General features: G+C 34.1%; 2 protein-coding genes across 2 annotated transcripts; both read left to right on the forward strand.

Moving 5' to 3' along the window:
* Positions 1-39785: 39785 nt before the first annotated feature.
* On the forward strand, positions 39786-40457 carry LOC114757624 (UPF0481 protein At3g47200-like). Its single transcript, XM_028946712.1, has one exon. The coding sequence runs from the start codon at positions 39786-39788 to the stop codon at positions 40455-40457; it is 672 nt and encodes a 223-aa protein (XP_028802545.1).
* Positions 40458-40537: 80 nt separating this feature from the next.
* LOC114757625 (UPF0481 protein At3g47200-like) lies at positions 40538-41032 on the forward strand. Its single transcript, XM_028946713.1, has one exon. The coding sequence runs from the start codon at positions 40538-40540 to the stop codon at positions 41030-41032; it is 495 nt and encodes a 164-aa protein (XP_028802546.1).
* The last annotated feature ends 31057 nt before the right edge of the window (positions 41033-72089 follow it).

The following is a 72089-nucleotide window of genomic DNA, read 5'->3' on the forward strand; positions in this document are numbered from 1 at the left end:
ATCAGCTGGTTTGGCATAAGCAGTTTCAAAAAAGTTGGAATATTACAATCTCTGGCTCCTTAGTTTTCGTTTTTGTTTTTTGGCGCTATTTCCATTGGCACCCCAAAAGAATAATGGACTTGGCCCTAGTCCTCTGAGAGTGGATCACTCACAGTCCAACAACCAAAATTAAAAAAGAAATACTGGTTAAATGTTACAGCCCAAGGATTACGGAGCGAAAATTTCAATTACATAAATTTATTAGAGCTTTTCACTCAAATTCGAAGAATTTTTTTTGGCCACAAAGTTCAATTAATTTTATTCTACTAATTGTACTAGTTGTGCTACTGTTTTTACTTTTCACATTGGAAGGAATTAATATTAATTTTTGTATTTTTTACTTGGATTTTCAGAAATGAATCCTCTTGTATGATGTTAACACAAAATTGATTTTATCAAAGCTGATGAGTTACTTATAAATCAAAACAATTTCTTTGTTATTTCTTTTCTGATTATGTGTGTGTCGCCTGTGTGTGTCTATATATATCTACATATATATTTAAGAACCAAGATTGTTTTTCGTAAAGTCATGTTTAAAATATTGACAATGATTTAGATGGCCCATGAGAAAGCTTAATTTGATAACGTTTGGAGGACATCGTTTGGGTAACTTTGATTATTTTATTCCACATAGAAGGTATCGGAACAAATGAAGGCCACGTGAATAAAGTAGTGATATAGTGGTATCTTAAAAAGTTAATAATTATCACAAACTAATTTTATAATTTGAAAAATTAAGTTCTGAGAATTTTATCTGTTAGTACCATGAATTATTTGTCTCTAAAACTCATTTTCTCAAATTAAAATTCTCATCTTGAAGCGGGGTCCTTGAGATTTGTGGTTTGTTTCGGCCTCTATGTTATGTGTCTTTCTAGTCAGCGAATCTTGTATAAGTGGTTGTCCATGCAATAGTGAAAAGGGTACAAGACTTGGCTCCAATGCTACCTCCGGTCCCAAGTTGACTAATTTTGAGAGACTTAAAAATTACTAAATTACTTATTATAGTATATATTATATGATCTTTCTAAAATATTTATACATATTATTAAATCATATGATAATTTATAAGTAAGTCAAATTAGTTTGAGGAAACAATGACAAATATAAATACTTTAAAATAATTTAGTAATTTTCTTAATCTTCTCAAATTAATCAATTGGTTCTTATATTAAAACTGGAAGTAATATCTTGCAGTCATGAAAACGATACACTTTGATTTAATGTCAATCCACATTCATAATTATTTTGGAAACTATATATATGTAAGCCATTATATACACTGTATCTTCTGGGCTTCTTCTTAATAACCAATGCTACAAAAAAATTGACTTTCAGCGGCGACAAAAGTCGCCGCTGAAAGTACAAAAGTCGCCGCCGAAAGATTTTTGCGGCGACAAGTCGCCGCTGAAAAGTCGTTGCCGTAGCAGCCGTGGCTGAAAACTTTCAGTGGCGACTAAAAAGGTCGCCGTTAAAAGATACTTTCAGCGGCGACTTTTAGAAGTTTCAGCAGTGACAAATGTCGCCGCCGAAAACACTTTCGGCGGCGACTTTTTTGTCGCCGCTGAAAGTAATGCCTAAGAAGAATTGGTTTTACCAATGCCACGTCATCACCGCCGGTGCCACGTCATCGTCTCCGGCCGCCACGTCAGCACCGTCGACCTCCACGTCATCGCCATCGGCGGCCACGTCATCACTGCCGACCGCCACATCATCACTAGCCACCTCCACGTCATTGCCATGTCACTCCTCCTCGCCACGTCATCGTCTAAATATTTTCACCTTAAATGTGTCTTCTTCCAGGTTCGAACTCATGACCGCCTCCCTTCGTGTCCAACCTTCTTGCCGCTGAGCCAGATTGAATTTGTTTATTAATATTGTAAAATAAAATATATATTATTATATTATACTTTCAGCGGCGACAAAAAAAGTCGCCGCTGAATGTCCACTTTCGGCGGCGACAAAAAAAGTCGCCGCTGAAGGTCCACTTTCGGCGGCGACAAAAAAAGTCGCCGCTGAAGGTCCATTTTCGGCAATTTGTTTATTAATATTGTAAAATAAAATATATATTATTATATTATACTTTCAGCGGCGACAAAAAAAGTCGCCGCTGAAAGTCCATTTTCAGCAATTTGTTTATTAATATTGTAAAATAAAATATATATTATTATATTATACTTTCGGCGGCGACAAAAAAAGTCGCCGCTGAAGGTCCACTTTCAGCGGCGACACTTTTGTCGCCGCTGAAAGTCTTGGTTTCAGCGGCGACTTTTTGGTGTCGCCGCCGAAAGTGGACTTTCAGCGGCGACTTTTTTTGTCACCGCTGAAAGTCGTCGCCTAAAGTCTATTTTTTTGTAGTATTAAGAACATATGATTAATAAGACAAATCACAAAAATTTCATTCCATTGAATACCATCCTTATCATTTTAAGATGCCAAATAGTAGTCGGCAGGATTCTTTCCTCCTTAGTCCTTTTCAAAGAAGCGGACTAATGCAACACGGATAACAAGTGGGACAATAGGAGATTCCCTTTATTTTTTGTTTTTCGGGGCTTTCTTTTTTAGTTTTTAATGGGCGTGCTAATTATAAGCCTTCTTCAACCTTTAGTGCCTAATGATAACTTGAATCAAACAGAGTTGGCCTCTGATGAGAGTGCTTAACAACCTGCATCATTCTTTACTACTATTTCTCCAATTGTGAAAGCTTTCCTTATTTTCCTTTCTTTTTTATTACAGTTATTAAGGTTGCTTTTCATTCCTCACTTATTTTGTTTCACTTTCAAAGGCACTTGTTAGATTGCAAGTATGCATGGCTTATCTTTTTTATCTTTGGTGTGCTCATGACGGCTTATCTTAATTTTGTTGCACTCCGTTTAATTGGCTCGCACCTTTGTTAGATTTTTCGTTTTTAATAATATCCCATTTTAACCTTTTTCTTTCTTTCTTCGTACTTTTTCCCTTCGGACAATAGGGAACTCTTTTATATTGCTTGTGTACGTAGTTCCTAGTTGCTTTCACATATGTCTATACTTCAAGATTTAATTTTACTTGAAAATCAACTTCCGTTCTTTCTTATTAAAGTTCTATTGGATAAAGCTTTTCCTTATGGGTGTCATGGTAGCCTCCCCCATTAGAAGTTGAAATTGACGTTTGAAGACGATGTTGTTTTATATATTTAAAGACAATAATTAGAATTACGAAATAAATGGTGTTGAAGTTTACAACTTTAGGACCCGGAAAGAAGCTACAATTATATACAATGTAATTATTATACTTTTTCACTAAAATTCAAATGATTTTATGCTACTAAACTTTTCAAAATACCCTGGAAATATTCTATATCAAGAATAATATTGCTTCCTTCCAACGCGATAACAACTTTTTCGTCCAAAAAGAAACAAGAGAGCATAAAGTGCTTTTAGCTTGTATGGTGGGCTTGAATTTTTCATGCCATAGATAGATGTAGAGATATGATATGATTTGATATGTAAATATTATGTAATTATGATTAGGATTTGATAGGATATGATATTATCATAATGGGCCATTAATGCAGAGGCTCCTCTCACTTGTATATATATATGTGTATATTCTGATCAATGAAATACAAGAGAATTATTTTCCATATTATTCTATTTCCTACATGGTATCAGAGCGTGGGAATTTTCTCTCTGGGGGTTAATTTTCGGTTGCTACAGTACCGCCGCGCACTGTTCACTCGGCGTCCGTACAGTGTCCGTACAGTGTCCGTACGTCTGCACTGTTCATCGACTTTCCGGCGGCGTCCGTACAGTCCGTGCGCTCTGCACTGTTCACTCGGCGTCCGTACAGTCCGTACGGTTTATTACTTTCTGGCGTTCTGTTTCGTTTCTAGCGCATCTCCGGCACGCTGTTTGTGCAATTCAGTTCTGTTTGCAGCTCCCTGTGTAGCTGTTGGCCTTTTCACTGCCTTGGTATTCATTAGGTAATCCAGGTATCGTGCTTTGTGTTCCTGTGTAACACTCTTTCGCATTCCCTTTGGTTAGTGCACTTCATCTATGGCGGAAATTAAATCTGTCTCGGAGCTTGTCCCAACTATTACTAAAATTACTGATCACAAGTTGACTTGGGTAAATTATTTGGATTGGAGTAAAACCATTCGCCTCTATCTGCGGAGCATTGAGAAGGAAGACCATCTGACTGATGATCCTCCAACAACTGATTCCAAAAAGACCTGGTTGCGGGATGATGCACGGCTATTTTTCCAGATCCGTAATTCCATTGACAGTGAGATTATTCCCTCTATTAATCACTGTGAATTGGTTAAGGAACTAATGGATTATTTAGATTTTTTGTATTCAGGAAAAGGAAATATCTCTCGTGTTTACGAGGTCTGCAAAGCTTTCTATCGTTCTGAAAAACAGGATCGTCCTCTCAAAGCCTACTTTATGGACTTTAAAAGGATGTATGAAGAACTGAATGTGTTAATGCCTCTTACTGCTGATTTGAAGGTTCAGCATAAGCAACGGGAGCAAATGGCTATTATGAGCTTTCTTACTGGTCTCCCACCTGAGTACGACACAGTTCGGTCTCAAATCTTATCCGGATCTGAAATTTCTGACCTTCAAGATGTGTTTTCCAGAGTAATGAGAGCTGAGAATCTCTTGCCACCAGCTGCTAGTATTCCTACAAGTGCCTTGCTCAGTAAGGGCACCTATGAGACTCGTAGTCCTATTGATAACCGCGGGGGGCCTACCCGTGGTGGTTCGAAGCAAGGGGGAGCCCCTTCTGACTCCAGTGGGGTAGTGTGTTATTACTGCAAAGAACCGGGGCATACAAAACGCACATGTCGAAAACTTCAGAATAAACAGCAACGGAATAACTCTGCCCACGTGGCTACACAAGCCAGTGACACAGTCACGATTTCTGCTGCTGAGTATGCCCAGTTAAAATCTACTACACCGTCTGTGAGTGCCGCAGCTACAACAGGTAATAATGCTACTGCCCTTGCTTCTTCTTCCTCAAAGTGGATCATAGATTCCGGGGCTACTGATCATATGACAGGTAACAGCCATCTCTTCTCCTCTTATAATGCTTTTGCCAATCCGTCAAGTGTTTCCATCGCTGATGGTTCCCAGTCTCAAGTTCTCGGTTCTGGCACTGTTAATCCCACACCCTCTATCCGTTTGTCATCTGTGCTAAATGTTCCTAAACTTGCTTTTAATCTCCTATCTCCCAGTAAACTCACCCGTCAACTAAACTGTTGGGTCTCACTTTTTCCTTCTCATTGCTTGATACAGGATCTTTTGACGAGGCGGATTATTGGTAGAGGTTATGAATCTGGCGGGCACTATATACTGGATGATCGGGTGTCTCATGCGGTAGCTTGCGCTAGCAGTCATTCTCCCTTTGAAGTTCATTGTCGATTGGGTCATTTGTCTTTATCTTCTCTTAAGAAAGTTTATCCTCAATTTCAGCATTTGTCGTCTTTAGATTGTGAGTCATGTCAGTTTGCCAAGCATCATCGTCTTCCTTTAGTGTCTCGTGTCAATAAACGGGTTTCATCCCCTTTTGAGTTAGTCCATTCTGATGTTTGGGGTCCTTGTCCTGTAGAGTCCAAAGCAGGGTTTAAATACTTTGTTACATTTGTTGATGATTATTCCCGGACAACTTGGTTATATTTAATGAAACATCGTTCTGAATTGTTTTCCCATTTTTGTGCCTTTTGTGCTGAGATTAAAACTCAATTTAATGTTTCTATTCGCACCTTACGAAGTGATAATGCTAAAGAATATCTCTCTGCTTCGTTCCAATCTTACATGCTTCAAAATGGTATACTTCATCAGTCGTCTTGTGTCGATACACCAGCTCAAAATGGTGTTGCAGAAAGAAAAAATCGCCACCTACTTGAGGTGGCCCGTGCACTTTTGTTTCAAATGCAGGTTCCTAAACCATTTTGGGCTGACGCGGTCTCCACTGCCTGCTTCCTTATTAACCGAATGCCTTCCTCTGTTCTTGATGGTAACTCTCCTTTTTCTACCCTCTTTCCTTCTAAGCCTTTGTTCCCTATTGCTCCTAAGATATTTGGGTGTGTCTGTTTTGTGCGGGATGTACGGCCATCTATTTCAAAGTTAGACCCAAAGTCTCTTAAATGTGTCTTCCTTGGATACTCTCGGGTCCAAAAAGGTTATCGTTGTTTCTCACCTACTCTCAATCGTTATTTAGTATCTGCAGATGTCACCTTTCAGGAGTCCACACCATATTTCTCGCATTCTTCCCCACCTGCTCCACCTGCGGAGGAGGATGACCTTCTAATATACTCTGTCACCTCACCATCACTGTCGTCGCAAGCACCCGCTCCCGCACTCGTTCAACCCTTTGATCGTGTGTATACACAACGGTCAACGGAGATTACTACCGCCACGCCAGCTTCTATTCCTCCCTGGTCCGCCTCGCCCTCAGATCCTGAGTTGAGCAACACTGAACCTCGTTCTGACCCTAATCCTGAGACACCTCCTGTTCCAGACCCGGATGCCTCTCTTGATCTACCCATTGCCCTTCGCAAAGGTAAACGTACTTGTGCCCATCCTATTTCGTCCTTTGTTTCATATGACCGCTTGTCTCCTGTGTCCAGTTCCTTTGTTGCCTCCCTAGATACTATCTCTGTGCCCAGAACTATTCGTGAAGCCTTGGCCCACTCAGGTTGGCGTGCTGCAATGGAAGAGGAGATGGCGGCCCTTGATCGAGCTGGTACATGGACCCTGGTCGATTTACCGGCGGGTAAAAAGGCCATTGGATGTAAATGGGTGTTAACTCCGAAAACTAAGGCTGACGGCACACTTGACCGCCTTAAGGCTCGCCTTGTGGCTAAAGGTTATGCACAAACCTATGGCATTGACTATTCCGAAACCTTTTCTCCTGTTGCTAAGCTCTCATCTGTCCGTCTGTTCATCTCTCTGGCTGCTACTTATGATTGGGATCTACATCAATTAGACATTAAAAATGCATTCTTACATGGTGATCTTCATGAAGAGGTCTATATGGAGCAACCACCTGGGTTCGTTGCTCAGGGGGAGCATGGGAAAGTATGTCGCCTTAAGAGGTCCTTGTATGGTTTGAAGCAAAGCCCTCGTGCATGGTTTGACCGGTTCAGTACTGTCGTACAGAAATTTGGCATGAGCCAAAGCAAGTGCGATCATTCTGTATTTTATCAAAGAACAGCGGCTGGCATGATTCTCTTGGTGGTATATGTAGATGACATTGTGATCACAGGCAGTAATGGTTCGGGCATCTCGTCCCTCAAGTCCTTTCTTAATTCCCACTTTCAGACGAAGGATCTGGGCTCTCTGACATACTTTCTAGGTATTGAAGTTATGCGAAGCAAGAAGGGCATATTACTGACACAGCGCAAATATGTTCTTGACCTCCTGAAGGAAACTGGAAAGTTGGGAGCAGCACCGACCAAGTTTCCTATGGTTCACAACCCACTCCTTGACGCTGATGGGAGCATACCACTCGATGATTCTCTTGATGATGAGAAACGGATGCTTGAGGCTCAGAAGAGCAAACCATTTGAGAATCCTGAGAGGTACAGGAGAATGATTGGCAAGTTAAACTATCTCACTGTAACTCGTCCGGATATTACTTATCCAGTCAGTGTACTAAGCCAGTTCATGGCATCCCCGACTGTCAGACAGTGGGAAGCCTTGGAGCACGTGTTACATTATTTGAAGGGATGTCCAGGTCGTGGGATATTATACAAAAATCATGGCCATACAGACATTGAGTGCTTCTGTGATGCAGATCATGGTGGATCAAAGGCCACGAGACGGTCTACTACAGGATACTGTGTCTTTGTGGGCGGGAATCTGGTGTCCTGGAAAAGCAAGAAACAAAATGTGGTGTCCAGATCGAGCGCAGAGGCAGAATACCGAGCTATGGCACAGTCTGTATGTGAGATAATCTGGATATATCAGCTATTAAAGGAAGTTGGCCTCAAAACCACTTTGCCAGCAAAGTTGTGGTGTGACAATAAGGCTGCCCTACATATAGCCTCCAATTCTGTGTTCCATGAACGTACCAAACATATTGAGATTGATTGTCATTTTATCAGAGACAAGCTTAAGGAGAACTTCATCTCCACTGGATATGTGCGTTCTAGTGATCAATTAGGCGACCTTCTCACTAAAGCTCTAAATGGGACTCGTGTTGACTATCTGTGTGACAAGTTGGGCATGCTTAACATTTATGCTCCAACTTGAGGGGGAGTGTAGAGATATGATATGATTTGATATGTAAATATTATGTAATTATGATTAGGATTTGATAGGATATGATATTATCATAATGGGCCATTAATGCAGAGGCTCCTCTCACTTGTATATATATGTGTATATTCTGATCAATGAAATACAAGAGAATTATTTTCCATATTATTCTATTTCCTACAATAGAAAAATCAGGAAATACTTTAGTGGTTCTTTTGTGAAGTTGTGTTTGCAAATATAGAGAGAAACACAAGACGCAATATATATATATATATATATATATATAACCTCTCATAAGTCCTCATTTTATATATAGACTGAAACTGTATTCCAACATCTGGAAGAATAAGGTATTGATGAATCATCTGCTATCTTATTTATTTTTGTTTTCGTATCGAGAATTTCCCTTCTGTCAACACTATAATTGGTGTAGACACACATTCTTCTTATTTTATTCCTTTTCTCATTCTTTTCCCTTTTTCATGGTCAGAACAACAAGTTGTTTTGGGAAGAACTCATTGTACTGAGATTGATTGGACCTTTTCCTGACTTAATCAGATTGAGATTTCTTCATTCAATCCTTTGGAACAAGAAGTATGCATCCTCCTGTTCTCTCTCTCTCCCCCCTCTCTCTGATCTCTACTACGGACAATTTTCTGTTAAAAAATCTGTTGCTAATCTGTTAAATTTTTGCAAATTCATCACAAACACCAAGCTTTTGGCTCAAAAATAGGTTTTAGCATTAACAGGGTGTGTGTATTATTTTTAACAAAATAGGTAATTACCACACATGCATGCTCTTTAACTTTATAATAACTACTACATGTTTTCCATGCTACAAATGCAATACAATATATAATTAAAGGTAATATAATATAGAATTATTATTGTCCTTGTACAATCCAAGTAATAAAATTTCAAATAAGCTTGTAACCTTGGAGAAAATGATTGAAAAGTTAAAAGAAACACAATTGACAGAGTACTGAAGGCAATGAAGGACGTCAAAACTACACTTCAGAGCTCAATACATTAGATAATGTTTGACGAATGCTTCTTAATTTGAAGAGAAAAGCACATTCTTTGACTATTTTCAAAAAAAATCTGGTAGACGGAGGACATGAAGCAAAAAGACTTGACCACTGAGACTACCCAACAAATGGTGAGATTACAGTTCAGTTATTAAGAAAAGAAACATTTATATTTCCCAAGCTTTATGGCCACCTTCATTGTTTGCTAATGTGCAATTTCTGCTTTCCTTCTGAATCTAAATTCATATATAGATGGAAGATGAGGAGATCAGGATAAACATAAAAGCAATGATAGACGTTAGAGAAGATGGTCTCTTTTCGCCTTCATGTTGTATCTACAGGGTGCCCCCAACGATCCGTCTTCTAAAAGAGGAAGCTTATACTCCTAATGTGGTTTCCATTGGTCCTTTCCATCATGGTGAAGTAAGGTTGAGATATATGCATGGAGTGGCACAAAGAACTAATGTTTAAAAGATTTGCAAAAAATACAGACTTGGACAGTTTGATTAACTTTGCAAAAGAGTCTGAGCAAAAGATTCGTGCTTCTTATTTTGAAATCATCAATTATAGCAAGAAGGATCTTGTGAAATTGATATTAGTGGATTCTGCTTTCATCATTCAACTCTTTGTGATGAAAAGGAGACGTCGCATGAAACGCGATGCTAAACTATCACAATCACGGTTAAGGCAGGATATATTTGATGATTTGCTTTTACTTGAGAATCAACTTTCATTCTCTTTCCTTGAAGACCTATACAATATAGTCTTTCCTCATGATCGTAGAGGTGATCTCCCTTCATTTCTTGAGCTTACATATTCCTACTTTCACTATCATAACATGCAAGAGCTAAAGCCTAACCAAAAGATAAAGCATTTCGCAGATCTTCTTAGATCATTTTACTTAACGAGAACCCAACTGGAAAGGAATTCCTTCAAAGGGGATGGATCCGATACGCTTATGTTTAGTGCAAACGAGTTACAAGAGGCATGAGTGAAGTTGGAAGTAAGCACACAAGTGCTTACTAGAGCTGAAATTTTCAAGATCAATTCTACAGATTGCTCCAATTCGTGTCGAAGATATAACTGAAACTTTGTTCCGCAATGTGATGGCTTTAGAACAGTGTCATTAGCCATTTCAAACACATTTTTGTGACTATATTTTTGTTTTGGATAACCTAATTAACGCAAATAAAGATGTGGAGGTTCTCAATCATAAAAAGATTATCCACAACTGGCCAGGTGATGCGGAAGAGGTTGCCACATTATTTAACGGTCTAGGGCAAAATATCACTCATATCAATTTCCGTGCTAAATACCTTGACATTTCCAAAAGGTTGAATGACTTTTATGAAGATCCTTCGCACAACAGCAAGGCAACTTTGAGGAGAGATTACTTCAACATACTATGGCAAACCGTGGCTTCTATTGCTACAATCATACTTTTCATTCTCACCATCGCTCAAACGGTGTGTTCCATCCTGCAAGTTGTACATAAGTAGCAACCTAGATCTGAAGCTTGGTATATTTCAGTGTTCTGTCCCTGGAAATTTATGTTCCCTAGCTGACTTTCCATGTAAAAATAGTTGTAATCCTTCTTCTTCATTTTCTCTATTACGGATGCACTTTCCTGTGACAGCTGCATAAGTTTGAAGCTTTGATTATATTATTTCTTCCTTTTAACTTTTTTCCCTAACAAATAAAACACTTCTGCGTTGAAAGATTTATAAAAAATAGATATGTCCATAATGTTTAAATGAATGGTAAGTAGGACTTTGACTCTTCTCGTGTGCCCACTCGCCTGTGCTATTCAAACAAGTATAGTATGATACTACATTGAATAATGGTACTATTTATGATCTATAAATAATCTTTTATATTTGTAGTCTTGCTTCACCCATTTTGAGATCGTAGGTTTCATGTTGAAATGCATAAATTGTTGTTCTCGAAGGCCACAAGTATTTAACAATTCATCTGCATTAGAAGAAGAATCTTCCTCCTGTTCCAATATAATCATTCTTTTCATTTTATCCTCTTTAACAAGCTTCTCAAAATTTCATGTTAGAGAACATTTCTAAATAAATGCAACGAACGATGAGTAAATTAATAAAACTATTATAAAATAAGTCACATTTATATATTAATTCTAAGACACTTTTGGTATTAAGGACCATGTAAGGGCTTATGGATATTCTCTCCCAAACTATTTTATATAAGCCGAATAACACTTATGTACATCACAATTTTAAATATTTACCCTATGGCTTGTGTAACACCTACTTTAATTACACCAGGAGCTATTAAATTTACTTGAACCACTAAGCCAGGTTTGATCCTAGAAAATAAAAATACTTTTACTAAATTCTTTATTAAAGCTTCTCCCGAATGCAAGGGTCGATCCTGTATAAGGAATAGGATACTTTGAAAAATTTTAAGCTTTTGAAATAACTTGCAAAATATCCTGTTTAGTGGTTCAAACATCCATTTAAATCCCTGACTTTAACATCAATAAAGCTAACTTTAGCTAAACCAATATTATCAAACCTTATGACATTAGTGAAATATATATCTATTAACATATAGCTATTAGAGCAGATGGCACCCAACTGACAGTCACGGGAGCCAATGCTTTTCTCTTTACAAAGGTAATTACATCCCATAATTACCTTACATAATCACATAGAAATATAGATTTACACAAATACACACACACACACACACACACACACACACATATATGGCCATACATGGCTTAACAAAAACTCTAAATATAAACAGTAAAAGGCTATACTGATGACCAACTATCTTATTCACATCTGCTCTGAATTTTTTCAACTTCCTTCAATTACCCCACCTTTGACCTTTTGAGCCACTTGCTTTCACTGCATCTCATGGAAGAAAGGAGTGAGATTCTAGGAATCTCAGTAGTGAGAGCAGTCTATTTTACAATTATACAAAGCTCATAAAAGCATGCAAAACAAGCCATATTCACAGCGTTTGCAACTAAGCATAAACAATGATGTTCAAACATCATAACCTTTGCAAATAGATATAATCAATGATACTCAAGCATCCCACACTTTGCAAACAGATATAATCAATGATGCTTATGCATCCCATGCTTCGCAGCACACATGGCCATGACAATTAAATCAACATCACATACTCATAATCCAGTATATATCTAGGAGCTCAATGCAAAGCAAATTCTATATACTCATATTTGAGTACGGCTCTGAACTCAACGCAAAGCAAATTCCACATACTCATACCTGAGTACAACTCTATGAGTTCAATGCAAAGGAACTTTCACATACCCACACCTGAGTACAGCTCTACGAGATCAACACAAAGCAACTTCTACATACTCATACCTGAGCACAGCTCTACGAGCTAAACGCAAAGCAAATTTCACATGCTCATACCTGAGTATAGTTCTATGAGCTCACAATTGTTCATCACATATCATATCCACCATATATTAATTAAGGAATATAGGCACTATAGCACAAACAAACACGCAAAACTATTGGATAAGTACACAAGAGGGAAAGAGTCACTACCTGGAGTCCCTTCTTTTGGTTTACCTTGTCCAAACTTCTTTTTTAACTGTTTTTTTGGGGGGGCTTGGGCACATGTCAAATCCTATAATATAGATTCATATATAAATTGGTCAATACTTAGTCCATTTAATTTTTATTATCAAAATATAATCTCTCTTGACCCATTAATGAACTCGATTCCTTTTTATTTAATAGTTAGTCATCCTAGACAATATGTTGTATTTATACATACTACTTCATTCTCTATCCTTAGCATTTAAAAATTCTTGAATACTATGATCGATTAAATCTGGAATTTCCAGCTTTAAGACATACCTTTCAAGAATCAAAACTCCACATACAAACCCATAAATCAAATACTACATGTTTGACCGTTGTTCTCTATTTTCTTAAAAATGTACCTAAAGCCAATAGTAACTCATTTTCCAACATTGCAAGGTTTCAGATTTCAAATTGTTATACATGTGCATATACTTGTATCCCCAAGTTCTAACATCAACAATAACCGCATGTATATATTTATACACTTCAATTATATATATATTTGCATATATATATATATATTCCTATCAACATCTTGTTGATGTCCATTGGCCGAGGCAATATATATTTATATTCCTCCTCAATTACTTTTCCTTCCTTCCTTTTCTATATACAACACGCCACATCCAGCAACTTTGAAAATTTCCAGATTGTTACATAATCCCAACATAACCACCAATTCACCGAAAGAAGGAATGAATATTGTGCAGTCCCCTAGGTATGTCTGTCGCATAATCTTTCTTCAAATTCATTAATACTGACATTAAAATAAAAACTTTATATAAAGTTCAATTTTAAGATGACACACCTAATTTTAGACAGTCATAAACCAGAGAAATCAAGCATATGGAGTCCGAAACACCCTCCAAAATCTTCACTCAACCATCATCATCAAGATTATAATCCACCCACCATAAAATAATAAGCCCTGTTCGGCCAAGTAAAAACAGAGCAAGATTCAACGTGCAATCTGAAATTCCTACGCCAGTACCATCAACAAACCTTAATTCATAAGTACCTAAGCTTGAATCCAACTTTCTTCCTGTACCCAGGAATTCCAGCTGCCTAATCCTTCCCCAGAGGCTAGAAAATATAGGTAAAGTGATGAGGGGATTTACCTTAGTTGAATAACCGGTTTGCATGTAAGTTTCACACTTCCGATCACCTTCCTCCAGTAATACGGCGCAGCTTCTTCTTTTCAGACTGTCAATCTCTTTGCTCTCGGTTCACAGATGAAATGACGGAAATGGGAGGGTCTTCTGATGTTAAAAGGGGTGAAGCAGTACGTGTGTGTGATTGTGAGCGAAAGGGTCCATTCTACACTTACACCCAAGTCTTCTTTACATTCTATCCTTCTCTCCATTTTTCTTGTAAATCCAGAAATTAATCCATAATATTTTATATAGATTTTTGCTGTCGAATAAATTCCTTGACCCCTAAAATAATTTCTTTAAAAATTCTGGGTCAAAAATCAATTCCCAACTATTTTTCTTGAATTTTTCAAGAAAATAACTCTTAAATTAAGAAATTAATCCTTAATTTATTTTAATGATTTTATGCCTCCATTAGCTTATTTAACCCATATAATAATTATCCTAAAAATTTCAATCTAAATACAAACCTCTAACTATTTTTTTTCCTGAATATATAGGAAAATAAGCCCTTTTTGCTCCAAAACTTAGCTTGAAAATTATTTAAGTCACTTTCAAGGAAATTAACCATTTCATAAAATTCTAAACTCTCAAAATTAATATTTCATAACTTTTCCAAATTTTCTTAGGCATCAAATAATTTTAATAACGATTTCTTCACTATCCTCTCCCTGATTTGTTTAACATCTTTAAATTCAGGATATTGCACCTTTAGCCTAAATAAACGTATTAAAGCCCAAATATTTTATGACATAAAAACAATCCTTCAGGGCTCATTCGTGGGGCGCATTCCCTTGAGATTTTATCATATATATTTATTAAAATCCATTGCATTTATTATAATTAATCTGGATAAAAAGGGATTAAATGAAAATAAGGTAAAAAGAGCATAATAATCATTTTCTATGATTATCCTTAAACGATTAATTTTTTAAATGAAAAATATTACTCGGTCTTAATTTGTATTGTAAGTCATTTGGAAGAAAATAATAAATCACTGTCAAGTATCAAGATAATAAATTAAACATACTAAGATGAATCAAACAGACTTGGCTTCCGATGAGAGTGCCAAACAAATGATGGAAAGTCGGTTATCCTCCAATTACTTGTAACAACAACACGTATGCATCCCTTCCTGTATTCTTTACTTTCTCTTTGCCTTACAATTTTTAAGGTTGCATCTGTTTAATTCCTCAATTATTACACTTTCTTAGCCTTATTTTGCTTCACTTTCAAACATATGCACTTGTCTGATTGCAACTTGCAATTATGAATCCTGTGCTTTTCATTTTTGATGGCTTTCTTAATTTCGTTACATTCCCTTTAATTTGCTTTCACCTTGTTAGATTGCTCGTGTTCAATACCCATTGTACGTTCTATATGCAGCCTTTTTTACCTTTTTCTTTAGTCTGATCCGGTTTTAATTATGCATAAACAATTTATAGGAATGTAACTCAGTTATTATCAAGAACACAATTAAGATCGCAGAAATTTAATCTATTCCTTAGTTCTTGTAGTTTTGTTTAACTATTGGTCCACCATAAAGTTTATAAAAAGATTTACATACGTCCTCTTATATTCTTTCAGTTTTTGTAGCCATCAAAGTAATCCGATCGGTGATCCATTTTAGTGTGCATCATGAGCATAATAGGAAAAAGAAAAGGATAGGATTAATTAAAGATGACGCAGGAGGTGATTCATACGTACATGCTTATGGCCATCCTTTCTATTTTTGGTTATGTAACTAGCTTTAAAAAGCCACATCCTTCGAACTCACAAAACAAAATGCATATTAATAGTTCGTTTGGATATTTATGTTTATGAGAATGAGGATTGATTGTGTATTGCTGATTGCTTTATCAATTAAGCGTGATAGATGGAAGATGATGTGATCAAAGATGCGATACAGAAGATGATTTTCTGTTAATACGAATGAAACGTCAAATCAAACTAAATTAAATGTATGGCTAGACGCAATTCATATGACAAGATACCAATAATGTAGTTTCTGCGATAACTTCCTATCTACTACTTTTATAAGATTAAAAAAATTAGTCAAACTTAGTTAAACATAAATTGCAATTACAAATTTGCAGTTTTATTAACCATGAGAATTCAATTAATAAAATCATAACATTAAAACCCAACTCAACTCCGCTAATTAGGCCAATCAAAAGTATTGCGTTAGTCCTATTAAATGTATATGTATTGTTTCGTTAGTTTTGATAGATATTGGGCCTACCTGATTAAATAGTGAAGGCCCATTAGTCCAGTATTCGTTAGTCCGTTCGGTGTTGTCCAATATAAATGCTGTGGATTGGTGCATTATGTGTGTGAACCATTTTTATAGAATGTAATACAAAAATGAATTTGTTCAGTTCATCACGTGTACTCTGATTGTTTTCATGGCATCAGAGCCCATGTTGCGATCCAAAAGTCTATCTCAATAAGGAAGCCCAATACATCAAGCTGAGCTCGGCATCGGAAATTCAAGATTAACCCAGAACGTTTCTTTTCACATATTCCCCGTCTGTCCTGAAACCAAGAACACACCCTGTCCGATTTTACAATTTGTAAACCCTAACCCGACAATTGCAAGAAACATGGGAGAAGAGAAGGCAGCCGGAGAATCGAGCGTCAATTTCGCACATCCCCTTTACTTGCATCCCTCCGAGATGCAAGGAGCCTCAATCATCAGTCAGGTATTAACCGGCAGCGAGAACTATACGATTTGGAGCAAAGCTATGTTAATAGCGTTGAGAGGGAAGAACAAAGTCGGATTTGTCAACGGGTCATGCAAGAAGTGCGATCAAGAGCCCAATCTCCAGAATCTTTGGGAACGGTGCAATGCCGTCGTTTTCTCTTGGATCTTGAACTCCGTCTCGAAGGACTTGGCAAACAGTTTAGTGTATCTTCAGGAAGCGCACGTTGCGTGGGAGGATTTAAAGGAGCGTTTTGATAAGGTATCTGGCTCCAGAATTTTTTCCCTCCATCGAGAAATACACTCCCTGTGCCAAGGCGAGTTGACAGTTTCTGGGTATTACTCACGGTTAAAGGAGCTCTGGGAAGAGCAGGCCAGTATTGTGGCAATCTCGTCCTGTAAGTGTGCTACATCTAAAGTCTATAATGAAGCTATGCAACAACAAAGGTTACTCCAGTTTCTGATGGGGTTAAATGAGGTCTACGATAATGTGAGAGGCCAAATACTTTTAATGTACCCCCTTCCCACGGTTAATCAGTCATATGCGATGATTCTGGAAGTTGAGGTATAGAAGAACATTGCCAATGTGGAGAAGGTTAATGTTACGGAAGGGACAATGATGATTACTAAAGGCAGAGGCAGAGGAAGAGGTAGGGGGAGAGGAAATCCTCCACTGGAATGCAACCACTGCCATAAGAAGGGTCATACGAAGGATAACTGTTGGGAGCTAATTGGGCTCCTAGTTGATTTCAAGGGTAATAAAGGGAGACAGAACCAAGAAGTCAGAGCAAAACAGAGTGGGGGCAATCGGGAAGGAGAGGCTCTCACAAATGTCTCCATCGTCTCACCAAGCTTTACAGCAATATGAACGCTTGCTAGAGCTATTGAAGAAGGACACGAATGCTGATGCTCATGCGTTAAGCGGTACAGGTTTGCCCATTCTATACTCTTCTGATTTAAAACACAATAAGTGGGTCTTAGATTCAGGAGCCACCACACATATGGTCAGTGACCTAGGATTATTGGACAATTATAAAATTTATAGCGGACCAATTAAAACTATAAGGGTTCCAAATGGAGACAGATTTTCTGTGACTCACGTAGGAGATGTTAAATTTCCTAATGGAATTGAATTAAAAGGGATTTTATATGCTACTGAGCTTCAATTCAATCTAATATCTGTCTCTAGGATCACTAAAGAATTATTCTGTGTGGTATCTTTCTATCCTGATAGATGTATGTTGTAGGACCTTTAGGATGGGAGAATGATGGGGATTGGTAGAGTAGTGCACGGTTTATACCTTCTGGATTTAGAAAAGAGTTACATTGGTACAAGGATAGATACTGATACTTGCTGTTCTGTGAATCATACTGATCTGTGGCTTTTACATAAAAGATTTGGACACACTCCTATGAATGTGTTGAGACATTTAGACATTGTACATGACAAATCAGTGAATATGAATAAAAGTTGTGATGTTTGTTTCTAGTCCAAGCAGACTAAACTTCCTTTTCCTTCTAGCTGCATTAAAACTAGAAAATGTTTTGATCTAATTCACATGGATGTTTGGAGGCCTTACAAAGTACCCACTCATTCAGGTTTTCAATATTTTCTGACTATAGTGGACGACTTTTCCAGAGCAACTTGGACTTATTTGATGAAACATAAATCTGAAACTGTTTGTCATATTAAAATTTTTTTTGCTTATGTTCAAAATCAGTTTGAGAAATCTATTAAAAGGGTAAGAAGCGATAATGGCACTGAATTTACCAACCATGAATTAACAAAGTATTTCCAAGATAAGGGTGTCATACATGAAAGTTCTTGTCCTTATACTCCTGAGCAGAATGGTGTTGTAGAAAGAAAACACAGGACCTTAATGCAAATTGCAAGAGGCCTAATAATACAATCAGATTTACCAATTAAGTTTTGGGGTGAATGTGTCAAAATGGCAACCCATCTAGCAAATAGAATTCCCGGCCGAATATTAGATTTCAAGAGCTCTTATCAACTTGTATATGGTCAGACCTCTAACTATAGTGATTTAAGAGTTTTTGGGTGTTTAGCTTATGCCACAAATCTTATTAATTCAGATAAGTTTGAATCCAGATCAATACCATGTGTTTTCTTAGGATATCTTGATAATAAGAAGGGGTATGTTTTGCTAAATCTGAAAGATCATAGACTATTTATAAGTAGACATGTAAGGTTTGTTGAGGATGTTTTTCCCTTTTAGATCACCAGTGGTATGGATCAAGGGGGAGTGTCTGATGAAGTTAGAAAAATGTTTTATTTTGATGACTATAATGAGCACTCTCAGTCGGAATTCATAAGGGAATTTAACTCTACATCCAATTCAATGACTAATAATGATAATAATCTTGATTCTATGATTGATAATGCTAATAATCAGCCCTTAAATTGCACTAATGTGAACTCTGTTCGTGTTAATGAACGTCCTGTAAGAGAGAGACGTCCCCCTATATGGTCTAGAGATTATATTTGTAATATGGCTAAAACCAGCACTAGCGAGTCTAACTGTAACACAGTAAATAGATCTGTATGCAAATATCCAATAGCGAATTATATATCATATGATGATGTTTCCCCTTCACATATGAGCTTTCTTTGTTCAATTGATGCTGTCATTGAACCTATCTACTATGCTGATGCTGTGCGTGACCGGAATTGGGTAATAGCTATGAAAAATGAAATAAGGGCTTTAGAACAGAATGAAACATGGGACATTGTTCATTTACCTAAAGGTAAAAAGCCAATAGGATGTAAATGGGTTTATAAGGTAAAGTATAAGCCCGATGGGACCATTGATAAGTATAAAGCTAGATTAGTAGCAAAAGGCTACAGTCAAATTGAAGGGATTGATTATAATGAAATCTTTTCTCCTGTGGTGAAAATGGTCACTGTTAGAACCGTTTTAAAGATAGCCGCTGTGAATAATTGGCCATTGTATCAAATGGATGTGAATAATGCTTTTTTGCAGGGAGATCTTGATGAAGAAGTTTACATGACAATACCCCAAGGTTTTAAGAACCAAGGGAATAATATGGTATGTAAACTTAAGAAGTCCCTCTATGGGCTCAAACAAGCCTCAAGGCAGTGGAATAAAAAACTTCACTGTCTTTGATTAGTGGAGGCTTTGTGCAAAGTAAACATGATTATTCTTTGTATATTAAACATTATGATGATGCCTTTGTAGTCATTCTAGTTTATGTGGATGACTTACTGATTACTGGCAGTTCTGAGCAAAGAATTAATCAAGTTAAGTCATTTCTGCACAGTCATTTTAAAATTAAGGATTTAGGTACTATGAAATACTTCTTGGGCATTGAGGTGGCAAGGTCCAAGAAGGGTATTATACTAACCCAAAGGAAATATATACTAGATCTTCTTGCAGAAACAGGTATGAGTGGTTGTAGACCCCTCAGTTTGCCTATGCCACAGCACTTAAAGTTAACAGCTTATGAAGAAGGGAAGCATCGAAGGAGGATTTGTTCACAGAACTAGGGAAGTATAGGAGACTAATAGGAAAATTAATCTATTTAACTATGACAAGGCCTGATATCTCCTTTCCTGTGCAGGTACTAAGTCAATTCATGCAGCTACCAATGAAGTATCATTGGGAAGCTGCCATGGGGGTGCTGAGATACCTGAAACAGTCGCCTGGTCTTGGAATTCAGCTGAGCTCAAAGGGGGATTTGAAGCTTAATTGCTTCTGTGATTCAGATTGGGGGTCATGTGAGACCACACAGAGGTCCGTGACTGGCTATCTTCTCAAATTAGGAGATGCACTTATAATCTGGAAAACAAAGAAGCAAGTGACAGTTTCAAGATCCTCCGCTGAAGCCGAGTATAGGGCATTGGGTTCGGCTGTCTCTGAAGTAATCTGGGTGAGAGGTCTTTTAGCTGATCTGGGCATATCTATACAGGAACTAGTGGACGTGCATTGTGACAGCAGATCTGCAATCTACATTGCAACAAATATGGTCTTCCATGAGAGAACAAAGCATATTAAGATCGATTGTCACTTTGTAAGAGAAAAAGTGACAGAGGGATTAATCAAATTGCAGCATGTAAGGTCTGCTGATCAAGAGGCTGACATATTAACCAAAGCAGTAGGGAAAGAAACACAGACGAGATTACTTAGCAAGTTAGGTGCTTTAAACATTTTTCAGCCCCAAACTTGAGGGGGGGTATTAAATGTACATGTATTGTTTTGTTAGTTTTGATAGATATTGGGCCTGCCTGATTAAGTAGTGAAGGTCCATTAGTCTAGTAGTTCGTTAGTCCGTTCGGTGTTGTCCAATATAAATGCTGTGGACTGGTGCATTATGTGTGTGAACCATTTTTACAGAATGTAATACAAAAATGAATTTGTTCAGTTCATCACGTGTACTCTGATTGTTTTCAAGTCCCCCTAACTGGTCTGGTTAAGAGTTTTGGATGAGTTAATTGATTGAATTTTATAATATTTTGCTCTCTTTATTATAGCCAAAAATGATATCGTCTTGGGTTTTGCGTAAAGAAAATAGTCTCTCAGATTTATACTCTAATAACTCACCGTTTTATTATGTGTAATTTATAGAAGGATGTTCCAGTTGCTTGTGAATTAACGTCTTTGCATCTAAATATTTTTTTTAGAATTATATATATATATGAATATTTTATATTTTAACTAAATTATATTATTTAATCATGACAAGTCTGATGTGAGGCTGTTTCCAATTCTTAATATAATTACTTATCACTGAGCTACTATACTACCTTGATTGATTCATTTACAAGAGGATAAGGTGTTTAAACACTTCAAAAGTATTTATGAAGGAAGACCAGCATTTAGGAGTTTTTTTTTCCTCTTATATATCCTGAAAGTTTTATTTCGTAACATTTTTGCCTTCAAACGTTATCCACCATGAAATTTAACTGTTAAAAACACCAGTCAAATTGCATAATTTAATCATCAAACTTAATAACTGATAACGACTAGTGTATTTTTGCTACGAAAATAAATTTTCAAGACATATAAGAGCCAAAAAAATTTCAGGTGCTAAATGCTCATTTGTGGATATTTCCAGAGTGTTTAAATATCTTATCCCATTCACAAATTGCGCCATTCATTATTATTAATATAATTTATACAAGATAATATTTGATGAGAAACTTATATTAGAATATATAATTTCACATCAAAGTGACACATTTAGGGGAAAAAGGAAAGAATTAGGTACCTACCATGGTTTTTTTTAAGCGTTCAGTTATTTGGAATTAATCGTTCTTTTAAGGTTGAAACTGGCTTCATCTCTCTCATGCATCCCGATTTTGTTTTTATGCTCATCTTGACTTGACTCAATGTTTATTTATAAAGAATACATGTTTAATTTGGCATGACTGAATTATTACTTCGCAATATAATGATGACTTATTTTACGGGTTAGTCATATCAGGCCAAACAAAATTAGCTTAAAGCATGGATTAATTAATTGAATGAAACGTAATATGAACTAGTAGACTAATAAATGTAAACGAAGACGCAGCTCAAATTAAATGACGACAGTTTGCTTCTGTGCAACTAAAAAAGACCCAGTAATATCTTTCTTGTTTGCCAAACACAAATATATTAAAGGTAAACCAATTTATTTATTATTGTCCCTACATTTGTTAGACTTAGCCAATTATATTCTATAAATGTTTTAGAAAATCATGTCGACTTCCTAATTGCCCTATTATAATTAACGTATTAATCAAGATCCAAAGTCACAAGTCGTGGCCAATTAAAAGTCAATTTAGCCCAATACTACCTCCAATCCTTAATATAAGAACTAGTTGACTAATTTGAACAGATTAAAGAAGTTTGTTAAGCTAGTTATTTGTACAAGGACTATTGTGAAAAAAATAGATAAATATAAGAGACAAGAAAATTAGGATCTTATATTCAGAATCAAATTAAAAGTCAAACTAGCTTTTATATTAAGGACGGGAGTTAGTATAATTTAGCCTAACAAATTGCTTTGCCACAAAGTAGCATTCAAAGAACCATATTACATCCTTTAAGAAAACTATTAAAATTTGTTAAAAATAATAAATATGTAAGAAATGTATTTTTTTCCCTCAAATATGTCCATATTTATAAATGGGTAGTTAGTAGGTGTGAGTGAGGAAAAATATGAAAGAGAATGCGTGGAAAAAAGATAATGAGAGAGTATATATTAATTAATTAAAGATAAAATAGGTAAAAATATATTTATTATCTATGCAAATCTAAAGTGAATCTTATAAAAAGAGATGAAACAATTGAAAACATTAGAACTTATAATATGGGACAGAGGAAGTATTAAATTTTCTTAATCTAATGTTGCTCTGATCATATTTATGAATCACAATTCCAGGTTGTTTCACCAAAATTAGGGGAAAAAAATTATATCTCATTAACTCTATCTTAAAGTTTAATAACTTTCCAATGTTATTCATAATTAATATATACATTTTTCAAACAAATAACAATCTAAACCGTAATAAATGACAGATAAAATAGTTCATTCATGACATAAAGTAACTTATAAATAGTAATAAAAATAGCATCATCTTTCTGTCTTATAGAAGAAATTTTTTTTTAATTCTGTTTTATGATTATTTTAGTTTACTTATTGTTTTATCTTTTAAGGTGATATAAATTTTTAATCGTTTCAAATATTTGATATTTCTAAGATATAAAAAATGACTAAAATAATTTTCATCTTCAAGAGACTTCAGCTTATTTTTTTCTTCAAATAACAATTATGTACCATTCATATCACTATCTTTCCTAGCCGCCTAATGTCAATATAGTTAATAACTGCTCGCAAAAGTCAAACTTTAAATCGTGTGCGAAACATTGAATAATACAATTTGATTTTATATTTACTATATAATTCTCTCATTTCAATACCTGCGAAAACTGGACGTCAAATTTGCTTCACGATGAAATTCGTTGACTGTCGATAGGAGAGAAAAAGATATTGATTCGTGACCCGTTAAATCATAACAAACAAAAAGGGCATCACCAAAAAAAAAAAAACAAACATAAAACTTAAGAATGAATTATACTAATCACCAAACTCACGGATTAATTATTTTTTTCATAACAGAAAGTTTAGTTGTGTTAGGTCTCGGGAGTTCATCAGAGTTAGGATATATCTCCAGGCTTAAAAAGCTTTCAAATTCACGATCTTGTAGGTTATGAGCCGATTCATTACCAACTGGACCAATTCTTGTTGACAATTCATGGATTAATTTTGAAAAGACTTTGAAACTTATCATTCACATGGTTAACGCAAATTTCAAGTATTTACCATTTACATAACACAGACTAGAGACTAAAAAAATATTTAGCACTATTTACCATTCAGAAAACAAATTTTTTTTTGGTAAGGAGAAAAGTAGTGGCCTAATGGTGAGTATTTATCATTGATAGTCTTTAAGAATAACTCTCCCAAAACAAACTGATTTTTCCCATAAAATAAAAAATTCATATAATGAACTGTCACATATACTTGATATAATTTTTTTTTTTTAAAAAAATCATCGCAAGAATCACAGGAAGATGAATTTCTTCATTTTTTTAACAAATATTATTTTGAATAATTTCCTCTAAAGAAATCGATTAATTGATCCCTATAATTTTGATTCAATATTAAAACTCAATAATCACTCACCGTTAAACTTTGATTTGCCTTATTACTTAATGAAACTCTATCTATGAATTTTGAATTTGCGTAACTCAATCCATATAATGTTAACATTTTAAAACATTATTCCCTAATTTCTAAGAAATAACTTAGTTTTCATAGTTTATTTTATGAAATATAGAAACTAAAAGTTTGAAAAGTCAAAATTATGAGAACTATATTGGTCAAGTTTAATTTTTAAAAAATTAGTTTTAAATGAATTAAAATTATAGGGACCGAGTTAGATCAAGTCAAAATTTCATGTTAGAATGATATATAGGACCAAATGATTTTTGTTTTTATTCACTTTTATTACTGTTTTCTGTTGTTATGCCTAGCACAAATGACAATTAACAACGGCTGAAGCAAGTAAACCATTATAATTGACTGTGGCACGTATCTCACCCATTTAAAACGCAGTTTCCTCTCTTTCACTTTTATAGGCATAAAGTGGTAGTTTTCTATTGAATCCAATCCATGTTCTTGCAAATTTCACATATTGAAGCCACTTGATGCAGCTTCTGCAACTTTCACATGTCTAAAGTGTGCCATTGGTAGTTTCCACTGCCATTAACTCTCATATTTCTACAAGCCCTTATAGAGGCAAATTAAAATTTGAATGTGACCCCAAACACCAGCTAACGCAATTGACTTAGCTCATTATTATATTAAGTAATCATACAAGAAATCATTAATAAACGCCACTCATAAATCAAATAGGAAAAAGTGTTGACTTGACTAACTTCAGCTGATGAGACACAGCGCTGTGCGTCCTATATATTCTCTGTGAGATATTTTATGATTATTATTATAAATTATTTAGGTATTTAATTAGGAATTAATAAAATATCTTGAGTGTGGCCTGTGGTTAGAAAAGGGCCCAAGCCCAATAGGGTTATGATTTTCAGTCAATAATGTATTTACTCTGATGGTGAGTTTTTACAATTAAGGTTTTGACAGTTGTAATTTTTTTAGAGCAATACATTCAGTGAGAGAAAAACACTCTATCTGCTCCTTGAGGTTCCCTAAATGGTGACGGCTATTCCCGGTTGCCATCACTGTGCCTTTCTGTCAGTTAGAAGAGACCTGAATCAGTAATTCTTCTGACCCCAAATCTCTTTTGCAGTTATTATCTTCTATCTTGGATCCCAGATCACTTAAGTAATAGCTATGACGAGAAGTAACTCTAATCCTAAAGTCTTTCGTTGTATTGTTTATAAGAGGATTAATTGTGTGTTATCTGGATTATATGTTTTATATATTATTTGTTTGAATTTGTCTTACACGTGGAATAGAGCCTGGCTAGGTTCTACTCTGCCTACTTTGTTTAATTTAGCCATTTTGTTTTTATGTGGGATGATCTAGCTTTAATTTTATAATTTATTTTCATTAGTTTCAAAGGCCAGATCAGAGATTGTTGCTATTTTTACCGTTTATTTTAAACAATTTTGGTTCTTGTTTTTATCGGACATCCGTATGTGATCTTCTCAAAAAAGGTTGGATTTTATTTTACATTCTGGCTCCTTTCCTTTTATAATATGTTGTAAGATACGTTTCTATGTTTTGAGGTATGTTTTTTGTCATTTGGGACAGAAGGAACGAGAATATTCATCTCTCCGATGACCACCGTCATCACCTCTATCGGAACTGGGAGGAGCCGAAAACACAACTCTTTTCATTCATGAAAGTCTAAATTTTTTATTCCATTTTTGCCCTTTTTCCCTACTGTTCATTGTTGTTTTTTGTGAATTGCACCCTCAGAAACAAAGAAAAATGGCATCTTTTGGCCGGAAAAAGATGCTTTTAACATCGAAAAATGCACCAAGACTGCCGAAAACCATGGTTGGCCCCCGCGGCCATGTAGGGGCTGCAAACTGGGTCAAAAACGGGTCAAGAGTCAGGTTAACCTAACCTGGCACCATGGGGAAGAAGACCTATTGTCAAAACACTGCCGTTTTGGATCACCTGGAGTGTTTTATGTCTCCTTCAAAACGGTGTCATTTCGGCCTGAAGTGAAACTCACTATTTCACTTATTTAAGTAAGGGGCCAAATGTTTTTGGGCCGCGTGTTGGGTTTTTTTTTTAAAATGATTTATTTAAATTTGTTTTGGGCTGAATAGATTTGGGCTTCTGACTTTTTTTTGTTTTGTTCGGTCTGGACTTATTCTGTCTGGGCCAATCTGTTCAAATAAAAAAGGATTTTTTTTTGCATAGTGACATTTCAGAATGTTTGAGCCTTAGGTTTAGGCTTTTTTTGTACAAAATTTGTTTTTTGTCATTGTTTTCTTTCTGGGCCTCTGTTTTGGGCCTGGACAATTTTATTTTATTGTTCTGGAATATTCTTTTGGGCCCTGTCCTATTTACATTCTATTTAGTTCATTTAATTTAATTTCCAAAATTTGTTTATGTCAAATAAACCATTAATTGAAAACTGTTTTAGTTATTTAAAATGGTTTTCACGTGTAATTTATTTTATGCAAATATTTAAATTGTTTAAATAGAGATAAAAAAAAAATGATCTTAGCTATTTCACATTTTTGTGTAAATTTGCAAAATTGTTTGTTATATTGTTTATTTGCCTAAATATTTCGATAATAAATTTAGGCAAATTAATTAATTATTTGCATTTTGCAATATTTATTTTGAATAGAAATGTGCTGAGGTTAATGTTTAAATAATTGCTTGGATGCATAAAATAGTGGGAGGACTTAATATGATAATTAATTGCTTGTGTTCTCTATTAATATTGCGCATGTGTTGGATTAGTGCTCATTTGATATTTGTGATTAGTAGGCTTTCTTAAGGAGTAACCACAGCATCCTTTATCTGTTGAATGCAACATAAATCACATAATGGACTTATAAAATATCGATTGTAATTGAATATGCATTCATAATTAATCTTTGCCCACAGGTAGATAATTATAAATGTATATTTAATTAGGGTGGGATAGAATTGCCTTGTATTTTCTAAGTAGCCCACAGGTATTAGGAAATATAAATGCGTTCCAGTTCAATTAATATGAGATAAATATATGCTATACTAATTTCTTTGCCCACAAGTAGAACTTAGTAATACGTATTTATAATTGTATGCTTTATTAATGTTTTTTAAGCATGCATGGCACAGTTATTGTGATTGTCTCAACTGATTTGTAAGTTTGATGATACTTTGATATTGCAGCTTCATTTTCTGTCCCTAACCTGATTACTGATGCTAGTAACAAAATCATAGTGGATGGTATTAATTATCCTGATTGGAGGAAAGATATTGCCTTGCAGCTTGGTTGCTATAATATGGACTTTATCTTGGAGACTGACAGGCCTCCCAAACCAGCTGATGACTCGGCTGATAAGGATTAATATGAACATTGGGAGAAAACTAGCCGCCTTGCTCTCCTGATCATTAAAGCAAGGATTGCTAGGGGCATTCAGGGAGCAATCCCTAAATGCAAAATTGCTAAAGAATACTTGGAGGTTGTCGATAAACAATTTAAACCGACAGACAAGCAAATGGGAGGTACCATCATGTTAGAGCTATATGCTATCAAGCTTACAGGTATCGGTGTAATCAGGCAGCATATTATGAAAATGAGAGATTTATCCTCTCAATTGAAAAACTTCAAGATGGAACTAACTGAGCAATTTCTGGTGCAATTAATTCTTAACTCCTTTCCTCCAAAATTTGATGCCTTTAAGGTGTCTTACAACACACATAAGGAAAAAGGTCAGTAGATGAACTACTGTCCATGTGTGTGCAAGAAGAAACTAGGCTGTTGATGAGTGGAAAGGGTGCATCTAAAGAAGCTTATTTGGGAGAAAGTTCCAATAAGGGTGACAGTAGGAATGGAAATAAGGATGATAAGAAGAAGAAGAAGAAGAAAAGAATCCCTCCTGCTACTGCCTCAAATAAGAAGGATGCCAGATGCTTTTTTCGCAAGAAGAAGGGGCAAATGAAGAATGAGTGCTCCAAGAGGAAAGCATGGCTTGAACGTAAAGGTATGTTTACTTCTCATGTTACTTTAGAATCTCATGCTATTAATGTTGATGATGACACTTGGTGGATTGATACTGGTTCAATGATCCACATTTCCACAACCATACAGGGCTTCTTAACAAGTAGGCCACCACGTTTGAGTAAGGAATGGGTTCTATCAGGCAGCAGGAACCCAGACCGTGTGGAGTTGGTTGGGACTTATCACATTTTTTTTGAATAATACTCATGTGGACCGTTTTGAGACTTTTATATTCCGACTTACATGAGGAACTTAATTTCCATTTCAAAATTAATTCCTTTAGATTATGGTTTATGTCTTGAAAAGGGTTTTATATTTTTGAGCAGGCATCATGTTAAGATTGCAGACATTGCAATGATTAGTGATTTATTTAAAATAATTCGTGATCTTGTTCAATCTTTTACTATTTCACGTGGTATTAAACGTAGTGTTATCAATGAGAATTCTATTAGCTTGTGGCATAGGAGATTGGGACATATCTCCATTGAGAGAATCAAAAGGTTAACTAAGGAGGAAATTCTTTCACCCTTAGACCATTCGGAATTTGATTCTTGTGTGGACTGCATAAGGGGAAAGTAGACCAACAAGTCACAAAAGGGAGCTAAAAGAAGTTCTGAATTGCTTGAGATTATACATACCGATATTTGCTGCCCTGATTTAACCGCACATGGTCAAAAGTATTTTATTACCTTTATTGATGATTACTCATGATATATGTATGTCTACTTGCTTTATAATAAAAGTGAGCCACCATATGCCTTTAAGGAATACGAAGCAGAAGTAGAAAAACAAATTGGGAAACCAATTAAAATTGTCAGGCTTGATAGAGGTGGTGAATACTATGGTAGGTACACAAATAAAAGACAAGCACCTGGTCCATTTGCAAACTTTCTTTGAGAGCAGGGTATAGTTGCTCAATATACCATGCCTAGCTCACCAGATATGATGGTATAGCTGAAAGAAGAAATAGGACTTTACTGGACATGGTTAAGAGCATGATGAGCAGCTTCAAGCTTCCAATTTCATTATGGAAAGAAGCACTCAAGATAGCTGTATACATATTAAACAGGGTTCCAACAAAGGCAGTACCTAAAACTTCTTTTGAAATCTGAAAAGGTTGGAAACCCAGTTTAAATCATTTGAAACTATGGGGTTGTCCTGTAGAAGTGAGAGTGTATAACCCACAAGAAAAGAAATTGGACCCTGGGACTATAAGAGCTTACTTTGTAGGCTATGCAGAAAGTCTAAGGGTTATAAGTTTTATTGTCCTTCGCCTTAAAAATGTTTTGTAGAATCTAGGAATGCTAAATTTCTTGAGAATGATGTGTTTAGTTGGAGTGATCAAACAAGAGATGATCACATAGGAGAAACCATTAACACGAATAGTGAGAGAACTTCAATGGTCAATGACTCTCATCCAGTTAGAGTTGTCATAGAACATAGTGTAGATCCTATAACACAAGTTGACAATGCTGGACATCAAGAACATATGCAAGCTGATCAACCTATCACACAATCTAAACCACTACAGAATGTGACAAGGGAATGTTCCTAATAAGCAATTTGAACCAACTCAAGAAGTTGAATTAAGGCGCCACTTGATGAGAGCCTTCATCGTTCGCCTTGGGGTTCCCAATCAAAAATAAATCCAAGCAATGCAATATAGTGCAAAACTCAGGTCGTTTCACTTTGAAGAGCCTTTATTTGAAATTCTAAGCAAACTAAGTATCAAAAATAAAGAATTGACTTGGAAAGAGATTGATTTTCTTTTTAACTAAGTAATTGGCAAAATTTAAAAGGATGCAAAATGAGTAAATAATTTTTGGATTTTTAGTTTATAAAATAGGTATGAATAAAATAAACAAAGAATTAACAAGTGATAGGAAATGGGAAAACAATCCTCTAGCACAATGATTAAAACTATCATTACTTCAATTAATTTGGGAGTTAGCTAAATTCAAAAGACTTTAAGGGCCACCCCTTAGACTCGATTTAATTAGAATAATCAACACCCAGTCACCTTGCATATTAATTACTCACAATTAAACTGTTTCAGCACAATTAGCCAAAAAGAATCAAAGAAAAACAATTAACATTTTTAGTCCAATAACCAAGCCACCTTGAATTACCACTAAATATTCACAATAATTTCAAAACATAATCTGACCCAGTATAATGTAAAGAAATTAAAGCTAATCACAGTATAATGTCAAATGCTAATCAAAGATCCCAATAACTGCAACCACTCTCAATACAAATATAAATCATCACAGTACATTCAAACATTATAAAATTTATTCTAAGACCTAGAAATCACAATTATAATGAAAGAAATAAAGATTGGAAGAGCTGAAACTTCCCTTTGAAGCTCCAAGTTCAAGTCATAAGCACTGTGCTAGAGAATTGAAGGATTTAGCTAAGCTCCTCCATCAGTAAAGCTCCACCGTATGCTTTAATAATCACAACCATAGCAAAACAACACAGCAAAAGGTAGATGAATGCTGAAGGATGGGTTTTGGTTGATGAGAGATAGAGAGGAGAGACGAAGTCGAAACTATGGAGGTTTGATTCTCCCCCTGGTGCCATCGGCCTCTTGTGCTCCTCTCACCTTCGCATCTCTATCTTTTTTTTTTTTTTTTCAGCGCCATCCAACTCGTGCCTGCCTCTCCCCTGGAGATGATGAAGAATAGTAGTAAAGTTTTGCTCCCCATTTTTATTATTATTATTATATTTTTTTAAAATTTTTTTATTTTTTTTCTTTTTTTTTTAAATCTTCTAAAACCTGCAATCAAAATTCAAGGATAAGGTAGCATTAATTGTCCTCAAAAATCAATTAGTTACAATTAAACCAAAATATGACAATGTTGCCCCTATAAAATAATAATTCAAAATAAAACATATTAAATCAATTAATAATCAATTAAGGCCAAAAGGACTAATTAAGTTGAAAAAACCCATATAAAAGATATCAAAATATATAAAAATAATTGAGTTTGTCAAAGGTCAACTAAAGAATGAAGACCAGTATTACCTAGTAACTGTGTTGTGTACTTTGCTAAAATTGACTGTGATATTAGTATTGAAAATGATCCTTTGACATTTACTCAGGCTGTGAAAAGTGAAAACTCCAAATTGTGGCATGATGCCATGGTTGAAGAAATTAACTCAATGGCAAACAACCACATATGGAAGCTTGTAAAGTTACTTAGTAGGTCTAAAGCCATTAGCTGTAAGTGGGTTTATGAAACCAAAAGAGACTCACAAGGTAACATTGATCTTTACAAAGCAAGGTTGGTTGCTAAGGGTTCACACAAGTGGAAGGAATCGATTACAGAGAAACCTTTTCTCTCGTATCAAAGAAAGATTTTTTCCGCATCATCATGGCATTGGTTGCACATTTTGACTTGGAGTTACACTAAATGGATGTTAAGACTGCCTTTCTCAATGGGGATCTTGAGGAAGAGGTATACATGAAGCAACCTGAGGGATTTGTTGCAAAAGACAAAGAACATATGGTGTGCAAGTTAAAGAAATCGATCTATGGTTTAAAGCAAGCTTCACGACAGTGGTATTTAAAGTTTCATGAAGTCATCATATCATTTGGTTTCGATGAGAACATCATTGATGAGTATATATACCACAAGGCTAGTGGGAGCAAAATCATATTTCTGATTTTATATGTCAACATATTGCTTGCAGCCAATAATCTGGGACTATTGCATGAGAGAAAACATTACAAAAAAATTTATTTTGTAGCGGTTAAAATAAGACATTTCTAGCGGTTTTAACCGCAACAAATAACATTTGTAGCAGTTACAAAAACCGTTAGAAAATCAAGGGCAAGAAAAAATTTCTAGCGGTTATGGCGACCGCTACACAGTATGGTCAAAACGTCAGAAACTTTCTAGCGGTTAATTGACCACTAGAAAAATCTAGTAGTAGGAGACAAAATTTCTAGCGGATAGAAACCGCTGGAAAAAGAAAAAAAAATTTTTAGCGGTTATATAACCGCTAGAAAGTTCTGAACCAAATCAAATTTTGCGAGGAAATTAAATTTTTGAATTGGCGTCAAAACATTTCTAGCGGTTTGAACCGCTAGAAATTTGGCATAAAATTTAAATTTCATGAAATTTGTCCTGCTATTTTTTTTATTTCTAGCGGTTTTGAACCGCTAGAAATGTTTTTCCAGGAACAAAAAAAATTTGTGGTTTTTGATTATTAGAAAATATAATATTATAAATTTAAAAACCATTAAATAGATTATATTGGAGAATTTTTGTTAATTTGTATAATTAGTTATGCATTACTTTTTATATATTTGAATTTTGTAGTAAATAATATGTAATTAAATTATGAGTGTGTCAAAAGAAGTGAATTTAATTTAATAAGATAATTGAATTGAAGATTTAATAAGATAGTTGAATTGAAGATGAGATAATTTGTAATATTGAACCTAAATTGTTATGTTGAGAAGTATTTGAATCAGTTGAGGAGAGCATGACAAGTGTGAAGAAGAAAAATCTGAAAGAAAAAGAGAAATAAATATGTTAGTAAATTATAAGTAAAGACAAATAAAAGATATAAAGACTTATAAAATAAAATTCACTTACCATATACTGAAGAGAAAGAAACCACCATATGAGAGAGTAAGAAAAAAAGAGAGAATTATGAGGAAGAATAGGAGAGGAAAGAAAAGAGATGAGGTAAATAAATGTAGAGGTGATATGATATTTATAGAGATTAGCGACACATTTGTAACAGTTTTTTTGTAGCGTTTTGGTGCATTTTGTAGCTATTTATCCATTTTCTAGCGTATAAGTAACTGCTAGTATTTGTAATGGTTTGAATCTAACCGCTACAAATTATAATTTTTTATTTTTTAAAAATCTAAACTAATTTTAATTTATACATATGTATTTATGGGAGGAAATTTTTTTTAATAATAAATTTGTAGCAGTTACGTAACTGCTACGAATTATAATTTTTTATTTTTTTAAAAACTAAACCAATTTTAATTTATTCATATGTATTTATGTAAGGAAATTTTTTTTTTTTAATAATAAAAATTTTGATGCTGCTATTCTTCATCATCATCCGGCCTGATTATTGTCTCCTTGAGGAAAGAAGTCTTCAATTTTTTGTAACGGTCAATTTTTTGTAGCAGTTATTAACTGCTAGAAATTTCTAGCGGTTTCAACGATTAAAAATTTTTCTAACGGAATGGCTAGAAAATTTGCCATGACAAAATTTAAATGTGACAATGGTTAAACTCGAATTTAGCTTAAATTTTCTAGCGGTTCAAGAATCGCTAGAAATAATATAATATTTTTAAAAATTAAATATTCCAAAAGTATTTTAAATTCTCTGCAATAAATTATTAACGTTTTTAGTATAATGTATTAATTAATACTTGATATAAACAAAATTATTAACAAATCATTAATATTTATAAATATTTATCAAATTAATAAATTCTATGATTTGTTAAATGTTAAAATACATATTTCAAGAATAAATTTTAATGTTAAAAGAACATATGTTTAACATGTTTTATATAGTAATTAATAAATTATAGAAATATTTTAATTATACAAATAAATAATTAATAAATTTAATTAATAAATTAATAAATAATTATAGAAATATTTAAATTATAGAAATAAATTGTAGAAATATCTTAATTAATTAACATGTTTAACATGTTTACTAAATTTTAATCTTTATATAGTAATAAATTAATAAACATTTTAATGTTAATTAATACTTGACATAAATAAAATTATAGAAATAAACTATTAAAGTAAACAAATAAACATAAAATTTAAATAAATATCTAAATAAAATATAAAATCATAAAATCAAAATTCAAATAAAATCCTATACAATGAAAACAGGGGAAATTAGGGGTGAGGGGCAGAAGAAGCATCATCGTGATCATCCTCCGCTGGATCCTCCTGCTGGGGGTGGACAGGTTGCTGCACGTGCTAGGGTTGGACTGGCTGATGAGGGGGCAGGGGCAGGACTGGTGGCAGGCGTATGTCGAGGATCTCAAGAATCAGGATGTTTAGAGCCATACTGATCATCACATCACACATAACTGTAGCAGCTGCCTTGAACTGGTCAAGCTGCAACTGGAACTAAGCATCACGCTCCTGCAACTAACGATCACGCTCCCCAATCTTGGCCTCCACCCTGGCCTCGATGCTGGCCTCCAACTCTTGTCCGAGCTCCTCTTGCAACTTCTCTAAGGATGAGGAACCCGGCCGCTTTACTCCTGCGCTCGCTCGAGAGCTCCCTGCAGTATATGAAGGGCCAGCGCCACCTAAGCAGGGCACCCTACTCAGTATAGGTCCAAGTCCGAGCCCGCTAACTCGACCAGGGTGCTGTGCCCGACCATGACCTGCTAAAAGTGAGGTGGTAGGATCCAAGGTAGACACCTGAGACTCACGCAGCTCGGTATCGACTTGAGTCATCCGTGCCTATCAAAATTAATATAAAGAGGCTAATTACTATGAAATGATATTTACACTGTGATATTATATTAATATTTAATTCATTACTTACTGCTATCTCCTCAACCTCATCCGACGCACGCCCGTCTCAAAGTCTATACAAAATCGGCCACATCTTGCCATAAGTGGGCATATATCCCTGCTCCTGCTACGTCTTTTCTCTTTGTAAATGAAATGAAAGAAATAATTAGTTACAAATTAAATACATATACATATTTAACAAATTTATTTCAAGTACTCACAATCTCGTCATAGGTGATCGCAAAGCTCCTGGATCTAGCCCTATGATGTATCATCTGATGCTGACGCTCCCAGCATTTCTCGCGAAAAGAGCCTGAAGCAAAATGTAAACAAAATTAAATTAAATTAGTCAAATTGGACAAAAAATAAAGAAATTATAATTAATACAATATTATCATACCATCTGGTCAGCCGACATCCTAAAATAGACGTAACTGGACTAGTCTTGCTCCGGGACTCCACCAGGTACATCTGCCAGTATCTCCTGCAGGGGCCTCGTCCTGTCACCTTTCTTCTCCCTCCACAGGTCAGCCCTCCTATTCTTCCATGCCATCCTAAACCTCTTGATCGTGTCGGTCCTCAACTCCTCCTCTAGTATAAATTTACTCTGTGATTAAAACAATAAATTAAGTAAATAACAAATTATAAACAAAAAATTTAAGCAATTTCAATAAAAAAATATATTTATTTAACTAATTTAAAAATATTATAAATAAAATATAAATTATATCAATAACAAATCATAATTAAACAATTAAATAATTTAAATGAAAATATATTTTTACTCAACTAATTTAAAATTATTATAAGTAATAAATTAATGAAATCAATAACAAATTATTTTCAAACAATAAAGTAATTTAAATAAAAAATATATATATTCTTTTAACTACTTTAAAAATATTATGAATAACAAATAAATTAAATAAATAAAAAATTACAATCAAACAATTAAATAATTTGAAAAAAATATATATAATCATTTATTTAAATTAAAAAAATTATAAATAATAATTTTATATTACCTCCATCATTTCCCAACCTTGCTACTTCTTCTCTGAGGTGATCTTCTTCCAATCCTGCACATAAATGGGAAACAGCGTCCACTGCTGACCAAGGAGGTGCACGTACTTGTTGTACAACTGACCACCTTTCTTCGTCGGTTGGCCCAACTCATTGAGCGGCACAACCACCCGTCCGCTCGTCATCATAGACAGCTCTCTGGCTGTCAACCTCCTATAGGACCTGTTCCCCTCAGAGGCTGCAAAATTTAATTAAGAAATAAATTATATATCAATGAATTAAAACAATTTCTATATAAATTAAATAGTTGTCAAATTTAAAAAAGTTAAATAAATACTTACCCTCAAATTCCACCTCAAAACTGACCTGACGTCTGGGAGCAGGACGCTGCTTAGCATGGGGATTCTCATTCCCCAAAACCTGCTCCTCCTCCTCCTCCTCCTCCTCAGCAGCATCAGCATCAACATGGGGTTGTTCATCACTAGTAAAATAAGCTTCCTCAGTCCGCTCGATATCGTCCTGCTCTATAAAGTTGAGAAGATCGTCCTCGTTGAGATCGTAGTCATGAATTCTAGGGAATGGCTCACGACGATCCTCACTAGGTCTTGCCCTCTCAGGATCAACTAGCACTTCCCTGACCGACGACTCATCCTAATAACAACAAATAGTAATTATTTATAAATAAAATAAAAAGAGAAATTATTTATAAACAAAAATATAATAAATTAAATAAAAAAATAAGAATAGAAATTATTTATAAATAAATTACTATTTCTACCTGAAAATAGGGATCTGCAACTGAATCCGAACTCGGATATGTTTCGTGGAGAGAATTTGGCAGAGCTTCACTTCACGAATGAACGAAACAGTGAAAATGACCGTGAGGGTATATATAGGTAGCGAATTTCTAGTGGTTGTCGCTAAAACTGCTAGAAATGTCTATCGGTTAGCCACCACATTTAGGGCACTTCGGGAAATATACAAATTTTTTAGCGGTTTCTAAATTAACTACTAGAAATTTCTAGCGGTTTTGGTGACAACCACTAAAAAATGCTAACAATTATCAAAACCATCTCGGGAAAATTAAATATTTTCTAGCGGTTTTCGATAAAATTGCTAGAAAAGTGTATGATTTACCAGCGGTTCACCGAACCGCTAGAAAATTGGACAACTCTTTGCATTCTCTAGGGGTTTGGTCACCCAAACCGCTAGAAAATAAACGCTAGAATTTTGGCACCAAGTTTGTGCCAAAACCCAGGAAGAGTTCTAGCTGTGATTTTCTAGCGGTTGGCATATAACCGCTAGAAAATTGCGGGCCCCACAGTCTTTATGGTCAAAGCGATGCTAATTTCTAGCGGTTTGTCGTAAAACTGTTAGAAATACATAAATTTGTAGTGGTTTGTTTGAACCGCTAGAAATATTTTGCTGCTGACTTGCTATTTTCTTGTAGTGAAACAATTCTTGCTTAAGAACTTTGATATGAAGGATATGGGTAAAGCATCTTATGTCATTGGCATTAAGATCCATAGTGATAGGACACAAGGCCTTCTATGCTTGTCTCAAGAAGCCTATATAAACAAAGTTCTTGAACGATTTAGGATGAAGAACTATTCTACTAATGTGACTCCTCTAGAAAAAGGGGATAAGTTTAGTATAGATCAATGTCCCAAGACCGAGCTTAAGAAAAGGAAAATGGAAAAGGTCCCATATGCCTCAGCAGTAGGAAGCTTAATGTATGCACAGGTCTACACAAGACCTAATATAGCTTTTGTTGTGGACATGGTGGGAAGGTACCAAAGTAATCCTGGTGAGGCATATTGGATAGCTGCAAAGAAAGTGTTTAGATATCTACAGGGTACTAAACACTATATGCTTACATATAAGAGGATAGAGAATCTAGAAGTGATTGGTTACTCAGACTCTGATCTAGGAGGATGCATGGACACATACAAATCCACAACCGGTTACATCTTCTTGTTAGCAGAAGGAGCTATTTCATGAAAAAGTGTAAAACAAACACCAACTGCTCCTTCTACTGGTGACGTTGAGTACATTGCATGTTTTGAGGCAAGCTCACAAGTAATCTGGATCAAGAATTCATTGTGGGGCTTAAGATTGTGGAATTAGTCTCTAGGCCGATTAGAATGTACTGTGATAACATAGCTGCCATGGCCATATCCAACAACAAAAGGAATAAGAGTCGAAGTAAATTTGTCGAATTGAAGTTCCTTTGCTTGAGAGAAAGAGTTATGGATGGCCAAATTTCAATTGAACATATCGATACAAAGAGTATGCTAGCAGATCCTTTGATGAAAGGATTGAAACCGAATGAATTTGTTTTGCATGTGCCTCACATGGGACTTCGTCCTTCATTTGATTAGCTGAGGTATGAGCAATGAAATTAGTTTATGGTTTGTCATCTCTAATTGTAATTGTATATACATTTGTGTTTTGAGATTGATAAGCATGAGGCAGGAACCGAATAAACATTGAGTTTATTTATGAAGGTATACTCATTAAGTAAGGGTGCTACTTGTAATGCATGGAAGGCAATACCCGACTTAAGGGGACTTGTCGCCATGATTCTTGCAGTATAGCCTTAGCTTATCTAAGATAGGGCAATTGACATACAGTGCACGGGCTAAGTGGGAGAATGTGAGATATTTTATTATTATTATTATAAATTATTTAGGTATTTAATTAGGAATTAATAAAATATCCTGAGTGGCCTATGGTCAGAAAAGGGCCCAAGCCCAGTAGGGTTATGATTTTCAGTCAATAATGTATTTACTCTGATGGTGAGTTTTTACAATTAAGGTTTTGATGGCTGAAATTTTTTGAGTGATACATTCAGTGAGAGAAAAAAAACCCTATCTGCTCCTTGAGGTTCGCTGACTAGTGACGGCTGTTCCCGGTTGCCATCACTGTGCCTTTCTGCCAGTCAGAAGAGACTTGAATCAGTAATTCTTCTGACCCCAAATCTCTTTTGCAGTTCTTATCTTATATCTTGGATTGCAGATCACTTAAGCAATAGCTATGGCGAGAGGTAACTCTAATCCTAAAGTCTTTCACTGTATTGTTTATAAGAGGATTCATTGTGTATTATCTGGATTATATGTTTTATATATTATTTGTTTGAATCTGTCTTACATTCTCATGTTAACTTTGGTGGTTTCGGTGTAGGCTTCTAAGCAGAGAAAGCAGACTTTCATCTCCTCCTTCAAATTTTCTCACTGTTGTCTCGTGAATCTGTTGTTTAAATGGCAATACATACTGAGCTGAATCAAACAGACTTGGCGTCTGATAAGAGTGCTCCGCAAATGGTGGAGCTCCAACCACTTCTCTCATCTCAGCCTATAAATTTATCCTCCAATCACTTGCAACAACCACACGTATGCATTATCCTTTGCTACTCTTTTCTTCAATTTTAAAGCTTTTTCTTTTTTTTCTCTATACTTTCCCTTTGCTTACTACTTTTATGGTTGCTTCTGTTTATATAGTTCCTTACTTCTTAGACTTTTCTTAATTTTGTTACATTCCTTTTAATTTGTTCCCACCTCATTGGAGCCTCTTTTTTTAATGCTTTTCTTATTCTTAGCAAATATGATGCGATTACAGTTCAGTTATTAAGAAAAGAAACATTTGTATTGTCCAAGCTTTATGGTCACCTTCATTGCTTTGCTAATGCGTAATTTCTGCTTTCCTTCTGAATCTAAATTGATATATAGATGGAAGATGAGGCTATCCGCATAGACATAAAAGCATTGACAGAGATTAGCGAAGATGGCCTCTTGTCGCCTTTGTGCTATATCTATAGGGTGCCCGCAACGATTCGTCTTCTAAATGAGGGAGCTTACACCCCTAAGGTTGTTTCCATTGGTCCTTTCCATCACGGTGATGTGAGGCTGCAAGAAATGAAGAGGCAGAAAAAAATAATGTTTAAAAGATTTGTGCAAGGAGCTATGGCAGACTCAGACAGTTTGGTTAACTTAGCAATACAGTCTGAACCAAAGATTCGTACTTCTTATTTTGAGAGCATCAACTATGAGAAGAAGGATCTTGTGAAACTGATATTAGTTGATTCTGCTTTCATCATTCAACTCTTTATTATGGACTACGAAGCTCACCCAGAAGACGATGCTAAACTCTCACAATCATGGTTGGAGGAAGCTATATTAAATGATTTGGTTTTACTTGAGAATCAACTTCCATTCTTTTTCCTTGAAGAGCTATATGATATAGCCTTTCCACATAACAGCAGAGGTAAACTCCCTTCATTTATTGAGCTCACATATTCCTACTTTGACGAATTTAACGTGCAAAACTTAGAGCCTAATCACAAGATCATAAAGCATTTCCAGATCTTGTTAGATTATTTTACTTACCGAGAACCCAACTAAAAAGGAATTTCTTCAAAGAGGATGGGTCTGATACGCTTACGTATAGCGCAAATGAGTTACATGAGGCAGGAGTGAAGTTGATGGCAAGCACAAGCAATTACTTTCTAGACGTGAAATTTTCAAGCCCTGTTCTTGAGATTCCTCAAATTTATGTCGGAGATATGACTGAAATTTTGTTCCCCAATTTGATGGCTTTAGAAAAGTGTCATTATCCATTTCAACCATATTTTTGCGACTATATTTTTATATTGGATATTCTAATCAAGACAAATAAAGATGTGGAGGTTCTTGCTCATGAAAAGATTATTAACAACTGGCATGGTGATGCCAATGAGGTTGCTACATTATTTGACGGTTTTGGGAAAAATATAATTCAACCCAATCTCAATGTTGAATACCTTAACATGTCCAAAGGGTTGAATGAGTTTTATAAAGATCCGTGGCACAAGAGAAAGGAAACTTTGAGGAGAGATTACTGGAACACACCTTGGCAAACCCTGGCTTCTATTGCTGCAATCATACTTCTCATCCTCACCATCACTCAAACCATATGTTACATCCTCCAAGTAGTGTAAAGGCAGCAACCTACATTTGAAGCTTGGTGTACTTTAGTATTCTGTCCTTGAAAATTTATGTTCCCTTGCTAATTTTATTAAGCATTTACTGCTGCCCCATGAATAAAATAAATAACTATAATTGCAATCCTTATTCTTCGTTTTCTTTATTACGTACGCAATTTTCTGTGACAACTGCATAAGTTTGAAGCTTTGATTATATTATTTCTTTTTTTGAAACTTTATTTCTTCAAACAAATAAAACACTTCTGCGTTGAATAATTTATAAAAGATAGACAAAGATTTTTGTTTTGTAAAGATATGTAATGTTTAAATGACTTATAAGTAGGACTCTGACTCTCATGCGTGCACTTGTGTGAGCTATTGAATGTATAATATGATACTTCATTGCATGGAGTTTGATATTAGTCGTACTATATATTTATGATCCACAAATAGTAGTGGGTTTTCTATAAATTTTATATTGTACTTTTTGATATATTGATTATTATTCTTACTTCACCAATTTGGAGATCATAGGTTTCAGGTTGAAACGCATAAAATGTTGTTCTTGACGGCCACAAGTGTTTAACAAGTCATTTGCATTAGAAGAAGAATCTTCCTCCTCTTCCAATATAATCATTCTCTTCATTTTATCCTCTTTCACAAGCTTCTCGAGATTTCAAGTTACAGAACATTTGAAATAATAAATATGATAAATAATAAGTAAATTAATAATATTAAGGTTAAAATATACTTTTGGTTCTTTAACCTTATATAAGGTTTCATTTTGATCCTTTAACTTTAAAAAATAAACTTTTAGTCCTCTAACCCTGGAATCGTTAACAAAAAACAATGATATTAAGCTCTTGAATGTTGATAAAATATTATTAAATGCTATAATATTAAGTTTAATTTTTAAAACAACTATAATTGTTACAAAAAATCATCATTTAAAACTAATAATTTCAGGGTTAAAGGGCTAAAAATATACTTTTTAAAGTTAAGGGACCAAACTGAAACCTTACATAAAGTTAAAGAACTGAAAGTATACTTTAGCCTAATATTAATTATAAAACAAGTTACATTTGTATATTAATTCTAAGACACTTTTAGTAACCAACTCATAACGACGGTGAAGACAATAATGACGACGATGGAGTGGGTGGGGATACCAGAAAGTTGAGGGAAATAACAGTGGTTGGTTGTTGTTAAGGTCTGAAGTGGTGTCGGGGTGAGAGACCACGACAACAGAAAAGTTTTGGACGAAAGTGAAATGTGTGTTGCGAAAAAGGATAGGATTTTAAAAATTTCAAAAACTTTTTACTGCAGTTCAAAGGAAAACCATTGTAAAAAGCCTATACTACGTCATTGGTGCAAATAGTCGCCGTTAAAAACATATATACAACATCGTTTTACCAAACGCCATAAAAAGTTTAATTGTCACTAGGTTTTTACAGCATGATTGTTGGATCTTTTATGGCGGTTTTGTAAATAGCCACTGTAAAAAGTAAAATTTACCTTGATTTAATTACAAAAATACACCGCTCTTTTTAACGGTGTTTTTTTTTTTACTGATATAAGATGGGAACGTGAAATGTGATTTTTATTGTAGTGACAAGAACCATTTGGCCATTCCATATTGATCTCTGGTTAATAACAACTTCAGATGTTGAATCTTCATTATTAGCAAGTTTCCTATTACGAAGGAACCATATAGAATATAAGGTAGACTTGCTGGCCCAAGCTCACTTCAAAGCTGTTCAAAATCTGCAGTAACAACTGATTACCACGGTTATCATTAAGCAAGGTATCTGATGTGAATCCAAAAGACATCCAAACCAATTGGCTTTGGACCATTGACAATGAAAGAAGAGATGATTTCTCGTTTCTTTCTTCTCAGAACAAAATAAGCATTCCGATTATCAAAATAAGCATTCCACCTTAATATTGAGATGATGAATTGATGGTTACAAAGACAATCTCTCAGTGTTAATGCATTTGTAATTAACTTTCATATGAATAATTGCGCTAGAGGTATAAGATGTAATCTAATTAATCCCTTGCAACACCCAGAAAAGTCAAATATTGGATGAGAAGAAGAAGCCCCCGTCATCTTATACCCATCTTCGACCAAGGTATAAGATAGTCTCCTATTTGGAGTTTGTCCAATAGACGTTCACTTGATAGAAAAAATTCATCTTGAACAATAAACCAGGAAAAAAAAAATGATTCTTCACATTAATAATTCATTTCAAATATATAAACTAGCATCTCATGATGATAAAAAAAATCATTTTGAATCTATAAAAAGTTTATTTTTATTGATTTACAGAATTAGTAATCGAGTTACAGATTTATCATATGCCTAGAATGCTCTTAATCTTTGATTAAGACAACAATAAGCTGTGAAGTCCTAAAAGCATATTAATGCCATCACCTGCACCAATTTCTTGGGCATTAATTAAGTCAGATTGACTCTCTTTAGCGGCCATTTATAGGGAAAAAATTAGGCCGGAATTATAGGAAAACATGTCATATTTATCATAATCAACCAACTTTAACTAATTTTTAAAATTAAATTAAATTAAATTATTTAGATAAGTCTTAAATTAAGGACTAGAGAAGTAATATTGATTGCAATTTCCCTTTTTCTCCTCTACATGATACTTTAATTAAGCGTATTGCTTACATAAGCCATTTCAACCTTTTTTTCATCCTTACATGAAGGCTTCTTTTTTTTTTTTTGGGTTTGCTTTTTTGTTGTCCTTTTTAAACTTCATTTGCTTATGTTTCTATACCTTCAGTTTACGCAAATGAACCATTTGTTTTTCCGCCCAATTTACATGACTTGTAGCTTATTAAATGCTTTTGCTCAATAAAATAATTCCACTTTTTTCTTCTTTTTTAATTTATTTGTGTTTGCTTTTGATATTTGTGTTACGTACGTATGTGTATTCAGAAAACTGCGGTGAATTATGTAGTTTAAAGCTTCTGCAATGGTGCTATAATAATCAAAGAGTGCTGCGGGAGAAAGATCAGTTTTATACAAGAATTGAAGTGTGCATGAGACCCATTTCATTCGTTCAAACACATTCTATTTGTTTTCATTATATCTGTAATAATAAATTATTTATTGCAAACATTTAGACGGGGATTTAACTACAATAAATAAATTTAGCTGAAATATGACGACCCAAGGATTATGGAGTGAAATTCCAATTACATATAATTTATCCGATCTTCTGCCTCAAATTCAAATAAAATTTTGCCATTAATTTTAAAGTTATGCTATGAATTTCACTTTCCACGTTGGAAGGAGGTAATATTCTTGAGAAAGAATATTTTGAGCATTTTTTCTCAAGAATATTATTTTCATAAAGAAGCAAAAGAAATTGTAGCTTGTATGAGGATGATCTTTCAAGATATATAATTAGCTTCTTCGATTAAGTTCAGATGGTAGAAGCAATACATACTAACATTCCCTGCAATGGATCAAATAGGTTTGGCTTCTGATGAGAGTGGTCAACAAATGGTGGAGCTGCAACGACAACTTCTCTCATCTCAACCTACAGATTTCTCCTCCATTCACTTGCAACAACCACGTGGCTGTGTTGCTGCAGAAGTTCAAAAATTTTGGCGGCGACACTGTCGAAAGTCATTGCTAAAAGTCATAATTTTTTTGTAATGTTCACGTACGCCTCATCCTTTACTACTCTACTCTTCAATTCTGAAGACTTTTCTTGTTTTATATACTTTCTTTTTGCTTACTACTATATTTTTCATCCTTAGTATAAGTGCTAATTGAGCACTGAATTTTGTCATAAATATAATATTTCAACCCACTTTTTTTCTGACATTGATAAATTATTTGATTATGTATATTAAGAAGGTTTATGATCAACTTCTTTATTGTGCTGATGTGCAATTGGTGCTTGCCTTCTAATTAAAATTGACAGAGGAAAGATGATCATGAGGTGATCACCATTGACATAAAGCAGAAAGAGCCAATCACTCAGATTCCCCAACAAATGGTGAGATTTCAGGAAGGAAGTAATATTCTCGATGACTTTGGCGCGCACTCAGCATTTATATTATCTGGGCGCAAAGGATATTAGGATGTTGAGGGACACTAAGAAAAATACTTTTGAGAGGATCTAGTTCCGTTTTGAACTTCCCTTATGTTCATATTTTAGGGTTCTTATTACCCTCATCATGCCTGTCTTTTTTTGTACTTGGATTCTCAGAAACGGAGCCTCTTGTGCGAAGTTGACACATCATTGTTTTCACTGAAGCTGAGTAATTACATATAAATTAAAACAATTTTTTGTTGTTCCTTTTCTAATTATACTACCTCCAATCCTAAATATAAGAGTGACAAATCTATGTTTTTGCATGCATTTTCATATATTTTTTTATGAGTTTTTGTCATTATTATTGGTCCTTAATTGCATCATTTGAGTATAATTCATATTAGAGTTCTTTAATTTGAATTAGTGCATAATAGGGGTAAAATTGTCATAATTATGATTAATTGATTTTCAAGGACAATTAATGCTACCTTATTTTTGAATTTTTGATTGCAGGATTTTGGAGAATTAAAAATAATGAAGAAAAGAAAAAAAAGAAAAAATATAATAAAAAATAATTAAAAAAAGAGACGTTTTGCTCCCTCCCCAAAATGTCACATCCTGAATTTTAGGTCTAGAAGTATCAGAATTAGCCTAAAAAGGGCAGGCTACTAAACCCCTTTTGGCAGAGGTCCTAGAGGTTCCCTGGAGGGACAGAGGGATTCCTAGGGACTAAATCGCAAAGTAAAAGTTTTTTGGGACTGAGCAAAGAGAAAGTTAGAGACTCTAGTGAAGTTTCAAGACCCAATAATGAGAAATAGAAATGAATATAGACCAACAGTTATATTGGAGGCCTCAATGAGATGAATTATGAGACTAAGACAACCCAGGGGCAAAATCATAATTTTGCAAAGTTTCGGGCCAATAAGGATAAAAATAGAAATTATGTCCAAAATTTTCAAATATTTTCCAAAAAAGAAAAGAGGCCAAATAAGAGGTTTTTGAGGCCCATATGATGTTTTGGGAGTAAAAATGGCTCAAAATAAATTATGGTGAAATTTTCCCAGAAATAATTATTTTTGGGAAAAATAGTAAAAATTGAGGAAATATGATTATTTTAATTATGTAAGGGCATCAATAATTCAATAAAAAATATGGATAAATTCCTTGAGAATATATATGAATTTATAAAATTTTTCTAAGTATTATAAATGAAGAAAATAATTTATGGAGAATTTATTTCTAAAATTCTATCGGTAAAAGCCTGATTTCGGAGAAAATGTGAAATAAATAGCTAAAGTTTGTGAAAAATTTCCAAAATTTCCAGATCATGCTTTTAGATTAAATGGGGAATTATCATGGAAAGAAATAAATTTTTGGGAGCCCCAAGCTATTTTTCTTAATATTGGGCTAAAACGGGGGAAACGGATGGAAGATTGTAATTGGAATTGAACCAAACCAATTCCATTACTTTCCAAATAGATTTAGACATTTATTTAGCCCATTTAAGTCAGGAGAGACGTGCTCCCCAAGTCCAAAGACCACATCTTGAAACTAATGGCAAAATTTTGACCAAAAGTCAAATTTACTTGGAAAACAAGTAATGATTTTGTGGCCTTTATTTTTCCGCCATTTTGCACGAATTTTGGAGGGCTTTTTGGGAAGAAAATTTTCTGACTTAAGAGGAAAGAAAGGGGGCAGCACATGTGGTAAATTTCCTAGAGAGAAAGCAAGGATCAAGGGCCAAGATTAATCCAAGATCAATGGCCAAGATTTGTGCAACATGGTTATAAATAACCACCCTCCCATTCACTTGCAAGGTTCGGCCAAATGGAGAGACAAGAGGGAGAGACCAAACAGCAAGGGAAAAGAAGGAGGAGAGGAAGATCATGTAATCCCAAGCCAATCCAAGGTTCAAAGCAAGGTATGTTAATGGATTTTGATGTAGTTTTCAACCCCCTTGCTATTTTTGAGATTGGATATTGATTTGGTTGAGTTTTGGATAGTTGAAAACCTAGGCCAAGGTGCTGCACGAATTTGATTGGGTTAGGATATGATGATATTGATGTTAGGGAATTATTTAAGGGTTTGAAAACAACAAGAATCAAGTGGTTTTGAGTTGTTTTTGCAAGAAATCCAACTTCCCCTTAACTTGTGTAATATTTCGGTTCTAACTGATTCTGGGTGTTAGGATTGGATTTTGATAATATTGATTCTTCTAATGAGTTTAAATGATGATTTTGTGTAGGGATATGTGGAGAAAACATGTTTTGAAACATTAAAATTGAAAATGGAAATTTTGAATTCCTAACCCATTGTGTTTGGCCAAATCTGTTTATTGGGGGGGGAGGAGTTGGATTTTGATTGTTTTGAGCTTGAAAATAGATTCTACATGAAAAATTATGTGGGAATAGCATGTGGAAATGATTTTAGAAAGATTAGAATTGAAACTCAAAAGTTAAGTTTAAAGTATGTCCAAGAAAGAACCAAGTAAGGGTAGGTTGATGTCTTGGTTCTAATGAATGTTTTGTGTAATGTATTGATTGGTTTAGGACTTGAGACATCCAAGAGTATGTTTGGGGACACTAACCGAAGGCTCATGCACTTGAAAGAATAAGGGAGCTAAAGAAAAAGCAAGAGGAAAGCCATATTACAAGATAGTGAACTTACCTATAATGTTTGCTTGATATGTGTGCTTGCATGATGTGGTTATGTTGCCATGATATGACTAAGCTATGATAAAATGTTTGTAAAGTTATGTTTGCAAGTTTATGTTATGTTTTTCCTTGGTAATATGTTATGAAAGCATGAAATGCTTTAGCTTACTTTCTATGGCATTCATGTGTTAATGTTATAACATGGCATGCATATGCATTATGTCTTGCATGCTTATGGATAGTGTTTGCTACTGAGATTCTCCTAAATCTCACCCTTCCTTCACAAGCCCTAATAGGTATAAAGAGAATGAAGAAGAATTCAAGAAGTAAGGAGTCAAAATTGATGGAAGGAAGGAAGAGTTACCATGTTATCATAACATGTCATGTTATGTAAGCCATAATGTTAATTGATGTTCCATTATGCTATGTATCCTGTATGATATTTATAAATGCTTATGACATGTAACATGAAGTGAGAAGATGAATGGTAATGTTATGTGCAAAAATAGCATGGCAAATCATAAGGAAAGAATTTATTGGAAAATGTTGACTTGAGTTAAGGGAATAGAAGGTCCCTAAATGAGCCACGAATTAGCAACGAAGTGGAAGTAAGGTAAATGATTGATTCTACCCATGAAATTTGGCATGGTTAAATTACACATCCTAAGGTTGAAAACAAGTGGTAGATCACTTGAAATGGATGTATGTTCTAAGAGTTATGCTCGATCAAAGTTAGGATAGAGAAACTAGAAAGTACAATTTTGACCAAATGAATAGGAAACTTTAATAAATAAACTATACAAATTGATAAGGTTTGAGACCAAAATGATTTTTTCCCTGTAGAGAATGGAAATAGTTTCAAATAAAATTTTGAACCACCTCAATACGATTTTTTTACATTTAATTATGATTTTTCAAAGTTGGACTAAAAATATGAAATTTAATCCGTGAATAGTAACCCGAGAACCTAGTGCAATTTTCAATCTACGGGCTTGTTTCATAAATTGCTTGAACTATAATGCTTCTAAACGCGTACTCTGAGTAGTTAAAGGAAGGATCTTTCACAAAACCTACTATTCATCATCATTTTGGGTAGTGGTGGAAGACACATACGAACAGGGAGTGACGGCGGGAAGAAAGAAGAGGAGGTCCAGTGTGCGTGAGAGGGACTTTGAATCATTCTTCACTCCATATTCTTGAGTTTCGGCCAATTCCACCATCTTCCATCAATCCAATTCCACACCATCACTACTGTCCTACTCAATTACTTCCATCATCAGTGCCACGCCACGAGACAGGAAGCCCATTCATCATCATCATCATCTCTTTTAACTTCGTTTGTCCTGTCTGTTATGGCTTTAATCATTGAAGCATATGGTGGAGCTTCAGTGATGCAGGGGCTTAGCTAAATCCTTCCATTCTCTAGAGCAATAGCTATGGCTTGAACTTAGAGCTTCAAGGGGGAGTTTCAACTCTTGCAATCTTTACTTCTTTCATTGTAATTATGATTTCTAGGTCTTAGAATGAATTTACAATGTTTGAATGTGCGGTGATGATTTATATTTGTATTGAGTTGGTTGTAGCTGCTGGAATCTTTTATTAGTATTTGATATTATGCTGTGATTAACTTTAATTTCTTTACATTGTACTTGGTTAGACTATGCTTTGAAATTATTGTGAATATTCAGTGATAATTCAAGGTGGCTTGGTTATTTGACTAAAAATATTAATTGCTTTTCTTTGATTCTCTGCGGCTAATTCTACTGAAACAATTTAATTGTGAGTAATTAATATGCAAGGTGACTTCGTGTTGATTAACCGAGTCTAAGAGGTAGCCCTTAGAGTCTTTTGAATTTAGCTAACTCTTAAATTAATTGAAGTAATGATAGCCTGAATCATTGTGCTAGAGGATTACTTTTTCATTTGCTGTTACTTTGTTAATTCTCTTTGTTTATTTCATTCATATCCATTTTATAAACTAAAGATCTAAAAATTATTTACTCAGTTTGCATCCTTTTAAATTTTGCCAGTTAGTTAGTTAAAAAGAAAATCAATCCCTTTCCAAGTTAATTCTTTATTTTTGATACTTAGTTTGCTTAGGATTTCAAAGGAAGGCTCCTCAAAGTGAAACGACCCGAGTTTTGCACTATATCGCATTGCTTGGATTTATTTTTGATTGGGAACCCCAAGGCGAACGACAAAGGCTTTCATCAAATGGCATTGTTGTCGAGGAGCTAAGAAATTGGTTTCCTAGTAACTAAGTGCCAAATTTTGGTTGATGTGGTCCTTGAGCCTTTGAGTTTTTGCATTTAGTTAGTTTTTGCCTTTTTAAATAGTTTGCATTTGTTTTTGGTTTTTCATAGCATTTCTTTCATTTGCATAGAAAATTTTTCAAAAATACAACTAAAATTCATTTACATTTTAGTTAGTATTACATAGTTTTAGCATTTGACATCATAGAATTGCATTGAAAACTCAAACAAAGAAGCATATAGGTTCCTTCATTCATTGCATTTTTCATTTTCACTTTCATTTTATCTCTTGCATTTTCTTGGTGATTCGTGGTTATCTTTGAAATTTTGAAAGTAATTTTGCTATCGCCATTTGGTAGATTTCTTCATCCTTACATGCTTGAGCTTATCATTTTTGTGAATTTATTACTATCACAAGGTTGATTTTACTTTCCCAAAAAAAAAAAAGTTCTATTTTCAAAATTGCTGTCAAATTTTCAAATTTTTGCCTAGAAAATTTTGACCTTCAATTTCCTAAAGGTTTTGGCCATTTTGAGCAAGACAATAGCTTAGCTATTGGGTGTGGTGAATTTAGGCCGAATTCCTTCATTTTGGAGTTTTTCATTTTTTCTTTATTTTTTGGAATTTTTTCCAGGTTTTTCTGTTTTTGTGTTAGTTTTCTGATTTTTCTAGCTTTTTAGGATTGTTTTGAGTTTCTTTAGGTTGGTTTTTGTTGGGAATTGATTGTATGACTCATGGGTTGGTTTAATAGCAATCATGATCTACCATCGCATTCTCACTTTTTTGTAGGAAATAGTATGTGGAATGAAGCACCTTCTAATTCAACATGTTCTCAAGAGATTGAAGAGTTGTTACAACAATTGGACTCCTTTCAAGATCAACTAGAGTTTGATACACCTTCTAATTCAACATGTTATCAAGCGATTGAAGAGTTGTTACAACAGTTAGACTCCTTTCAAGCTCAGCTAAAGTCTCAAATACCTAATCACCTTTATACCCATGACTCCTCTTGGATGAACCATCCTCCACATCAATCACTTAAACCATCACTCCAACCTCACCAACCATACTTTAATCATATATCTCCACCACATACATATCATCGTGAGCCACACACTTCATATTACCAAGAGCCTTCATTCCCACCCCATCATTCATACCTTACACCTACTTACCTTTCACATAACCATTTCTCCTCATACCATAAATCTCTACCCCAACCCTTTGTTCCAGAACCTTCTAGACTTGATGCTTTCCTTACATTACCAAACATGGATGACCAAATCCATGCTCTAAGGCGGATATATGATAAAGCAAAGATTCAACATGATAAGTTATTCATGCATAAGGAAATGTACGGAAGCTCAAAAGAGATAGAAGAGCAATTAGAGGATATAGCAGACTTCATCAAGACATTTGTTGACCACATGCTATGGAAGAGAACAAGAGGAGAAGAAGGAGCTTTATGGCCTAAAAATGTACGGGTGGGATATTTAAAGAAAGAGTCAAATGCTACCTCACCTGTGGAAAATTTCCAAACTCTAGTGCCTATATTCAGTGTAATCACACAAGATTCTAAAGGGAAGCAGGAGCATCTTCAACTTACAGAGGAGCCATCACATACTCTAGGTAACAATGCTCCTATTCTTGAGGAGATTACCCCCTCGTACTATTGATATGCCTTTAGAAGCTTTTGATAATGTGAGAGATATTGAGGTGGATGAAGAAATTGTTTGTGAATCCCCTCAATTATTTGAAAATGCTAATATTCAACCTGTTGCTTCTAGTAGTGGTGATTTGGATGAAGATATTGTTTTATGTGATGATTCCAATGCCAATCAAGCTTCTTTTTCTAGTGTTGAAAGTCCTATTATTGATAAGCATGAGAATATTGAAAATGTTAAATCTTGTTTTAGTGCCACTGTTGATGATAAGTGTGAGAACGATTATGGTCTTTTTGTTTACTCCCCTTTTGTTTACCTTGCCCTTGGATTTTGTATTGAGGACAATGCAAAATTTAAGTGTAGGAGAGGGATCGTTGTTGAGTTGAGCTAAAAATTTTTTTTAAAAAAGTTGACCTCTGTATTTGCTCCTGTTTACTAAGTATTGCTACTATAATTGCTCTCTTCTTTGGCTTATTGGTTGATTTCTGAATTGCATCGCATGATTTGAGAGTGATTTTGGCTTAGGAATTTTGCTGCTGGTTTCTGTGTGCTCCTGTTTTTATTCACCTCAGTGTTTTGCACTGATGTATGGGCGATTGGCTATTCTCTCTGTTACTGACTTGACTTTTGTAATCCCTGGGCATCTTTTTTAAAATCCTTTTGCACAATGCTTGTGAATATTGCACGACTGAGTTTGATTGCATTTGATTTGAGTGATCTCTATTCTTAGTTGATTAGCATAATAGATGTTTTTGGTGTAGTGTTATTAACCTTGTTTCATAGCTTGATCCTTAAGGAGGAAACATCATGGAGAAAGCCTTGATGGGAGGATTTTTTAGCCATGTATTCTTTCTCGATTTTCACCTAGTTTTGGTTAACTTCTAGAACTTGTTTAGATTCTTTTTCAAAGCTGCATTAATACCTAGATTTGTGACGATGATAAGGGCATTCATTTCTAAACCCATCACCTAAACACATGCTACTACATTTAACCTTTGTTCACCCCTTTGAACCTTCACTTTCATTTCACTCATTACTTTTTAGCAAGTATTTTGCATGAGTTACATTTGGTTTTTCATTTTTGAAAAGTACATCACTAATGTCTATATCTTTGCCTTCTTAGGTTTGGATGCCGAAGAAAAAAAAAGAAAGAAAGAAAAGCAAAAAAAAAAAAAGAATACAAAAGAAGAAAAAGGAATAGAAAAAGGCAATAAAGAGAAGAAAAAGCCAAAGAAAGAAAGTTATAGAAAAAGAAAATAAGTTGCAACAAAAGAATAAAATTTGAAATAACGCATTCAATGGTGGTTTGAATAGCAAGGATTTCTGTTTCAAAAGTTTAAAATCTACACTTTGATGTTCTTTCATGATTGTACTTTAGCTTACTTTGAGTTGATACTATACCACTCATGCATTTCATTTGTTAGTTCATTTCATTTATTTGACCTTGCTTTCCAACATTACAACCTTTTAAGTTCCCTTGATGATGAGTCTAAGGTATGTTACTAGTGGAGACATTAGAATCTCTACAAGCTTATGGAAGGTGCTAATCCAGATGGATTGAGTGAAATTTTTCCCATTTGAGAGATGAGTGAAACACTAGTCTCCTATGTGAGCTCTATTATATTTCTCTTCTTTTATCTTGTTATGTTTCTTGTGTTAATTTCTTTGCACTGAAGTATTCTATGATTATTGATTGATTGGGAATAAAGGTTTCTTGAGTCAATTGCACATTCATGCTTAGTCGATTTTATGTTTGCTTGCATTGAGTGTCTCTGTGGGTTTCTTCTTTACTCATGTTTTGCCCTGGAGTGCAAAGGACTAAACATGGGGGAGTTGACAAATCTATGTTTTTGCATGCATGTTCATATATTTTTTATGGGTTTTTGTCATTATTATTGGTCCTTAATTGCATCATTTGATTATAAATCACATTAGAGTGCTTTAACTTGAACTAGTGCATAATAGGGGTAAAATTGTCATAATTATGATTAATTGATTTTTAAGAACAATTAATGCTACCTTATTTTTGAATTTTTGATTGCAGGTTTTTGGAGAATTAAAAATAATGAAGAAAAGAAAAAGAAAAAATATAATTAAAAAAAAGAGATGTTTTGCTCCCTCCCCAAAACCTACTCTTCATCATCATAGTGAGTAGTGGTGAAAGACACACACGAATAGGGAGTGACGGCAGGAAGAAAGAAGAGGAGGTCTAGTGTGCGTGACAGGGACTTTGAATCATTCTTCACTCCATATTCTTGAGTTTCAGCCAATTCCACCATCTTCCATCAAAATCCAATTCCACACCATCGCCACCGTCCTCCTCAATTACTTTCATCATCAGTGCCACGCTGCGAGACAGGAAGCCCATTCATCATCATCATCATCATCTCTTTTATCTTTGTTTGTGCTGTCTGTTATGGCTTTAATCGTTGAAGCATACGGTGGAGCTTCGGTGGAGCTTCAATTACTTCCATCATCAGTGCCACACTGCGAGACAGGAAGCCCATTCATCATCATCATCATCTCTTTTATCTCTGTTTGTGCTGTCTGTTATGGCTTTAATCGTTGAAGCATACGGTGGAGCTTCAATGATGCAAGGGCTTAGTTAAATCCTTCAATTCTCTAGAGCAATTACAATGTTTGAATGTGCTGTGATGATTTATATTTGTATTGAGATTGGTTGTAGCTGTTGGAATCTTTGATTAACATTTGATATTATGCTATGATTAACTTTAATTTCTTTACATTGTAGTTGGTTAGATTGTACTTGGTTAGACTATGCTTTGAAATTATTATGAATATTTAGTGATAATTCAAGGTGGCTTTGTTATTGGTCTAAAAATATTAATTGCTTTTGTTTGAATCTCTTTGGCTAATTCTACTGAAACAGTTTAATTGTGAGTAATTAATATGCAAGGTGAGTTGGTGTTGATTATTCCAATTAAATTGAGTCTAAGGGGTGGTCTTAGAGTCTTTTGAATTTAGCTAACTCCCAAATTAATTGAAGTAATGATAACCTTAATCATTGTGCTAAAGGATTGCTTTTTCATTTGCTGTCACTTGTTAATTCTCTTTGTTTATTTCATTCATATCTATTTTATAAACTAAAAATCCAAAAATTATTTACTCATTTTGCATCCTTTTAAATTTTTCTAATTAATTAGTTAAAAAGAAAATCAATCCCTTTCCAAGTCAATTTTTTATTTTTTATACTTAGCTTGCTTAGGATTTCAAATAAAGGCTCCTCAAAGTGAAACAACCCGAGTTTTGCACTATATTACATTGCTTGGATTTATTTTTAATTGGGAACCCCAAGGCAAACGACAAAGGCTCTCATCAAAGAGCTAGTTGGAGATTCAATTTGGTCCTCAATATAAAACCCTAATTCACTTTATGTTCCATATTTTTTCTTTTCTTTTTTTTAAAAGTTTCCTATGGTAGTTATGCATGTTAAAATGTTTCGATTCCAATACACATGACTAACAAAGATATTTTAAAAAAGATAATACTCGTTTGTTACAAATATATTAGTAAATTAGTTATCTGCCTCTTATAATAACAAGAACCAAAAACCAAAGGTAGTATGTATACATGTGTAGTTTTTCGTGTAAGTCATGTCTTAAACATTTCGCGATCATATATCATGGATATGTTATAAAATTTGCCATGTTCAAAATGTATATTGACATCTTTCGGGTGACTTATGGTTATTACATCGCACAAAAAATTACTACAGGAAACCTAAAAAGCTAGGCCACGTGAATAAATAAAGTAGTGATTAGTGGGGTCTTAAAAAGTCAAGGTCCTCCGCGCCTTTTTTTGCCCATGTCTCTCTGCAAAATAATTAATGATCAATATACAAGGCTTACGATTCTTAATTAATTGTAAAAAAGAAAAATATTAATCTGTAAAAATTACTTGTACATACTGAACAAGTCTTTTTAACAAAAATATTTCTCCCTCCTATCCTATATATATATATATATATATATAACTATGCAAGAGATGTAATTTTTTTTTCAAATATACCTTTATTTTTAAAGATGACAAAAGAGAGAATAGTGAGTACGAAAATAGATGAGAAAGAATGAGTGCAAGAAAAAAAGAGAGTAAAATGAAAAATGCACATTAAATTTTTAAACAAACCTTATGTGTTGCACATAGGTTCAACTCTATGTAAGAAAATATTGCTTATATATAGTACAGGGTAGAGTATATAGTTGAGTTGCAAATATTAGAAGAATTTATGGAATGAAAAAAAAAAACAAGGCACTAAAATTTATATTAGTAATTATTAAAAATAAATTTTATAATCTGAAAAATTATCAATCATCAATCAATTATATTCTTAAAATCTTGTAATACCCGATTCATTTAAAAATGGGTCCGTAGGATCTAAAAATATTCAATTAATGAGATTTGAATATTATCTTGATTGAAATTTGACCATATTAAATTAAATGGGAAGCATCATTATTTAATGTGATTTCAATTGGAAGCTCAAATGAAAAAAGTTAATAATTAATTTTCAATTTGAATATATTAAATTAATTGGAAAGCATCATTATTAGATGAGATTTCATTTCATGTGGATTTATAATTAAATACTATTAAATGTTAATAGTTGAAAAAGAGGACATGTAGTCATATGTGATTGGAGAGCTCAGCATAATAAATATAAGTAACTTGATAAAAATATTGTCTAATTTTAAATTTAAGCAAATATACTAATCCATGCATTGCACAGGGGAGAAATTCCTAGTTAAATTCTAAAAGTTTATCTGTTATTGTCTACACATTGTATCGTTGCAATTTTATGGGATATCCCTGAAGGCCGTCCATGCAAATAGCGAAAAGCATACAAAACTCCAATGTCTCGCTATCATAAATATGCTTCCGTTTATTTTATTTTTTAAAAAAGAAGTCTTAAAATTATATAAAACTACGTCATTATATAACTGCAAGATATCATATTGTCTGGTGTTCTTCTCTTTATATTCACTCACATCAATGTTTTTGGGCCAAACAATAAAAAATTTTGTCTCGGAACTTAACTTTGTTCTTAGTACATAACCAATGCCAATGATGCCTCTAGACATTATTTAACAAAATAATATGAAAGTTTGAACTAACCAAATCAATTAATTAAAGGGAAACGAGTTAGTAAGTATCGAGTTTTTTTAAAAAAAGTTTAATATTGCCTCGAAAGCATTAAAAATGAATAATGTTTCCTAGTCTAGGTTATAAAGGTTAGTTTTTTTTAATGGCTAAGTTCAGATTATTCCTTACATAAATATGATGAATCAAGCCTATCAATTCCACTGACGAAAATTCTTGTCAGTCATGTCAATCTGAGCTAGTACTACTTCCGCCCTAAATATAAGATCGAGGTAGTAGTTAAATTTATTTTGAGAGCCCATGAAATCATAATTAGCAAGAGCAACACACAACATTCCAATGTATTCAACGTACAAGATTGTCCACCATAACATTCCATTCTGCAAATTATTATATATGCGAGTGTTACATGAAACATCCTTCTTTTAATCGCTCAAAGTACACGTTTGGAAGCATTACGGTTCAAGCGCTTCACGAACCAAGCCCATAGATTGAAGATTTGCATTTGGTTCTCGGGTTACTGTTCACTGGTTAAATTTCAGATTGTTGGTCCAAATTGGAAAATTCGCATCTTTTAGTGTACACATCCAATTGAAGTAATCTACTTATCATTTTAAAGCTTGGAATGTGTATAATATGTCTTCCAAGTTTCATGGCTTAACTTATACATTTGATAGGTCAAACTGGAGCTGGAAGCTGACTGCTCCAAGACATGCGTTTTATCCATTGGACAATTCTTGCTTTAATTCTTTTTATTGTTTTGACATGCATAACTTGGCCTTATCCTTTCCTATTCATTATAATATATTTCCACTCATATCATAAACATTCTAAGCAAATACATTGTATCATTAGCATTCATATATATAATTTACATAGAAAGAGAATTATATATAAATCCTTAACCAATCATTAATATCAATAATTCTCCGCTTTCTTCTCCTTCATGCAATCATTGTGCATCATTGATTGACCTAAATGATTAGTTAGGGAGGGGTGAGATTCGGGAGAATCTCAGTAGCAAACAATAACTACTCAAACATACATGGCGAGCTTGGCGATCATAACATGCTTGCAACTTAACATTTCTATAACATAGTGACATGTTTGGTAATCATCATGCATTAACCATAAAACACATAGGCCTATGACACATTTCAAATATATCCACAATCACAATGCATGAGTTCATAAAACCATATAAACACAGAACATGTCATACATGCAAGCAAATACCAAGCACACAAGAGAAGGGTAAAGTTTGCTACCTTGTGTCCTTAAGCTTTCTTCTTACTCCTTTTTGCTTCCAACCATTAAGGTTGCTTGCTCAACCACATCCAAACCTTCTCTTGGATGCCTCAAGGTCCTAATCACAACCACAAGGGTTTACTTATTAGGACCAAGAATTACACAATATGGAAGACTTATGTCCTTAAACTTATCCCTTTTTCCTTAATTTATAATATAGTGTTCTGACTTTGTAAAAATTGTTCCTTTAGGCCAATCTTACACAATTTTACCCAAAGAATCCAAATATAAGCTTAGATTCATCAAAATCCAGCTCCTTCCCCTAGTTCTAGGCCAAAACCGAAATCTGCTACATAATTTTCAGTTTTGATTCCAATACTTCCAACTTCATTCTTTTATCTTATCCCTACACAATTTTTCATTTTAAACACATTGGAAGCATCAAAATAATTAAAATCACATCATAGGCACAAGAACCAGGTCTGGACGAAATATTTTCTCAAGTTACACAATTATGAAATTCAACCAATTTCAGCATAAAACTGCTTGATTCGTGTTTCTTTCAAGGCTTTGAACATTATTCTAACATCAATTCACTACAAAAAAAAATGTATTTTGTAATGGTTAAAATATGACTTTTCTAGCAGTTATAACTGCTACAAATAACATTTGCAATGGTTACACAAACCGCTAGAAAGGGATTTCTAGCGGTTACGTGAATCGCTACACAGTATGGTCAAAACGCCAGAAAATTTCTAGCGGTTAAAATAACCGCTAGAAAAAAAAAGTAGCGGAACAGGAATGATACAAAATTTCTAGCGGTTAAGAACCGCTAGAAATATCTGACAAATTTATAACAGTTAGTTAATCGTTAGAAAATTCTGAGCGAAATTTTATTTTGCCAGGAAACAAAAATTTTCATTTTGGCGCCATGATTTTCTAGCTAGAAAATTCAGAGGATATTAAATTTTGCTAGGAATCGAAATTTTGGAATTGGCACCAAAAGTTCTAACGGTTATGAACCGCTAGAAATGTGGGGATATTTAAATTTTACGAAATTTGTCCCTCTTTTTTTTTTTTTCATTTTCTAGTGGTTTGAAAACCGCTAGAAAGTTTATTCTAGGCCAAAAAAATAAATTGAGATGTTTGATTATTAAAAAATATAATATTATAAATTTAAAAAACCATTAAGTAGACTATATTAGAGAATTTTTGTTAATATGTATAATTACTAATGTATTACATGTTATAAATTTGAATTTTGTAATAAATAATAAGTAATTAAGTTATGATTGTATCAAATGAAGTGAATTAAATTTAATAAGATAGTTGAATTAAAGATGAGATAATTTATAATATTGAACCTAAACTGTTATGTTGAGAAGTGCTTGAATCAATTGAGGAAGGTATGACAAATGTGAAGAAGAAAAATCTGAAAGAAAAAGAGAAATAAATATGTTAGTAAATTATAAATAAAAACAAATAAAAGATATTAATACTGATAAAATAAAAATCACCTTGCCATATAACGAAGAGAAAACAACCACCATATCAGAGAGTAAGAAGAAAAGAGAGAATTATAAAGAAGAATGAGAGAGGAAGAAAAGAGATGGGGTAAATGAATGAAGAGGTGATGTGGTATTTATAAAGATCAGCGAGACATTTGTAGCAGTTTTTTTGCAGCGTTTTGATTCATTTTGTTGCGGCCTTGCATTTTCTAACATATTATAAAACCGCTAGTATTTCTAGCGGTTTCACAATTTGTAGCGGTTATGTAACTGCTACAAATTGTAATTTTTTACTTTTTTAAAAAGTGAACTAATTTTAATTTATACATATTTATTTATGAAAGGCAAATTTTTTGAATGATAAAATTTTTTGAAACTGTATTTCTTGATCATCATCCTGCTTGAAAAGAGATATTTAAAAAAATTATGTTAGAATTATAATATATTTAGAAAAAATTAGTAATTAGTAGTTAATTATTTAAATAATTTAAGAAAATGCATATACCTGATAATTGCCAAATTATCGTCTCCTTGAGGAAAGAAGTTTTCAAAATTCGGGGGTTGGAAGGGTTCGCTGTCATAAATAATGTCACCCTCACCCATATCATAAAGGTCCCGTGGCTTGAGGTGAACGATCATATTCCAGTCTTTATGTTTCTCGTCCTCAACATAGTAAACTTGGAGTCCCTCAGAAGCAAGAATATATGGCTCATCATCTTTAGATTCCCCCATATGAATAAGTCTTGAGAAATTAACAAAGGTGATGCCAAAGTGGTCAGTAGCGAGTCCCCGTGGAGTTGTCATATTTGCCCAGGAGCACTTGAACAGAGTTACAGTGAAAAGTTGGCAACTCAACTGAATGATGTGAATTAGCTTGCCATAGTAAGTGACGCTTCCAAAGCGCATATCGCCGTCACTGCTGCTAGCATAACATCTCGTCCTGAATGTCCTGTAAACTCCAGAGTTTTGTGTGAGCAATCCCTGATCATGTCTAACCGTACAGAACTTGAAGCCATTGACATTATACACGGTAAACCTTCGTGCATGGTCTAACAAACCGAGGGAAAGAGCTTTGAATTCATCTGTGCATGGGCTGTTGTCATGACGTATTTGACGTGTAAACCAATCGAGAAACTCTTTGTGGACTCTTTTATCAATGTCAGTGGAACACGCATGCCCCCATAGCTGCTGCCTAAGGTAACTTCTAAAGTCACTACAGTGAAGTGTAATTTGTTAGAAGAGTTAGTGAGAAACAAATATAAAGTGTAAAAGTTAGTGAGCTTATATAATACTTACTGCATGAAGGGTTCAACTTGGCTGCAATTTATCAAAACATGTCTGTGTGCTTGGAGTTTCTTTGTGGGAGTGAGTCTGAAGAATTCATATCCTCTAACTAGTTTCCCAACAGGAGGAAATAAAGTTGACGTGGAAGGACCAGGAGGAGAATCATCTACGCAACGTGAGTGGTTAAAAGATGTCTCCATGTCATCAAAGTATCTTGAACAGAAAGTTAGGACCTCATCTCCGGAATAACCTTCTGCTATTGACCCCTTAGGCCACGCCTTATTCCTAATAATTGCGAGCAAATCAAATAACAATATGAAATTTAAAAAGGTGGCTGGGGATAAAAGATAATCAATTGTACCTCTCTATAGGGTATATCAATCGATAGTGAACTGGGCCAGCAACCTTTGCTTCTTGAACAAGGTGGACAATCAAGTGAACCATAATAGTGAAGAATGATAGAGGAAATATCATCTTCAAGTGACAAAGTGTAAGAATTATTTTATTTTGCAGCTGATCAAGCTCTTATGCTATTAAGACCTTGGCACACAACTTCTTGAAAAATGAACACAATTCCACCAAAACCACTGATACATCAGAAGGAAGTGTGTTTTTCAAGGCCAATGGAAGTAACTGTTGCATAAGAACATGGGAGTCATGACTTTTTAACCCAATAACTTTTCAAGCCTGCAGATCAATACACCTTGAGATGTTGCTAGAATATCCATTTGGTACTTTTATGTTCTTCAACGTCAACAGGAAGATATCCTTGTTTTGCTTCATCAAGGTGAATTTAGCTGGTTGAAACTTGTCGTTTTTATCAGGCCAAGCCTCTTCACGAATTCCTTAGGCCCGTAAATCTTTTCTAGCTGTGAGATGGTCTTTGGACTTTTCAGTTTTGTTGAGCAACGTATATAGCACATTATCACACACATTTTTTTTTTTCAATGTGCATAAAATCCAAATTGTGTCGTAGCAAATTAGATTGCCAATAAAGAAGAGTGAAAAATATGCTTCTCTTCTGCCATTGCATAGGTTGCGCATCAGATGTTCCACGAGATTGTCGTCCTAGTCATTCGGGATCCACATTCTTACCAAACTCGACATTAACATCTTCTAACTGCCGCAAAATATCCACACCAGACAAAGTAACAGGAGGATCTCTCTTCTCCTGTTTCCTATCAAAGCGAATCCGTTGCAATCTAAATTTATGCTTGGAATCGAGGAACCGTTGATGTCCTATGAAGCACCACTTGTGACTGTGTGGAAGGCGACATGGCACGGAATCGAAATTGCACTCAGGACACTCTACACGTTCTAGCTGGACAAAGTTCCCAAACTGGAAAAATCACTTATTGTCCATATCAAGGCTGCATGGAGATTGAATAGTCGCTTATCATATGAGTCATATGCCTCAACACCATTCATCCACAGGTCGATCAATTAGTGTATCAACGATTGCAGGTATATGTCTATATCATTTCCCGGTGCTTTCTTGTCATGAATGATCATGGAAAGCAAAAAGGAGCTCTGCTTCGTGTACATCCAAGGTGGTAGATTGTATGGAATTAACACCACCGGCCAGATACTGTAACTTGTGCTCATGTTTCTAAAGGGATTGAAACCATCAGTTGCCAACGCAAGACGTACATTTCTAGGATCATTGGCAAAGTCTAGAAATTTCGTATCAAATGTTTTCCACACCTTCGAATCTCGTGGGTGCCTTAACTTGCCATCTGGATTTTCCTCAGTCACATGCCACATCATGTGCTGAGCCATTTTTGATGACATACACATTCTTTGCAACCGCGGTTTCAAAGCAAAGTATCTAAAGAAATAATGTATTAAAAATTTCAAATATCGAATATTTAAATACTGAACAAGTAACACATTATAATCAATTGTATTGAGAATTTCAAGTATCAAATATTTAGAGACAGAACAAGTAACACATTATAATAAATTGTACCTAAGAATTTTGGCTGGTTTCTTCTTCTGTTTTTTCCCCTTCCATATCGACTTATAGTGAGACGTCTTACATCTCATACAAATCTCCTTGTTTGCATCATTTCCCCAGTACAATATACAGTCGTTTGGGCATGCATCTATCTTCTTGTAGTTCAAGCCAAACTTGTTAATAATCTTCTTTGCTTCATAAAAAGATGGAGGGAATTCAGCTTGAGGGAAAGCATCTCCCAGTAATTCTAACAGCATGGACATCGCCTTGCCAGTCATACCACACAAGCATTTGATATGATATAACCTCACCAAGAGTGACAACTTAGAATACTTTGTGCACCCAGAATAAAGAGGCTTGTCAGCTTTGCTCATGAGGTCAAAAAATTCCCGAGCAGTTTTGTTTCTAAGAAACTCTGGTTGAGGCCCCTCTACTTCATCTTTGTTGGGATCCTCACTTTTATGAATGCCAAAAGCATCACACACAGCTTCGTTCATGGAATCGGCTTCATCCACTCAAACTCCCATCCGTGAAACCACTGGAACTAACTCAACAACCATATCTGGTCGTTCCCCATGTAGTTGCCAAAATACATACTCTCGCGGGAAGGGCTTAAAGATCAAATGTTCTTTAACAATATCTCTGGGATGCCACTTCTTGAAATTACATTTAGGACATGGACAGTGAATCTTACCATTTACGGCGGCATTGGTGAAAGCAAAATCCAAGAAATAGTTTAGACCAACCAAGTATTACGGAGTCGACTGGTGCAAGTAGATCCACGACCTATCCATCACTAATGTTGCTCAAATTTTGTGAACATATGACATAGGAAGCTCAAAGAGCAGTTAAAATGAATTTCAGATGGAGTTCTTCAGCTTATAAAGGAGGCTGCCAACGGTTACATAACAATCAATTTTTTGAAGCGATTATAAACCGCTAGAAATTTCTAGCGGTTTTAACAACTAGAAATTTGTATTTAGGAGCATTTTGTAGCAGTTATATATTTTCTAGCAGTTCAAAACCACTAGAAGTTTCGAGACGTGACAATGATTACATATTTTCTAGTGGTTTATAACTGCTAGAAATTTTGAGGGAGCACGAAATTTGAATTTCTTGTGAATGTTCTAGCGATCAATTAACCACTAGAAATTTCGAGGGAGGAGGGAAATTTGAATTTCTCTTGAGGAGGGAAATTTGAATTTTCTAGTGGTTAATTAACCAGTAGAAATTGTTAACATTTTTTATTTGTAGCGGTTTATAACCGCTACAAAATATCCGTTAGAATAAATTAATATTTATTATATTAACTTTTACAAAAATATTAAAATAATAAATAAGTATTAAAAAGGTATTAATAATATATTTATGCATAAAATTTTAAAAATTCCATGATATGTTAAATATTAAAATACATATTCTAAGAATGAATTTTAATGTTAAAAGAATATATGTTTAGCATGTTTTATACAGTGTAACAATATATTAGATAAGACTTGATATAAATAAAATTATAGAAATAAATAATAAAAGTAAACAAATAAACATAAAATTTAAATAAATATTCGCATAAAATATAAGATAATAAAATCCAAATCCAAATAAAATCCTACACAAGCAAAACAGGGGAAATCAGGAGTGAGGGGCAGAAGCAGCATCATCGTGATTGTCGGCCGCTAGATCCTCCTGCTGGTTCTATTGGGGGTGGGCAGGTAGCTGATCGTGCTGGGGCTGGATTGGCTACTGGTTGTTCAAAGGCGGGACTGGTGGCAGGTGTACGTTAGGGATCTCAAGAATCGGGATGTTTAGAGTGATAGTGATCACCACATCACGCATGGCCATAGCTGCTGCCTTCAACTGGTCAAGCTACAACTGGAACTGACGATCACACTCCTCCATCCTGGCCTCCATCTCTCACCTAAACTCCTCTCGCAGCTCGTCTGAGTATGAGGAACTGGCTGCTTCGCTCCTGCGCTCGCCTGAGAGCTCCCTGCAGTGTATGAAGGGCTAACGCCACTCGAGCAGGGCAACCTAGTCAGTGTGGGTCCAAGACTAAGCCCGCTAACTCGACCAGGGTGCTACCCTCGGCCACGACCTGCTAAAAGTAAGGCCGTGGGATCCAAGGCAGACCCCTGAGACTCACGCAGCTTGAGATCAACCTGAGTCATCCGTGCCTATCAAAATTAATATAAAGATATTAATTAGTATGAAATAATATTTATATTGTGATATGATATTAATATTTAATTAATTACTTACCGTCATCTCCTCAACCTCATCCAACGTGGGCCCGTCTCGAGGTCTATACAAAATCGGCCACATCTCGCCATAGGTGGGCATGTATTCCCGCTCCTGCCGTGTCTTTTCCCTTTGTAAATGAAATGAAAGAAATTATTAATTACAAATTAAATACATATACATATTTAACAAATTCTTTTCAAATACTTACAGTCTCGTCATAGGTGATAGCAAAGCTCCTGGATCCAGCCCTATGATGTATTGTCTGATGCCTGACGCTCCCAGTATTTCTCTGGGAAAGAGCCTGAAACAAAATATAAAAAAATTAAATTAAATTAGTCAAATTGGATAAAAAATAAAAAAATTATAATTAATGCAATATTATCATACCATCTGGTTAGCCAACGCGTCCGCATTCAGTGCTCATCACCTGATGAGCAATCTGGGCCGTCCAGATTTAATATTTTTAAATAATTATTTAAAAATAGAAAAAATTATATTTTTAAAGATTGATAGTTGAGAGATTATCTTTATTTTTTATCTTAGATCAGATCTGGACGGTCTAGATCTGATGAGCATTGGGTGCTCATCAAAACTGATGAGCACCCAATGCAAATCCGTCAGCCGACATCCTAAAATAAACATAACTCGACCAGTCTTGCTCCAGGACTCCACTAAGTATATCTGCCAGTATCTCCTGCAGGGGCCTCGTCCCGTCACCTTTCTTCTCTCGCCATAGGTCAGCCCTCCTATTCTTCCATACCACCCCCAGTCTCTTGATCGTAGCCGCCCTCAACTCCTCTCCTAGTATAAATTTACTCTGTAATTAAAAAATAAAGAAAAACAATTAAGCAATTTAAATAAAATATATATATTCATTTAACTTATTTAAAAGAATTATAAATAAAAAATAAATTATATCAATAACAAATCATAATCAAATAATTAAGTATTTTAAATAAAAATATATTTTGATTCAACTAATTTAAAATTATTATAGGTAATAAATTAATGAAATAAATAACAAATTATTATCAAACAATAAAGTAATTTAAATAAAAAATATATATTCATTTAACTAATTTCAAAATATTATCAATAAAAATAAATTACAGCAATAACAAATCATAATCAAACAATTTAGTAATTTAAATAAAAATATATTTTCATTCAACTAATTTAAAATTATTATAAACAATAAATTAATGAAATAAATAACAAATTATAATCAAACAATTAAGTAATTTAAATAAAAAATTATATATTCATTTAACTAATTTTAAAATATTATAAATAAAAATAAATTACATTAATAACAAATCATAATCAAATAATTAAGTAATATTCATTCAACTAATTTAAAAATATTATAAGTAATAAATTAATGAAATAAATAACAAATTATTATCAAACAATAAAGTAATCTAAATAAATAAATATATATTCATTTAACTAATTTCAAAATATTATCAATAAAAATAAATTACAGCACTAACAAATTATAATCAAACAATTAAGTAATTTAAATAAAATATATATTCATTTAACTAATTTAAAAGTATTATAAATAACAAATTAATTAAATAAATAAAAAATAAAAATCAAACAATTAAATAATTTAAAAACAAAATATATATTCATTTACTCAAATTAAAAAATTATAAATAATAATTTTATATTACCTTCATCATTTCCCAACCTTGTCACTTCTTTTCCTGAGTGATTTTCTTCCAATCCTTTACATAAATGGGGAACAAGGTCCACAGCTGACCAAGAAGGCGCACATACTTGTAATACAGCTAGCCATGTTTCTTGGTCGGTTGGTCCAATTCATTCAGTGGCACAACCACCTATCCGCTAATCGTCATAGACAGCTCTCTGGCTGTTAGCCTCCTGTAAAACCTGTTTCCCTCAGAGTCTGCAAAATTTAATTAAGAAATTAATTATATATTAATGAATTAAAACAATTTCTATATAAATTAAATAGTTACCAAATTAAAAAAAATTTAAATAAATACTTTTAAAAAGTTAAATAAATATTTACCCTCAAATTCCACTTCAAAACCGGTCTGGCGTCTGGGAGCAAGACGCTGCTCAGTATGGGGATTCTCATTCCCCTGAACCTGCTCCTCCTCACCAGCATCACCATGGGGTTGTTCATCCCCCGAAAAATGAGTCTCAGTCTGTTAGATATCATCGTGCTCCATAAAACTCAGGATATCCTTCTCGTTTAGATCGTAGTCATGAATACTCAGGAATGACTCACCAGCATCATGACCGCCACCACCACGATCCTCGCTAGGTCCTGCTCTCTCAGGATCAATCAGCTTCTTCCCTGGTTGATGACTCATCCTAATAATAGCAAATAGCAATTAAAATTAAAAAATATATTTTGCAACTAACAATTATTCAAAATAAATAATTATATCAAATAATAATTATTTCCATTAACTCTAAGTAATAATATCAAATAATATTAATTGAAAAACAGATATTCCTATATCTAAATTTTTTGTTAACTCATCAAAAAATATATAACTACTTCTATTAACTCTATAAAAAGTAGCCTACTATAAAAAAAATTTCTATTAACTCTAACTAAATTAAGGTAGTCTATCAAAGTTAATATAAAAAAATATAATAAAATAAATAAAATAAAGAATAAAAACAAAAATTATTTATAAATAAACTACAATTCTTACCTGAAAATATGAATCTGCAACTGGATCTGGATCTGGATCTGGATACACTTTGTGAAGAGAATTCAGTAAAGCTCTACTTCAAAATTGGCCAAACAGTGAAAATAACGCGGTGGGGGGTATATATAGGCCGCGATTTATCGCTAGAATTTTCTAGCTGTTACACCGCACCACCCCCTGTATTCAGCCACGTGTCGCAACTCCTCGGGAAAAATAAAAAATTTCTAGCAGTTTCTGTTAAAACCTCTAGAAAGTCTATTGAATTACTAGCAGTTTCTCTAACTGCTAGAAAATAGAACGGGTATTTGCATTCTCTAGCGGTTCTATCACTGGAACCGCTAGAAAATAAACGTTAGAAGTTTGGTGCAAACTTCGCGTCAAAACAAGCAAACGACTCTAGCAGTCACTTTCTAGCGGTTTACCGATAACTGCTAGAAAATTGTGGGGCCCACACCATTTTGGGTCAAAGCGCTACGAATTTCTTGTAGTTTGCGATTAAACCGCTAGAAATGTCTTAATTTGTAGCGGTTTTCTGTAACCAATAGAAATGTTTCGCTGGTAATTCTACTTTTTTTTTGTAGTGATTTCATCTTCTCCTACTCTTAAGAATTTTGTGCAGCACCTCCGCTAAGGGTTTCAAGCTTCCAAAAATCATTAAAATCCATAACCAAACTCAACAATAACAAGGGTAATGAAAACTACATCAAAAACCATGAACATATCTTGTTTTAGAGCTTGATCCTGTATATGATCGCTTGGCCTTTCTCTCTCCCTCTTCTTTCTCTCTCTAGAATCCATTTTGTAAGAGTTTCCCCATAGTTCTATGGCTTGCATGAAAATGAGGGGTGGGGAGGGAGTATTTATAGAAAACAAGACTGAATCTATGCCGTTGATTTTAAAAATATGTGGCTTGATCCGGACCATCCATTTTCTCTTTTTATCTTGTGATGACATATGTCCTATGACATCGTGCTTACATCATTTTCATGATATCATGCTTGCATCATCAAGCCACATGCCTTTAATCCAACCATACTCGTGTCTTGCATCCAACCGTACACGTGATACTTTCTTTTCCCATCTAACCTTACACTTGTCTCTTTCATATTCCTTCATATTTTTGACATTGAAATGAGGAGAAAATTAATATCAAATTCGTGCAAAAACAAAAAAAAACAATCCTTAGGCATTTCTCCACCTATCTTGCCATTCTGCACCGTGTAGGGTACTTTTTCGGGCCCTGACTTAGCCAGAACCATTAGGACATGTTCTGACACTATTTTCTCACCTCAAATAAATCTACATGGGATTATATAACATGCCTAAAGAGGAAGTGATGCTCTTCCCTTGTTCTTCCATTAAAATAATTAAATAATTAATAATATTTATTTCGGAGTGAACTTGATTGAATTCTTTCTACCGGTCTATGGCTCTGAGAATCTGTCTCCAGGTACTAGTACTATTTATTCATCACAAGAAATTCCTCTAATTTTTTTTAAGTCAAAAGTCAATATCTAGACATTTGACTTTGACTTTCTCGTGATAGTGTATAAATAGGCTTTAAATTCTATTAAAGCCAACATCTTCGCTTTTTGGGGATGGAATTATTTTTAAAACCTGTGATAATTCCTCAAGTATTTCTTCCCATTTTCTTCCAATTATATGAGGCCTCCCTATACCTTAAATAATTTATTTTTGAAAATATTCCAAATTAGTCAAAACCCTGGGAATTCCACAATTTCCTTCTAGGGGCATTTTCGTATTTTTAGCCTCCTACTGGCCTTTGAACCTTATTCCCATTTTTCTGAAATTTTTCTAAAGTGTTCAGGTCTTAACCTACCATTTTCCATTTTTTGGGATTTTTAGGCATAATTTCCATTTTTGCCGTTAGTAGCCCAAAACTTTGCAAAATTATGATTTTGCCCTTGGTTTGACTTAACCTCAAAATTCACCTCATTGATGCCTCCAACATAACCTTTGGCCTACATTCATCTCTATTTCTCATTCCTCGGCCCCGAGACCTCTCCTGAGTCTCTAACTTCCTCTTTTCTCAGTTCCAAAAAACTTTCCCTTTGCGATTTAGTCCTTAGGAATCCCTCCGTCCTTCTAGGGAATCTTTGAGACCTCTGCTAAAAAGGGTCTGGTAGCTTGCCCATCTTAGGTTAATTCTGGTACTTCTAGGCCCAAAAGTCGGGATGTAACATTATGCGCGCACACATATTCTTCTTAACAACCGATGCGCTTTTAGCTAGTAAAATACGATTGAGATATATTACAAAACTTTCATTTTGATCGAAACATATTCTCCATTACCATTCTCATCTTTAAATTGCCAAGAATCTTTCTAGCAAGTAGACGGCAGCTTTCCTTCCTCTTTAACTTTTTAAAAGAAGTGGAATACAGATAACAAGTGGGATTATAGAAGATTCCTTTTTTTTTTTTTTAATTTGGGCATCCATTTGTTTTAATTTTGTAATGTGTGGGCTAATTATTATATGCCTTCTTCAACTGAGCATTGCAAATCGACTTTCTTAGCCTCTTCACATGCATCTTCTCGCTGTTATGGCGTGGATCTATTCGCTGTTTCTTGACTAGGTTTAGATGAGTTAAAAGTTCAGTCATTGAATTATACTAAGACATGTTCCCTTGATCCCTAATATAAGACATTAATTAGAAGAAACTTATGGTTTACATTTTACTGACAACCATTATTTTTTTGTAGTGGGGCCATGTTAATTTTATAAAAGTACAAAAATACCCCACACTCAAACAAATCAAAGAAGAGTAAAGAAGAAAAAGTGCTCATAAACTTTTAGTGAAAGTGTGCCAAACACCTTATATTTTTTTAATATGCGCAAAAGTACTCATGACTATACAAATAAATTAATTCTTCAAGTTTTGGCCAAAAAAATTCTATTAAACTTTATTATACTATTATAATACAAGTAATTTTATAGTTAATAGATATTTTTGATCTTCTAAATCTGCGTCAAGTTTTAATTTTGTCCTTCAAGTTTATAAAATATATTTTTAGTGCCTTAATATTAATACCGTTGGTCTCATTAACAGAAAATGTTGATTCAACGAATCTAAATGGTAACTCCATAATTAAATATTAAAAAAATATTAATTCTTAATTCATATATTTAAAAAATAATAATGAAGCTGATTTTAGCATAAACAACGGAAGCTGATTTTAGCATAAACAACGGAAGCTGATTAGCACAAACAACCTATCTTTCAATATATAAAAATATTATATTAAATGATTAAATCTTAAGCATGTACTGGGTTGGTATTTTTTTTTTTTGGGTTAAGGAGACCAACAATATTAAAATTAAGAGACTAAAAATACACTTTATAGCCTTAGGAGACAATTAAAAATTGGTGCAAATTTAGAAGACTAGGCATATATACTAACAATAAAATTATTAGTATTATAATAGTATCATAAAATTTTATAGGTTTTTTTTCCTGCTAAAACTGAAATAATTAATTTATTTGTATGGTCATGGGTATTTTTATGCCTACGAAAAATAAATGGTTTTTGCGCACTTTAGCTAAAAGTTTATGGCACTTTTACACCTTTACATTTCTTTCTTTCTTTTGAGCAATGCGTATTTTTGTACTTTCATAAAATTAATATGGGCTCCATTGCGAAGAAAAATAATACTTCTCAGTGAAATTTAACGGTTGTAAGGAACTTATCACGGAGACTATATCATTGGAAAACTAGTTTCGGTGTTTATCCAACTTCATTAGATTTAGACCATTCAGATTTGATTTGAATGGTATAGATTTAATTTTTTTATTTTTATTTTAGTAAAAAAATCATTTTCTAAAAAAATGGTAGTAGTTAAGAGATTATTTTTGTTTTATATTTTATACTCATTAAAATAGTTATTTAAAAATAAAAATAAAAAGAAATTAAATCTGAACCATTCAAATTAGATCTAGATGGTCCATATATGAAAAGTTTGGAGTGATGAGTACCGAAAGTAGTTCTCCAATGGTATATATAGTCTCTGTGATAATTTCTTATAAGATTAAAAAAAAAAGGATAATACTTGCATCAAGTTACTTATATTCATTGTGTCAAATTCATCAATTACAGACCACATATCTTATTTTTGAAATATTAGCATAATAGTATTTAATGATAAATTCACATGAAATTAAAAAAGGACACATGATCATATATAATTGAAAAATTTAACATAATAAATACAAGAAACTTGACCCAAGTTTTTCCTAAAAAAATAAGTCAACGTTAGTTAAATATAAATTGCAGTTATAAATTTATAATTTTATTAAGTATTAACCACGAGAATTTAATTTATACCTAACCATTAGAATGATGATCGCCTAGAATAAAATGAAAGC

This window comes from Neltuma alba, unplaced genomic scaffold (assembly GCF_004799145.2).
Source record: "Neltuma alba isolate B1F8T4 unplaced genomic scaffold, ASM479914v2 tig00010614_pilon, whole genome shotgun sequence".
NCBI classification, from domain to species: Eukaryota; Viridiplantae; Streptophyta; class Magnoliopsida; order Fabales; family Fabaceae; genus Neltuma; species Neltuma alba.

What these genes read in the sequence shown, in the direction of transcription:
- LOC114757624 (XM_028946712.1), top strand. Translation starts at nt 39,786, where the DNA reads ATGGAAGATGAGGCTATCCGCATAGACATAAAAGCATTGACAGAGATT.
- LOC114757625 (XM_028946713.1), top strand. Translation starts at nt 40,538, where the DNA reads ATGGCAAGCACAAGCAATTACTTTCTAGACGTGAAATTTTCAAGCCCT.